The sequence below is a fragment of the Mesocricetus auratus genome, unplaced genomic scaffold (assembly GCF_017639785.1).
Source record: "Mesocricetus auratus isolate SY011 unplaced genomic scaffold, BCM_Maur_2.0 Super-Scaffold_100015, whole genome shotgun sequence".
NCBI classification, from domain to species: Eukaryota; Metazoa; Chordata; class Mammalia; order Rodentia; family Cricetidae; genus Mesocricetus; species Mesocricetus auratus.
The window spans coordinates 28,376,479-28,448,567 of record NW_024429198.1 but is presented as its reverse complement, the minus strand read 5'-3'; the positions used below and the strand labels follow the sequence as shown (position 1 = coordinate 28,448,567).

General features: G+C 42.9%; 2 long non-coding RNA genes across 5 annotated transcripts; one reads left to right on the top strand and one right to left on the bottom strand.

The window, feature by feature from the left end:
* Positions 1-28,531: 28,531 nt before the first annotated feature.
* On the bottom strand, positions 28,532-50,302 carry LOC121144292. Of its 2 annotated transcripts, XR_005881615.1 has the most exons (6): positions 50,234-50,302; positions 38,844-38,943; positions 33,395-33,442; positions 31,180-31,273; positions 30,884-31,103; positions 28,532-29,783 (listed from the first exon to the last, which is right to left on the bottom strand). It is a non-coding gene; the product is annotated as an uncharacterized LOC121144292 (long non-coding RNA). The 2 variants fall into 2 exon arrangements; XR_005881616.1 differs by lacking the exon at positions 33,395-33,442.
* LOC121144291 lies at positions 48,408-51,727 on the top strand. Of its 3 annotated transcripts, none has more exons than XR_005881614.1 (3): positions 48,408-48,535; positions 51,350-51,442; positions 51,677-51,727. It is a non-coding gene; the product is annotated as an uncharacterized LOC121144291 (long non-coding RNA). The 3 variants fall into 3 exon arrangements; XR_005881612.1 differs by lacking the exon at positions 48,408-48,535 and adding an exon at positions 50,338-50,471; XR_005881613.1 differs by lacking the exon at positions 48,408-48,535 and adding an exon at positions 50,340-50,453.
* Positions 51,728-72,089: the final 20,362 nt, after the last annotated feature.

The following is a 72,089-nucleotide window of genomic DNA, read 5'->3' as shown; positions in this document are numbered from 1 at the left end:
ACAGTGTATCCCACAGAGTGTCCCAGAGTGTCTCACAGAGTATCTAACAGAGTGTCTCACAGTGTATTCCACAGAGTGTCCCACAGAGTGTCTCACAGAGTGTCCCACAGAGTGTCCCACAGAGTATCTCACAGAGTGTCCCACAGAGTGTCTCACAGAGTGTCCCACAGAGTGTCTCACAGTGTATCCCAGAGAGTGTCCCACATAGTGTCCCACAGAGTGTCCCACAGAGTGTCTCACAGAGTGTCCCACAGAGTGTCTCACAGTGTATCCCAGAGAGTGTCCCACAGAGTGTCTGTCTCACAGTGTATCCCAGAGAGTGTCCCACAGAGTGTCTGTCTCACAGTGTATCCCACAGAGTGTCTCACAGAGTGTCTCACAGTGTATCCCAGAGAGTGTCCCACAGAGTGTGTGTCTCACAGTGTATCCCACAGAGTGTCTCACAGAGTATCTCACAGAGTGTCTCACAGTATATTCCACATAGTGTCTCACAGAGTGTCTCACAGTGTATTCCACATAGTGTCCCACAGAGTGTCTCACAGAGTGTCCCACAGAGTATCTAACAGAGTATCTCACAGAGTGTCTCACATTGTATCCCACATAGTGTCCCAGAGTGTCTCACAGTGTATCTCACAGAGTGTCTCACAGTGTATCACAGAGTGTCCCACAGAGTGTCTCACAGAGTGTCTCACAGAGTGTCTCACAGTGTATCCCACATAGTGTCCCAGAGTGTCTCACAGTGTATCTCACAGAGTGTCTCACAGTGTATCCCAGAGAGTGTCCCACAGAGTGTCTCACAGTGTATCCCACATAGTGTCCCAGAGTGTCTCACAGAATGTCTCACAGTGTATCTCACAGAGTATCTCACAGAGTGTCTCACAGTGTATCCCACATAGTGTCCCACAGAGTGTCCCACATAGTGTCCCACAGAGTGTCCCACAGAGTGTCTCACAGTGTATCCCACATAGTGTCCCAGAGTGTCTCACAGTGTATCTCACAGAGTGTCTCACAGTGTATCCCAGAGAGTGTCCCACAGAGTGTCTCACAGAGTGTCCCACAGAATGTCCCACATAGTGTCCCACAGAGTGTCCCACAGAGTGTCTCACAGTGTATCCCACATAGTGTCCCACAGAGTGTCTCACAGAGTGTCCCACAGAGTGTCTCACAGTGTATTCCACATAGTGTCCCACAGAGTATCTCACAGAGTGTTTCACAGTGTATCCCACAGAGTGTCTCACAGAGTGTCCCACAGAGTGTCCCACAGAGTATCTCACAGAGTGTCTCACAGAGTATCTCACAGAGTGTCTCACAGTGTATCCCACAGAGTGTCCCACTGAGTGAAGAGGTGGCTCAATGACTCTTCACCCTAAAGGGCCAGATAAACTGATACCCAAATAAGGATCCAAGGAAGCCTCCTTTAATCTCCACTTTTCCACTTAACAGTGTCACCAGGGTGAGTTAATTAACCTCTGAGTGTCTGCAGTGATCTGTGAGTGTTGAAGCAATAGTCTGCTTGGCTTCCAAGGTTGTTAGGGGTGGGATAACCTATTAATGGGATTAATTACATCAGCATATTCAAATAGCCAATGTACATATAATTATCACAGACACCCATAAAGAGCAAAATCTACAATCCATCATGACCTTTTAGAAACAACTCAGGAAAACAGAAACAGATAAAGGGATGTTCTTTGTTGTATCTGAACTGAATACCAGAACCCACAGGAAATATTCAGACTTATTGAAGTCACATGGAAGCCTGGATTTATGCTCTTCCTAATAATGACCAGCACTGACCTGGATGTCCCTACCACTGTGATGAGAACAAAAGTACACAAATAAGTGAGAGGAAGCCAGCATCTTCCAACGGTGTAATTAGCTGTGTAGAGGACCAGAAGGATGAATAGAAAGGCCTTTGCAAACCGTGTGAAGCAGACAGTCATGGGAACGGTAAACAACTGGAAGGAGCAATTAGAATTTGCCAGAAGAAAACTTCACACTGAAAATGCCAATTAAAAAGCAAGCTAAAATTCAAGGCGTGAGACCCCAAATATAGGTGAAATGCATATGAATTTTATAACGATTTTCAGAATGAAAATAGTAAATGAGTCAAAGGGGAGGTTCGTTTGGGGCCTAGGGATGAAGCTTGTGAGCTGAGAACAAATCAGTCTTTCTCAAAGAAACCACAGATTAATACTGTACCTGGCAAGGGATTAAACTCATCACAGTGAAATGAGTAAGCCAATTACAGAATTTATATGAAAAAAATACACCTAAAACCTATGGCTAGTACCATGAAGATTGTAAAAAGGGAGGAGTGCTAATTGTGTTGCTAGTAAGGGGTTAATCAAGGGTTCTAGTAGATCAGGAAGTATACATACTTCATATCTCATGGAAAACTATCAGGAGAAAATTAAGTTTGCTATTCTCTAACTTTATGTCATGCAAAAAGATGTACAAGAGATAAATTATCACATACAAGACAATGAGAGTAGATAGCATTAAGAGCAAACCACAAGAAAAGTTATTGATATGGTGATCCCAGACAGTCAGTTAATATATGTCTTTCTATGCAAGGTTGAAAATGAAGGGAATGATTTTAAAACATCAAGAGGCTAAAATCATTGGTTCCAGACTCCCCATGAACACAGTCAAGACAAGCAATGGTTCAGAAGAGGTTTGCAAGCTATAGAGTCAATGAGAAGGACCTTTCTCAAAGGCAGTGCTGTGAAGTTCCTGTGAGAGGCAATTGGAAGCCTATACACAAAGTAGTCTGAGTCCTGACACATAGGCAGAGGCAATAGGGAAATGAAAGCCAAAATGGCTCTGAGATTGTACCTTACACCTGCCAGAGTGGATAAGATCACAAACACAAGTGACATCTCATGCTAGAGAGGATATGAAGCAAGCAGAACATGCCTCCACTGCTGGTGGGAATGCAAATTTGTATAGCCACTATATCTGTTTCTCAGAATTCTGGGAATCAATCTATCTCAAGACCCAGTTGTACCACCCGTGGGCATACACTCGAATGATGCTCCATCCTACCACAAGGACACTTGTTCAACTATGTTCATCGTGTCTTTATTCATAATAACCAGAAGCTGGAAACAACCTAGATGCCACTCAACTGAAGAATGGATAAAGAAGTTGTGGTACATTTACACAATGGAGAATCACTCAGCTGTTAAAAAAATGACATCACAAAATTTGCAGGCAAATGGATAAACTAGAAAAAAGTCATCCGGAGTGAGGTAACCCACACCCAGAAAGGCAAACATGGTATGGACTCACTTATAAGTAGACATTAGCTGTAAGGTAAAGGATAACCATGCTTCAATCCACAGACCCAGAGAGGCTAAGTAACAAGGAGTACTCAAAGGGGTATATGTGGAAGGGAAAATAGAATAGATCCAGTGGGTGTATAGGGGTGGGAACAGGAGGGATCAGATTGTAAGTGCACATGAAGGGGAATATTACTGAGAAAGATGACTGGAATTGGGGGGAGGCATTTCATGGGTGAGGTAGAAACCTAGTTCAATGGAAACTCCCTGGAATCTACAAACATGACTCTAGCAAAGATTCCTAGTAATAGCGGATATGGAGTCTGAACTGTCCATCTTCTGTAACCAGATAAGGCTTCCAGTGCAGCGACTGGGACACCAACCCAGCTACAAAACCTTTGACCTACAGTTTGTCCTGCCTGCAAGATGTGCTGGGGTAAAGGTGGCACAGAACTTGTGGGACTGGCTGACCAATGACTGGTCCAGCTTGAGACCCAAGCCCTGAGAGGAAACCCATGCCTGACACTGCCTGGAGGGCCAGGAACCAGAGGCTGGATAGCCCAGAGACCCAGGACAGAGCTAAACATAGCTGGAGAAAAAAGTCAATGAAATGATCCCTAATGATATTCTGCTGTACTTGTAGATTGGAACCTAGCATAAGTATCATCAGGGAGGCTTCATCCAGCAACTGACGGGAGCAGATGCAGAGACCCACAGCCAAACATTAGTTGGAGCTTGGAGAATCCCACAGAAGAGGGAGAGGAAGGACTGCAGGATCCAGAGGAGTTAAGGACACCACAAGAACACGGTCCACAGAATCAACTAACCTGGGCTTATGGGGGCTCACAGAGACGAAGTGACAACCGGGGAACCTGCGTGGATCTGACCCAGGCCCTCTGCGTATGTGTTATGGCTGCGTAGCTTGGTGTTCTTGTGAGACTCCTGACAGTGGGAGTAGGGGCTGCCTCTGACTCTTTTGTGTGCTTTTGGGACCCTTTCCCTCCTACTGGGTTGCCTTGTTCAATCTTGTTATGAGGGTATGTGCCTACTCTTATTGTGACTTGATGTTCCCAGTTTAGTTGATATCCCTGGGAAGCCTGCTCTTTTCTAAAGTAAAGGAGGAAGAGTGGATCTGAGGAAGAAGGGAGGTGGGAGAGAGTGACCGGGAGGAGAATAGGGAGAGGAAACTGTGATCGGGATGTAATATAGGAGGGAAAAATAAAAACAAACTAAAACATTGAATTACACAGAGACTTTGCAACCTTAATAAATTAAGCAAATGTGAATTAAAATTTAATAGGAAATGCACAACTATGAAGCTTCTAAGGACAGCTGAGGAGATGACAACTCAACGGGTCTCACTGTAGTTACGCAAGCACAGGACAGGAGGAGTTCTGACCCTGGCACCCACATAAAAGCTGAATGAGGGGCAGATAGATGAAGCATCCTGACCAAGCTGGCATGCCAAATCATCCAAAGTGGCAAGATCCTATCTCAGCAACAGACCCTGGTTCAATAGTGAAATGGAGAGAGGCATACCTCAGACTGCCACACACATGTATGTGCAGTCACACAGATGAACATGCAATGTACACACACACACACACAAACACACACATGCATACCATATACAACATTCCCACCACACACATACACCCTATACATATGCATATATATTTAAATGTCTACAATAAAACATCTACAAAACAACATAGAAGAGATTTAGAAAGCCTAAATTTAGAAAATCTAATTCGGGCCAAAGGTTGACCTTTAGCTACACCAAAAGCACAATCTAAGAAAAAACAATGAGTTGGCTGGACTTCAGACTGCAGCCAGACCTCCCTGATACACTCCACCTCCCTCCAGGCCTTCCTGACCATAAACCAGGACACAGCTGTGTGTGGGAGGAGAAGGCTTGTCACAGGGGCCAGTGGGTGGCATGGAAGGAGCTTAGCATGCAACAGGGACACAATTCTCCTCCTGTGCTGCCATGCCCTCCTCCTGGCTCAGTGGCTGCAATCCTCCCTGCAGGCCATAAGCCCAAACACAGAAACCACATCCTCGCAGGGAAGCACCTTTGGGAGAGGGAGGGAAGCAAGGAGTGAGCAAACACCAGCACTGTGGGTGGACTCTGCCTTCAGGGATACCTGTGTGTACATCGTGTGTGTGCATGTGTGTGTCCTCTTCTGATTGCCACAGTGCTGAAAATGAGGCATCCTGGCTTTGAACATTTCTATACATTTCATCACACCATTGAGTCTCATTTTATTTTGGTGTCTTTCTCTCATCTTTTATTAGTTCTCATTAAGATATATGAAGCAGGTAAACGTTTTAAATACTCAGAAAAAGAAAGCACCCCGCATAATCTTACAAGGTAATCAAACATCAAAAATGACTTACTATATTTGTGTGCTATTATTACATATACGAAACTATTGGAGGACCCAAGGGATGTCTCCACAACTAAGGATACTTCATTGCAAGCCCGGCTCCAAATGTGAAGGATGGCCTGAGTTCGAAACCCAAGTCCAAATGAAGGCAGAGAACTGACTCCAGTAGGCCATTCTCTGACCTCCATGCCCACTATAACATACTATGTCCCCCCACATAAACAAACAAACTTTAATTTGATTTACACGTCGACTCCAGTAGGCCATTCTCTGACCTCCATGCCCACTATAACATACTATGTCCCCCCACATAAACAAACAAGCAAACTTTAATTTGATTTACACGTCACCACTAACTGTCCTCTGCAGCTGCCACCTCATCCTGAGCTTGCGCTGCTTACTTGGCCTTTTGGAACCTTTACTCCACAAATAACAAGACAGAGCAGGGTGCCGGAAGCATGCCTATTCAGGGGGACTGGCCAAGAATGGTTGAATCTAAGATGGCTGCCAGCGTGACCCCAGACTCCTCTGACATCATCGCTGCCACCCTGTCTTTATGTCTCCAGAGGGCATGGCTTCCAGTGACAATCGTCATGACAACAATCACAAAAATGCACAAAAGGAATGAATGCGGAGGCTTGGCATCCACAGACAGAATGCATGACCTTCCCTCCACTGTCCCATCTCCACATGGCCCCACAACTGCTCTCTGTGTGTGTTCTCCATGTTATCCCATGTGGGGCTAATAATAAAAGTCTTCTTCATTCTACAGCCACCACTCATTCCTGTCACTGTTTCCAAACTCCCAAGGAATGGAGGGGATAACACAGTTTAGTGTCCAAACTTACTAACAGGACTAGAGAGGTGGCTTAGTAGATAAAGCCCTGGCCACACAAGAATGAGGACCTGAGTTCAAACCACTAAATCCTCAGAACCCATGTAAAAAGCCAGAGCAGCAGCTGCAATCCCTGTACCACTGCAGAGAGGTGGGGTGTGGACACAGGTAAATCCCTGTACCACTGCAGAGAGGTTGGGTGTGGACACAGGTGAGTCCCTGTACCACTGCAGAGAGGTTGGGTGTGGACACAGGTGAGTCCCTGTACCACTGCAGAGAGGTGGGGTGTGGACACAGGTGACTCTCTGTAACCCCACAGAGAGATGAGAGGTCACAAGCAACCCCTTAGAAGCTTGCAGGCAGTGAGTCTGCTGTACACAGCTACAAACAAGGTGAAAGTCAGAACTGGCAAACAAGATTGCCTTCTGCCTCCTTCACATAATATATATGTGATGGTTTGAATAAGAATGTCCTGTGTAGGATCATACATCTGAATGTTTTGTCATCAGGAAGTTGCACTACTTGAGAAGGATTAGGAGGTGTGGCCTCGTTGGTGTAGATAAGGCTTTAATGGAGGAAGTGTGTCACTAGGAGTGAATTCTGAGGTTTCAAAAGCCCAAACCAGGCCCACTGTCTCTCTTTTCTTTCTGCCTGTAGATCCGGATCTTTGCCAGCATGTCTGCCTGTGTGCTGACATTATAATAGACTAACCCTCTGAAACTGTAAGCAAGCACCAGCTAAATGTTTTTCCTTTATAAGGGTTGCCACAGTTGTGGTGTTTCTTTACAGCAATAGAACAGTGTCTGAGATATGCCTCCTCCTCCAAATCCTCACAAGGATACAGAAATAAATTTAAAAACTGATAACAGCCATAAAATATTAAAATGACAGGAATTTCGGAGCACATCTAGTGTAGCACACAGATCACAAAACAAATGTCCCTATAAACCACACATTTTCTGGGTGGCAAGTGACACCACACATGCATATTTTATGTTGTCTTGATGTGTCAGCCTAAAGACTTGCTGGCATTGCTTGTTCTCGGTCTCCTAACACATGTCCCGTGACACCATCCTCTTGAATGAGAGGCCTCAGCCCCTGACTTCCAAGTGGGGCAACACGGGAAAAGCAGGCCTTCTGGAGAGTCCGTCTGCTTCATGGGACACCACAGTGACACATGATGCTTTCCCTCAGACACACGACGGGAGGGAAGCAGCATTTCTTCTTCCGAGTACAAGGTTTATTTGAAGCCAAGTTTCTCTGTGTCTCCAGCATCTTCCCCTCTGGTGTGAAGACTGACAACCCGTTATACAATCATATGCCAGGTTTGTTTCTTTCCCTTCTCTAATATATTTTTCAGTTTCATCTTTTTGGGAAAGGAAAAAGCAAAACTAACTGTGGAAGTTTCAGATGCCATAGGGAGTGTTTATCAAAGGACCTGGACGGTTTTGGGGGGCAGAATTCACTGAGCCTCAGGCTTGAAGATAGAGTGGGGGAAGACAGCTTGAAAACAAACACTCATATTCTGTGTGGGTGACAAAAAGGAAAACTTTTATAAAAGGGGTTATTAAAATTCAGAGATGCCAGATGCTGCTAGCAAGTTTTGTCAGGGGAATTGAGTATGAGGGCTTTCATTTCAGATCCCTAAACAAGTGGGACTTCCATTTTCAATTTTAATAGGAAATGTGGACTTCCTGCTTCTCAGTGTGAAAATGGGCCATTTATGAAGACAGGAAGACATGTTGCTACACATACATGTGCGACTTCCAGTAGAAGATGTATGTTCATCAAGTCAGCATCTGGCTTCTAAGGTCTTAAAATGCTCTATAATATCTTTGTATGAATGGCAAAAACAAAGGTCTCATTTTTTTTAACTGTCAAAAACACAGTCTGTGGTGTTGACACGGCTCATTAAGGGGTTCCCCAAGGGAAAGCTGTGCTGTTATAAGAAGAATAAGTACCTGAATGTTCAGATCTGGTGAAGAGTGGTCCAGGGTAACGATTATTTTACCTTGAAGCAAATACTGAGAGAGTGTTTTAGGAGCACATGGACATACATGCATATTTGTGTTCTTTCTAAAAATAGTGACTCTTCTCGACATGAATGTCACTTCTACAGCATCATGCAGATAATCATCATGACCATCATACCAACACCACCACTGCCACCATCGTCGTAACCATGATTAAAACTATTGCCATCAACCCTGTATTATGCTCACTCATCGACAGCATTCCCACCATAATTAATATCGCCATACACATTGATCATCACCATCACAACCATCCTTATAACCATTGTCATCAAACCCACATTATGCTTGTTCATCAACAACACTACCACTACAATCAGCATCACTACATTTATCACCCTCATCAGGACCACCACCATCACTATGACCACCACCATCACTTTCGTCGCCGCCCCCACCTCAGTCCAGTAGAAGACCGTATTTTATGTGATGCCTCAGTTCTTCACTTTAGAAGGAAAATCTTGGTCCCATTAAGGATCTCTTCCCAAGCTATTATACTCTTTTACAAATAATTCTGGAAATGGTACTAAAGTTTCTAGACTTGGGATTTGAAGATGAGTGTTTTGGAATCTTCTGTGACAGGCCAGGTCTGTAGCTCAGGGTGCCTTTTCTGAATCTCCCCATTAGTGGTGCAATAAGAATATCAGATGACAGACAAATAAGTAGTAAGCATGACAACCAATCAAGTTGATTTCTAGTTTCAACATAGTGATTTTATGAATGACCAGGTCTCACATGGGAACCATAAGCTTGTAACAGCGGAGCAGTAAGCACACACTGCCCATGTACATGATGAACATGACTGATAACACACAGAGGGGAGTAGTAATCACATGCTGTCCATATGCATAATGAACAGAGCTGATAACACACATAGGGGATTAGTAAGCACACACTGTCCATGTGCATAATGAACACAGTCATAAAGTTTGACAGAATATGAACACTGCTGATTTGAGAACTCAGACAACAAACAGCCGCAGCTGCACTGAAGAAGATCAGAACTCAAGGCAACACTACTCTTAGCCTGGACTCAAGACAGCCAGGAACTCACATGTGGACATTAGTGTGGACAAAGTATCTGTCAATTCAATCAAGTTGACAATCAAATCAACCACCGTTGGAAGACATTTGTTGTTACATTAACTGAAATAAAATAATCTATAGTAATATCATCTCAAATGCTGAAGAGCTGCTTCTGCAAATCCTCTAAGCTATCCCATTTGATGGATTTTACGGCTCACTCTGTGACTGACATGGCATCACTACTGGAGCTTCTCTACAGGTCACTCTGTGACTAACATGCCCTCATTATTGGCGCATCCTTACAGGTCACACTTTTACTAACATGCCATCACTACTGAAGCATTTTCCTTGCAGAAGAATCTTGGCATTTATCACTAAGAACTCCAAAACACTGACCATCATTTCAAATTTGGCACAACATTGGCAGTTCACTTACTTTTGCAGTAACCAATAGCTCTCTAATTGGATTTAGGACCTGCTCAATGAGAGGGAAATCATGCCTGGTACTGGAAACCTAGCCAACTATTCAGTGTCAGTGAAGTCATGGTTATCAGGGAGGAATCTACAGCAACTAATTTACTGAACCAGCATAGTCCCTGATAGCAATCTAAATGTTTGTTCTTACACCCACAGATAAGTGTAGTCTTCATTCCTCATCAAGGAAACTTCTCTTTGCAATAGACGGAAACCATTACAGAAAACCACAACCAATCAAAATGCAGAGTTGTGGGGCCTAATCACAATAGATACATCTACAGAATTCTTCCATACCTAAGACTCAGTGAGCATTGAGAGACTGTGAGGGGGCATCAGAAGAGCCAGAAGATCAGGGTATTTACTGTGAGATTGTGTCTTTCAGTAATGTTAGAGGCTCTACCCATAAAGTTTCACCAACGTAGCTACCCAAGCAGGAACTGAACAAGGATGACAACAACCAATATGTGAAAATAGATAAGGGAAATACCAAGAGGCTTCAGCCGCCCAAAAGAACGAGAGGTGGGAGCATGAGGGGTAGCTCTCCCCAGAGAAGAGCACACCGGTTGGTTGTCTAGTGTCAAATAGTCAGTCCCCCCAAAATACATACAAGCAATAGTATATAAACTCAGCAAACTGTATTTATAGACTTCTATGGATATGTGAATGCTATAAGAATTGGTGAAGAAAAAGGCCATTTAATTTGAAAGAGAACAGGGGAGGAGGATATACGGCAGGGTTTGGAGGGAAAAAAAGGAAGGGGAAATATGGTAACTAAATTATAATCTCAAAAATATGTTAAACAAACAAACCAAGCAAACAAACTAAGAAACAAACAAAGAAAAATGAGCCATAAACACACTTTCTCAGTTTTGGTGGAGGCTGGATGTTCAAGTTCAGGGATACTAGCACTTTTTTTGTTTGTTTCTGATTTTTGAAAAATTTTTCTGCATCTTCTTTTTAAATTTATTTATTTAATTTAGAAACAATTTTATTTTACATATTAATCCCAGTTCTGTCTCCCTCCCATCCTCCCATGCCCCCGACCAACCCCCCATCTCACCTCCCCATCCACTCCCCAGGAAGGGTGAGGCCTCCCATGGGGGACCATCAAAGTCTGTCATATCATTTGGAGCAGGGCCTAGGCCCTCCTCCATGTATCTGGGATGAGAGAGTAACCCTCCATTAGGAATGGGCTCCCAAAGTCCATTTGTGCACTAGGGATAAGCACTGTCAGAGCCCCAATGAACTGCCCAGTCCTCCTAACTTATACCCACTTTCAGGGGGCCTGCTTCAATCCAATACTGGTTCCCCAGCTTTATGACTGGGTCCATGTGCTCTCACTAGGTCAGGTTAACTGGTTCTGTTGGTTTCTCCAGCACAGTCTTGACTCCTTGCTCATCCCTCCTCCCTCTCTACAACTGGATTTCAGGAGTTAGGCTCAGTGTTTAGCTGTGGGTCTCTGCTTCTGCTTCTATCAGATACTGGATGAAGACTCTAGGATGGCATTTAAAGTAGTCATCAGTCTCATAGGGGAAGGACACTTAAGGTAGCCTCTCTACTTTTGCTTAGATTCTTAGTTGGGGTCATCCTTGTGGTTCGTTGGACATTTGCCTAGTGCCGGATTTCTCTTTAAACCTATAATGGCTCCCTTTATTAAGGCATCTCTTCACTTGCTCTCCTCTATTCCTCTACTGACAGTCTTCCTGATCCCTCATGTCCTCCTCTCTTCTCTTCTCCGCTTCTCTTTTTCCTGCTTCCCTTCCCCTCCCTTCGTGCTCCCAAGTTGCTCAGGAGCTCTTGTCCCTTTCTCCTCTGGAGGATCATGTATATCTCTCTTAGCATCCAGAGGACTAACAACCTACAATCCACACCTCCAGAGGAGCTAGGAAACAAGGATACTAGCACTCTCTGTAAAGGCCTCTCTTCCTGTTGTGTAGACAGTTGTACAGTTGCATTCACAGTGTGTGCTCACTTGTTGTCTCTGTTCACACACACACACACACACACAGATTCACACACACATAGAGATTGAAAGACACACACACACTGTCTCATACACAAACTCACAAAGACACACCTACAGAAAGAGACAGAGAAAGAGAGAGAGAGAGAGAGAGAGAGAGAGAGAGAGAGGATGCAGACAGACCCCTTGTCAAATAACCCTACCTTTATGGCTTCACCTAACATTAAATGCCTCCTAAAGACATTAGTCCCAAATACTCAGATGGAGAACCAGGATTTTGGGATTGATTGTACATAGGCAGAATTTCGAGAAATAGGGTCAGTGTTAGTTTTTCTTATAGCAATTTAGGATCAAAACAAATGAAGAGAAGTGTGATGGGTTTACAGAAAATACCCAGTATCCTCAAATGCTAGTTCCAATACTGTGAGTATGGTGAATAATTTGCCTTAACCTAAGGAAACCATTACAATTTTAATATAAACGTAAGTCACCACAATCATAAACATTAAGATCTGTGTTGGCATTCCCTCCTGAGATGGTTCAAAAGATGATGAACTATGAAATTAGGCACAGCTGATTAAGATGGACCCTCCATTAGATGACCTTTTTATTTGGAGATGTGAAAGCATATCATAACTATGTTTGTGGGTGTCTGCCTGCTCAGAGTTTCCCACAGCCTCTGAAGAAACCAAGCTAATTAGACGTGAAATATCAACTGGAGAGCAATTACAGCCAGACAGGAAAGTACCCGAGCGGCATGGCACATTTTAGAAATTTATGCTTTAAGCAAATGTCTGGTTTGAGTCTGTATTGTGAGTTCAGAAGCAGCAGTAAACACAAGTCGTAACTATCAGTATAGAACACTGCCTTATACTCCTGCATTGATTTGGTTTGGTGACAGGACAAATGAATGTCTCATTTGCTGGATCTTTTTGCATCTGTCTATTTATTCTCTCCAACTTGGGTAAGGAAAAGTGTGTTTTGGTTCAAGTAGTGACTTGGCACAGTCATATTTCTCAAGAGCAGATACCTAAACTTCTAATGAGCTAATCCATTTGCATGCTCCAGCCATTAACTGCCCATCTCTATGAACAGCTAAGGTTTAAAAATATTTTCTTCTATTTTTAATTATGTGTGTGATTGTGCATCTCTGTGTTATGCAAATGCAAATGCAGGTATCTGTGAAGCTAGAATTAAAATCAGTTATGAACTACTTAACATGAGTGCTAGAAGCTAAACTCAGGCCCTTTGCAAGAATAGTAAGTGTTCTTAACTACCCAGCCATTTCTCCAGCCTCATCTAAGGCATTCTATAGTTATCCTTTTAGAGGTCTAGCTTAGAACAGGGACTGAGATTAGGCTTGGGTACAGTCAGTTTATCTGAGAATGGGAAACATGAGCAGGTACAGATAAGGACTGACGATAGGCACAGACAGGGTGGGCTTGATGAAGAGCAGGTAACCTTGGAGATGATGCAGGCTCTACTGAGACAGGGAGGTGGGCATGCCTCACAGGAGGTCAGGCTGCAGAGCTCACTCTTACACTCTGCTGGTGATGTGAGAAAGCCACACTGGCTTTGCAAAACTTTGCAAGCCAGGGGACCCAGCAACAATGTAGAGCAATTCTGCAGCAAGAAGGCAGCTGGCTCCTGCCTCAATCCCTGACCTTATCCAGGAAGCATTAATATTTCCAAGTCTTTGTGCTCACTCATGAATATAATCCACCTGCCAGCAAAGTGAGCTGTCACTTCCTTGTGATCTATACTGCTTTTATTTTATTGAAAATGGAGAGAAGATGCTTGAAGTCATTAACTCAGACTGTCTTTGGGATTTGTCTTGCTTAACTGAAATTTATCACTGCCACAGGATGTAAATATGGCCAGAAAACCGTCACAACACTGTTTTACAATTTCACATTTCTGTAGCTCATTAAGCTTGGGAAGTATGCCTAATTATGAAGCAACTGAGCTTGTGTGTGTGTTAACGTGTCATTCATCCCTTGTACACTCAGACAAAGTGCCCTTAACTAAAACAGGAAACACTAAGATAGATGGTGTCTGGACTGGAGTTGTTCTGCATTGTCTACAATCCCAGCGGTAGCCTTCAGGGTCTTAATAATTGTCATGGGACTGATTCAATGTGTGATGGCTGCTTGATGTATACTTATGACATGGCTACATCACTTTCCCATCACACTTTTTTTATACAGAAACTTGTTTTTACAAGTGTGAGTGGCACTGAAGATTGAGTCACTGGCCTCACTCATGCTAGACAAGTACTCCATCACTGAGCTGTAGTCTCTGCTTATTAGAAAACAATTTAGACAGAGCCTGAATCTCTTACCCTCTCCTTGCACTCACTGGAGCTTAGTCAGTGAGTTCTTGAAATTGCAGTCCTCCTGCCTCAAGAAGCCTAAGCAGGCCTGGGTTTGTGTAGAATCTTTGACTAGAACTTTCCAAAACATTCATGCACTCCTGTTTTAAATTCACATTTTTCTGAAAACAAACTTTGGAGCTCACACATCCGAGTAATATATTAGTAGTATATGTTACTAATATATACAGTAGATGCACAGACGTTTCTGAACTTACCATGCCATGCACTTAGAGTCTGAGGCATACAGTAGGGAGGCAGACATACAGACTTTCCCTAGACTTACTATGCTATGGCTCTACAGTCAGGGCCATCTAACTTTTTTCCTCAGTATATGTTTTTATTTAAATTAGAAGCATGAATGCTTCCACTGTCAATCCCAACTCCCTCTCCCACCCGTCCTCCCTTGTCTGTCCACCAGTCCCCCATCCAATGCCCATATCATTCCCCAGGGAGGGTGAGGCCTATCATTTCATCCAGGGCAGGACCTAGGCCCTTCCCCATGTGTCCAGGCTGAGAGAGAATTCCTCCTACATGGAATGGGCTCCCAAAGCTCATTCTTACGCCGTGGTAAACACTGATCTAATACCCAAGGCCCCAGAGATTTCTGAGGCCTCCTCACTGAAACTACATTCATGAAGTCTAGATCAGTCCCCTGTTGGCCTCTCAGCCATCAGCCTGAGTTCAGTTAAGTGTTTAGCTGTGGGTATCTGTCTCTGCTTCCATCAGTCACTGGATAAAGGTTCTAGAATGGTATATAAGGTAGTCATCAACCTTACCATCTGTAGTCTCTCCACTATTGCTTAGTTTGCCAGTTGGTGTTATCCTTGCAGATCTCTGGAAATCTCATTAGTGTCAACTCTCTCCTCAAACCTATAATGACTCTATCAATTATGGTATCTCTCATCCTGCTCTCCTCTATTCTTACCTCAACTCAACCTTCCTGCTCCCCCATGCCTTCTTCTCCTCTCCTCTTATCCTCCTCTTCTATTCCTGGTTCCCTCTCTCCTCCCCGATGTTCCCAATCTGCTCAGGAGATCTTGCCTCATTCCACTTCTCCGGTGTATCATGCATCTCACTTGGGAACCTCCCTGTTTACCAGACTCAGTGGCACTGGGATTGTAGGCTGACACTCCCATGATCCATATCTAAAATCCATATATGAGTGAGCACATACCATGATTGTCTTTTTGTGACTGGGTTACCTCACTCGGGATGGTTTCTTCTAGTGCCATCCATTTGCCTGCAAATTTCGAGATTCCATTGTTTTTTTCCACTGAGTAGTACTCTACTGTGTAAATGTACCACATTTTATCTATCCACTCTTCAGTTGTGGGGCATCTAGGTTGCTTACAGGATCTAGCTATTACATATAATGCTGCTATAAACATAGTGGAACAGACATCCTTGTTGTGTGAATGGGCATCTTTTGGGTATATGCCTAAGAGTGGAATTGCTGAGTCTTGTGGTAGACTGAGTCCCATTTTCCTGAGGACTCTCCATACTGATTTTCAAAGTGGCTGTACAAGTTTGCACTCCCACTAGCAATGGACGAGTGTTCCCCATTCTCCACAACCACTCCAGAATAAGCTGTCATTGGTGTTTTTTTATTATAGCTATTCTGACAGGAATATGATGATATCTCAGAGTTGTTTTGATTTGCATTTCCCTAATGGCTAAGGATGTTGAGCACTTTCTTGAGTGTCTATCAGCCATTTTATACTCTTCTATTGAGAATTCTCTATTTAGTTCAGTCCCCCACTTTTAAAATAGATCCTTCAGTGTTTTGGAGACTTGCTTCTTAAGTTCTTAGTAAATTTTGGAGCTCAGCCCTATGTCAGATGTGGGGTTAGTGAATATGTTTTCCCAATCCGTGCGGTGGCTTTTTGTCTTGCTGACTGTGTCCTTTGCCTTACAGAAGCTTCTAAGTTTCAGGAGGTCCCATTTATTAATTGTTGATCTCACTGTCTGTGCTACTGGTGTTATGTTCAGGAAGCTGTCTCCTGTACCAATTCATTCAACGGTACCACTCAATTTCTCTTCTAAGAGTTCAGTGTGGCTGAATTTATGTTGAGGTCTTTGATCCATTTGGACTTAAGTTTTGTGCATAGCAATAAACATGGATTGATCCGCATTCTTCTACATGCCAGCCTCCAGTTATGCCAGCACCATTTGTTGAAGATGCTTCTTTTTTCCATTGTATATTTTTAGCTTCTTTGTCAAAGATCAGATGTTCATACGTGTGTGGGTTAATATCAGGGTTTTCAATTCGATTCCATTGGTCTACCTGTCTATTTTTGTGCCAATACCAAGCTGTTTTCAGGACTACAGCTCTATAATAGAGCTTGAGGTCAGGGATGGTGATGCCTCCGGACGTTGCCTTGTTGAACTGGGTTGTTTTGGCTATCCTGGGTCTTTTGTTTTTCCATACAAAATTGACTATTGTTCTTTCAAGGTTTGTGAAGAATTGTTCTGGGATTTTAATGGGGATTGCATTGAATCTGTAGATTGCTTTTGGCAGGATTGCCATTTTTACTACATTGATCCTACCTATCCAAGAGCATGGGAGATCTTTCCATTTTCTGAGGACTTCTTTAATTGCTTTCTTTAAAGATTCAAAGTTCTTGCGAAACAGGTCTTTCACTTGTTTGGTTAGCGTTACCCCAAGGTATTTTATATTGTTTGTGGCAATTGTAAAGGGTGATGTTTCTCTGATTTCTTTCTCAGCCCTTTTATCATCTGTATATAGTAGGGCTACTGATTTTCTTGAGTTGATCTTGTAGCCTGCCACTTTGCTGAAGGTGTTAATCAGCTGTAAGAGTTCCCTGATAGAGTTATTTGGGTCAGTTATGTAAACTATCATATCTGCAAATAGTGAAAGTTTGATCTTTTCCTTCCCAATTTGTATCCCCTTGATCCCCTTTTGTTGTCGTATGGCTCTGGCTAGAATTTCAAGCACAATGTTGAAAAGGTATGGAGAGAGTGGACAGCCTTGTCTTGTTCCTGATTTTAGAGGAATTAATTGCGTTGAGTTTCTGTCCATATAGTTTGATGTTGGCTGTTGGTTTACTGTATATAGCTTTTATTATGTTTAAGTATGTTCTTGTTATCCCAGATCTCTCCAAGACCTTTATCATGAAGGGGTGTTGGATTTTGTCAAAGGCTTTTTCAGCATCTAGTGAGATGATCATATGATTTTTGTTTCTCAATTTGTTTATATGGTGGATTACATTGATGGATTTTCCTATGTTGAACCATCCCTGCATCCCTGGAATGAAGCCTATTTGATCATGGCAGATGAGTTTTTCTGATGTATTCTTGGATCCTATTTGCTAGTATTTTATTGAGTATTTTTGCATCAATGTTAATGAGGGATATTGGTCTAAAATTCTTTCTTAGTTGTGTCTTTGTGTGGCTTGGGTTATTGAATGTTATTGAAACCTTGTAAAAAGAGTTTGGCAAAGACCCTTCTGCTTCTATTGCATGGAATACTTTGAGGAGAATTGGCATAACCTGTTCTTTGAATTTCCGGTAAAATTCTGCACTGAAGCCATCTGGCCCTGGCCTTTTCTTGGTTGGGAGACTTTTGAGGACTGCTTCTATTTCCTTAGGTCTTATAGGACTATTTAAATTGCTTATCTGTTCTTGATTTAATTTTGGTGGATGAGTTTTACATTTCCTTTAAATTTTCAAATTTTGTGGAGTACAGCTTTTCAAAATATGACCTGATGATCTCTGGATATACTCACTGTCTGTTGTCATGTCACCGTTTTCATTTCTGATTTTGTTAATTTGCATGTTACTACTCTGTCATTTGTTAGTTTGGATAAAGGTTTGTCTATCTTATTGATTTTTTTCAAAGAACCAACTCTTTGTTACATTGATTCTTGGTATTGTTTTCCTAGTTTCTATTTTATTGATTTCAGCCCTTAATTTAATTATTTCCTGGCTTCTGCTACTCTGGGGTGAATCTGATTCCTTTTGTTCTAGAGCTTTCAGTTGTGCTGTTAATTCTCTTGTGTGACTATTCTCCAGTTTCTTCATGTGGGCACTTGGTGGTATGAACTTTCCTCTTAGCACTGCCTTCAAAGTGTCCCATAAATTTGGGTAAGTTGTGTCTTCATTCTCATTGAATTCGAGGAAGTCATTAATTTCTTTTTTTATTTCTTCTTTGACCCAGGTGTGATGCAATTGTGCATTATCCAATTTCCATGAGTTCGCAGGGTTTCTGAGATTTGTGTTGTTGTTGAATTCTAACTTAAAGGAATGGTGGTTTGATAAGATACATGGAGTTATTCCAATTTTTTGTACCTGTTGAGGTTTGCTATGTTGCCAAGTATGTGGTTAATTATTGAGAAGGTTCCGTGTGGAGCTTAGAAGAAATATATTCTTTTGTGTTTGGGTGCAGTGTTCTAAAGATGTCTGTTAAACTCAATTGGATCATAACTTCTATTAGGTCCTTCATATCCTTGTTAAGTTTCTGTCTTGTGGTCCTGTCTAGTGGTGAGAGTGGGGTGTTGAAGTCTCCCACTTCAAGTGTGTGAGGTTTTATATGTGCTTTGAATTTTAGTAATGTTTCTTTTACAAACTTGGATGGCTTTGTATTTGGGGCATAGATGTTCAGATTGTTCAAGACTTCATCTTGGTGAATTTCTCCTGTGATGAGTATGAAGTGACTTCCTTCATCTCTTTTGATTGATTTTAGTTTAAAGTCTAATTTGTTAGATATTAGGATTGCTACCCCCACTTGTTTCTTGGGTCCATTTCATTGGAAAATCTTTTCCCAACCCTTAACTCTGAAATAACGTCTGTCTTTGGAGCTGAGGTGTATTTCTTGTATGCAGCAGAAGGATGAATCCTGTCTTCAAATCCATTCTGTTATCCTGTGTCTTTTTATGGGTGAGTTAAGACCATTAATATTGAGGGAAATTAATGACCATTGATAGCTCATTCTCATTTGTTTTGGAATGGTTGTTGTTGGTGGAATTGTATGTGGATTTCCACCACTTTTTCTTTTGCCTTCACATTTCCATTTTCTGGATACCCAACCCTCTTCCCATCCATCTATATCTCTGACATTTGCCAAAGGCATCTGCATTAGTTTCTTAGGCGCTGATTTGTTCAAACAGACTTGCTGGATCTTGTTTTATGATATGTGGACGTACCAGAGTTTATGTGGGGCCAGGACCTCCAACACAGCCTAGCGTTTTCCTGGCAGAGGTTCTGTATACATTCATTGTGCTCATAATGCAACATTATGATTCCCAAGTTCAAATCTGTAGCCACACCCTAAGGGGAAACACTTGACCTGCAGAACATGGGCAAGAAGGTGTCATAGAACACATGCATTTGAATGACAAGGAAGCAATGGGTACTCTCTAGCAGACTTGGCAGAATTCCAGGGTCTTACAAGGAGCTTCTTCCCTTGTAGCTGTTACTGTGAGGCTGTCCCAGTGCAGAGCCTGGTTCCCTCACTGAGCTCATGCCTTCTTTCATGTGCAGTCACCTCTCCCTTCAGGTGAGGTCACCCTGCCTTCACATGAGGTCACCCCTCCCTTTATGCGAGGTCACCCTTTCATCCTGCTCTGCCCTAGAGGAGGGGCAGCAATCCTCTTCCTAGGTCTTCAACTCCCTCATTTTCTTCACCTCCCAAGTTGCACTTCCAGTGTTGATCCTCTGAGGCCACTGAGAATGGCTTTTCCTAGCAGGAACTCAAAGCAATCACTGTACCATATTATTTACCATATGATTCATCTTCACTGGGTTGTTAAAGAGATAATTCACCTTTGAGTCTTAGTCTTCATAGTAGGCAATTTTCCATCTCTGGGTAGTTATGGCAGAACCCATATGGGCTACCAAAGTAAAACTGTTTACCCTGTAGCCAGATATGGGGGAAAAAGTGTAGGTTCCTTCTATATAGCTCCATGGGTTCCAAGCTGGCATTTCACAGAAATATTACCAAATGATCTGGAAGCGTACTCTAACAACACCCACAAAACACCAAACACACTACCACAAGGTACGAGAAACATTTCCATATCAGAAAAATCTTAGTGCTTGAATTCAATTAACAATCTGCCAGAGCCCTGGATTTTCTCATATTTAACATATTCAGCCAACAAAAACACTACCCAAGGCCAACACCAGTGTGCCAAATATGATCGTTAGGGCTTTAATTAATATATCAGAGTGTGAACCTCAGCATCTCTTCTACTGAGGGCCTGAAACAGTTGACTGAACTCCCTGCTTTTATGCTCACCCTCTGTAGAGGGAGGAAATTGACCGTGTATATTTTGTATCAGCTACCTCATTAATTTTTTAATACTTCTATGTGCACCTGTGGGGCCAGAAAAGGGCATCAGATCTCTTGGAGTGGGAGTTACAGGCAATTGTGAGCCACCTGACATAGATGCTGGGAACTGAGCTCACGACCTTTGGGAGATCACTGATCCATCTCTCCAGCACCTTATTAATTTGTTTTTGTTCTAATGTTTCAAAAAATGAGGTAACTATAACCCAGAGAAATGATTCGCCAACACTGCCCATAAAATAAACAAAAGAAAAAACAATACTGAGTTGTCTTGGTGGTCTGAAAAGGAAGCAGTGTCTCACCATCCCTCACCATACCACAGTCTTTAAAAAGACACTCAAATGTTTGGCAATTCCAAATAAAAGGCAACCAAGAAGCTCTATGGTGCAACCAGAAGCTTAAGGCCCCAAGAAGGACAAAAAGCCAGTCCACCTTGTCACATGACCAAAGAATACCCTCACACCAGTGAGGTCAATGCCCCTTTGCTTTGAAGGATAGACACCTCAGATCTGCCCAGGAAGCTTGTTGATAAGAAGACAAGGATCCTGTGCATCACTAGTGATTCTGACTTGAGGGAAGGATGGGCAGGAAGTAGTGGGGCAGAGTGTGTACATGAGAACTTCCTAATCTGCATGGCCGTCCATGGCTCCAGTTCATTTCTGTGGGAAATGGTCCACTAGCTCCCCCAACTATCACACACAGGTGCCCTGCAGCCAAGAGCTCCAGTGTTGTTATATACTTCGCCCAAATGAAAATGTTTACAGGCAGGAATCTGTGTTTTGATCTTTACATAACCTGAGTATGTGTACATCAATGAATGCATGAAGAAATGTCATACAGTTGTGCAGCAGGATAATATTTGGTCATTAAAAGAATGAAGCCCAGTTACATGGAAAGCAACTACTCACAAAATCCCATGGGCTATATGATCGCATTCACATGTGAAAGTCCAGAATAAAAAGTCTACGGTGACAAGAACAATGGTTGCTATTGAAGAAGGTGAGTGGGGTGGGGTGGGGAGGGGAGGGGAGTGATGGATAATGTTGACTGACAAATTGACAGGATCTGGAATCATTGGAGCCAAGCCTCCGGGGCGCTGATTTGTGGAATGCTTGTAAGGGATTGTCTTGGTTAAGTTAACTGAGGTAGGAGAGTCTCTTCTACAGGAGCACAACACCAGCCTCTGGGCTTGTGTTTTGGGCTACATAGAAGGAAGCTGAGCACCTGCAGTCATCACCCTCTGCTTCCCGAGGACACAGTGTGAGCAGCTGTCTCAGTGACTTCCCCGTGACTATGTGACTATGGGTGTTCCCTCACTGTGATCCAAGTGAGCTCCTTCTCACTTACACTGTTTTTAGCGGTGCGCTTTGTAACAGCAGCCGTACAGACAACTAGGGCAGGAAGAGGTGGGTAGCGTGGAGGACAGGGGGAAAAGTTACACCACTCCTTGTGAGGTGATGACAGTATTCTAGAACTGCCTGCGATGATTCTCACACTAACAGTTGGACACATCGGGTGTTTTGCACTGGTGGTTTGTGTGGTGTGTGGATTGGAACCCAGCCAAATGGCTCAAACACTTGAGACCCCAGCTTCGGCTTTCTCTCCTCACCATCCTGAGCGCCGTTCTGCAGGATTCTGGGTCTTGATGTGGAGACACCTTTAAGGATACAGAGAAACTGTGTGGTAATCTACACAATCCCAGGTACATGATGGTTAAACCGAGAACATCAGGGTGTGACACACCCAAGCTTTCACACCTCCATTCACCACGCTCTTCAGTAAGCACTTGTCAGCATAATGTGTGTAACACTGAGAACAGCCATTATGTAAGGGAGAACAGAAGACTAAAGCCATGGCATCCATCCCCCAGCCTCACCTCTGTTTGATGCTAAAGGATTGTGATCAGTTATAGCTGTGCTTATTTGAGAGCCGCTTGCTTGGCTTGCTCTGTCCCAGGCTCCTCTGCCTGCAGAAAATCAACATCACAGCAGCCTGAAGGTTAGAAGTCTCTTTCTGGATCTCCTTGCCTGCAACTGAATGTCTTGTAAATAATTACACATTAATGGCCTGGCAATACTGGAGTGGCCATATTCCAGGCAAGAGCTAATTAACTGAACTTGGTCTCTGACTGTTAAAACCTCCAGGTGTCCACTGTGTGCACGTGCTGTTGAGGGAAGGAGATTGAATTCTTGTCTCACGTGATGTTTATATCGCTTTGTTTTCTGAGAGCAGTCTTCCACTGTGTGAGCATAAAGCCAGCCTTCTATTTTTATATTCTTATCCAGAAATCACCAGATCCTAAGGGTTCGTTATAAATAGTTATTTTTTTAATATATCACAGGACTGAGATTGTTGCTAAGCCCAAAACTAAACCATGGATATTGTTTACCCAGAGGGTGCCAATGGGATAACTCTTCCCTGGTAAGCAGTCAGAGCTCATGAATAGTCATGAATCCTTGCAACTCCTACTGGAGAGCCTCAATGGATAGAGTCCAGGATGTCTGTCCCACTCTGGCCTTGGTCATTGCTGTCTTGTCTCGCAGCAATGGAAAATGTAGGCTGGCTTCCTTCTTTCCCCGGGCTTGTCTGAAGATGCCTAGGGTCAGACTTTGGGTCTTGCTGGTCTTCCACGGCAAAGCCTGACTTCATTTTCCATATGTTGATTCCTCCTTCACCATCCCAGAGCCTGTCCAAAAGACATGTTTCCAGTAGGATCTACCAATTTACCAAAAGACAGTCAAGGTCCACCTGGGTAAAATATACATCTGATGAGTTAAGTCCATTCTTTAAAGGAGTTGGGCCCAATCTCAGCCAGAAAAGTAGGTAGAAAAGCTTGCCTGCCTGTAAGTGAGGCCCTGACAATAGTCACCTCTCCTCAGAGTACCCATTCCAATTTGAAATGAGGAGGGAGGTGACACATATGTCTGAGACCCAAAGTCACATTGTGAGGAGTGGAAATCCTACATTCTGACTTACTGATGGAAAAGAGAGACATTCTATTGGAATTTTTGAGATACAAATACTGTGATACAGTACACAAAGACACATACACATTGACCTAATCCTCATACACACAGGTGCAGGGGAAGGGGGAGGAGACAGGACAGTGAAAGACTAGAAAGAGAGAAAGAGGAGAGAGACATTTTGGCAGAGTTTATGGTTGTCAATGTATTTTTCATGTGTTTGTCCTTCAAACTAACACTCCAGGAGAGTGATGTCATCCCTACTCTAGGGAGGACCCTGAGCGTCCATTGATGCCACACAGATCAGACACACAGGCAGGCATTCATGGAGGCCTTCAGCTTCCAGCCAGTACATGGTTATGGCCCATATCGTCATGCCTTGAAATCTGAACAAAATGCACAGGACAGCCAAGAGAGATCTCTTTTTGTGTAGTAAAGGAGCAAACAGATGTCACTACCAAACAAGGAGATGGAATCCCATCCATAGAAGTAGAGGCACTGTGAAGTTGTAACTGGAGGGGAGTCTCAAGGCCTGAGCTAACCAAGTTTGGAACACACAACCACGAGTTCCCAGAGACTCTTCTCATAGCCCCAGTAATTATTGCTAATTGGCATTGTATTTGGCACGAGTTTCATTTTACAACCATCCTCCCTCAGCAAAAGCAGCAGTCTTGCTAGATTTGCAGGGCCAGGCTGCTCCAAGCAGTGAAGTTCTAGCAAAGTTATAGCCTCTTTCAGTGGGCGATGCATACGGAATTAAGTGCCTGAGACAGACTCGCCGTATACGGTGTCAACAACTGAACTGTTTCAGCAATTTGAAATATTGCCCATTATTTATCTCATTTTTTTCTCCACAATAAAACAAACCAGGCCATTGATCTACCATTGACAGATATTATTATATGCCTTAGAAGGTTTTCAAAAGCAAATTGGGTTCACTGCGGAGAATATGTGGCTGCTTGTTTCATATGGAAATGCCTAGGAGCCTCCCAAGAGACCATGTCGACGATGAAATTTATCCACTGCACTGCATTTGCTAATTTCATAAGTATTCTGGGCTCATCTGCACAGCTTAATGCAGAAATTCTTTGAACCTGAACAGACACAGAAATGCGGAATTTATTCAATGCCATTTTCTGTCACATGTCAGAAAATGTATAGTCATGCTGCCAGCTCTCTCTCCTCTCTCTCTCTCTCTCTCTCTGTCTCTCTCTCTCTCTCTCTCTCTCTCTGTGTTATGCACACGTGTGTGTGTGTGCATATTCAGTTCCGATCTACTGCAACAAAAAAATGTACTTGGCTCCTTCTTATAGGATAAGGTCTTCCAAATTCTTCCTGACTTAATCCCCCCAATTTTGTGTAGAGAAACACTGTGCTTAAAATGTAAGCATTTTATGTAGAAAAAGCATTGATTATTCTACATAATAAATCTTCAAATTTCAAGCAAACAGCTAATGTAAGTACGTGTTCTAAGTTGGGGATTAGATGGTAAAGGATGCCTCACCAGTGGCTCTGACATGCTGGTACATATGCCCTTATGTTCATTGATAGTTCTTTACATCCCCCATATGGCCCAGCTCTGTGAATTCTCAGACAAGTTCTAGATGGCAGCTATGGGGGTGGACGAGACTCTGACCTTCCTTGTAACTTCCCTGATTCTTCGGTCTCCACAGCGTGTATTGTTCTCCAGTTCTTCCATGGCTGAACTGAGCTGCAGTGAGAGCCTGGGCAGGAACCAGCAGGCACCATCATAGCCCTGCTTTCGGTGAGTGTGTTTCTTTACACATGGTCTGACTGTGTCTGTTCCCGGCCAGTCACAGTGCAGGAGCAGCTGCAATTTGTGACCCTGAGCTATTGGTGTTTTGTGTGTGAAGTCAGAAAGACATCCATACTATCGCCTGAACACCCCAGACATCACAAGGGCAGGAGGGAGGAACAAGGGGAGGGAGGGAGGGAAGAAGGCAGAGAGGTAGACAGGAAGCAAGGGAAGGAGGGATGGAGGGAGGGAGGTGGACAGGAAAGAGGAGGGAAAGGAGGGAGGGAGGCAGAGAGCTAAGTAGAAAGGGAGAAAGAGGGAGGAAGAGAGAGAAGGAAGGAGGGAGGGACAGAGGGACTGAGGGATGGATGGATGGAAGAAAGCAAAAAAAAAAAGTCAGTTCATCCAATTTGTCAATGTTTGAGTAATTGAGAAAGCAACTTTTCCTTTCTCTACTCCTCACTCTTTCTGTGGATGCTGGCCCAAACCTGGGCACATTTCCTATGATTTCCTGACTCTGAGGCTCCTCTCCTCACCTCTGCCACGAGGCCATTTGTCTCTCATGCATTTGCTTGCTCGCTTCCCTTGCTGAGCCTATGGACTTTCTTGGACACCAGCTAAAGGCACAGCAACATCTCTCTCTCTTCCCTCTCCCATCGGGCAGCTGCCAGTGCTTACTATTTGTCTGCCCTGGTGACTCATTCAAATTCAAATAAAATAGAGCTTCTTCCCGAATCAATTTGTAAATTCCTTTATTGATGAGACTACAAAGCCAAACGAAGGAAACCGGATTCCTCAATGAGAAAGAGAGCAGCCTATATGAGCAAAGGCCCTGGGGCATGGAAGTTTAATGAAAAGCAAGAAGCCAACCAGGGGCTTTCTTGACATTTCTCAGCTTTAGTGGGAGGATGAGGTAGTGTTCTGTGACCCTGGATTCCTGAAGGTAGTTGTCCTAGATGACTTTGTTTGCCTGTCAATCATTTACCATTGAGCAAGACAGGGGACTGGAGAGATGTCTAAATGGTTAAGAGCATTTATCTGTGTTTCTAGAGGATACTAGTTCAACTCCCAGCACCCATATGGCAGTTCACAATCATCTATAAATACAGTTCTGGGAAATTGATACCTTCCTCTGGCTTTCCCCGAGCATCAGGCATGCATGTGATACACAGCCATACATGTAGGCAAAACACCCTGCACATAACATTTTTAAAAAGAAAAACACAAGACAAAACAGTTCCATTTAGTCTGTCACTAACTGAGTAACTCTGGCTCTAAAACAGTGGGACAGAGCAGGGCATGCCACCGTGAAGGCTAAGTGCCACCTGCCAGTCCTTACACTGGAAGCCCTCCCTTAATTTGGCCTGGCTGCAAAAGCTACTGACTCTGACCTCTGGAGAAGGTGAACCTGCACTCTACCCACAAGGTATTTCATTGTCTTTGAACTCTGATCAAATGGACACAGTAGGAACTATCATTTTGCTTTCAAGCTTTGTTGTTTTGAGTTTTAAAAGTGCCTAGCCAATATAGGGATTTTATCACAAAGTCTAGACTCTATGTGCTCTTAGCATGTCATCTATAATACAAATGTAAAATAAAGATATCAATGCAATTTAGTCAAATGTCCCCCCATAAAGCTTCCAAAATGGCTCTGTCCCCTTCTGGGAATCTAGTTTAGAAACACAGAAATAATCTCTCCTGACCAGTAGTAAATCCTCTACAGCTGCTCATGGTTGGGGTGAGGGAGGCTGGAGAAGAAGCCTTTCACAAGAGGCGTCATGCCCTGCCATGGCCTTTGTTTTGACTCTTGCACTCTGGGCAGGAGCACCAATCTTAGCAGACAGGCAGTGTGATGGGCCTTGGTAATATGTAAGGAGACTCAATGGATAGGCTTGTAAAGGCAAACCATATAAAGTGATTGGGTGGGTGGGAGGAGGAGAGAAAGGGGGGAAGGAGAGGTAGAGGGGGAAGAGGAGTAAGGGGAAGGGAAATCTAGGAGGCAGAAAGGGGGAAGAGAGTGGGGAGGGAGAGGAAGAGGTGGCTTTGGTCTTTCCACTCATACCACTTCCAATCACCCCCATTGCTTCCCAAAACTGCCAGTGTGTGATCTACCAGCAAGCCCAGTTATCAGTCTCTGGAACATGCTGGCTAGGGTATTTTGCACACTGGCTACCTGTACTGCATTTTAGAAGACTCTATTCTAAATGGACAAGAGTACTTGCTGTGACACGAGCACTCTCAGGAGGCTAGAGGAAAGAAAAGCCTTGTAAACCAGATCACCCTCCCTCCAGAGCATGCAGGGATGTGTGAGAAAGGATTCAGGGAACCTCAAGTAGAATACACTGCCGGGAGGGCCCACAGCAGGTGCCTCACATTGGTCACACGTCTCTACCTCCATTCCCTTCACTTAGTGCCCAGGAACAATGTGAAACACTCTTCCCTGTGTGTGACTTTGTTGCGAATAGCTGGGAAAGGCAAAGGTGACCTCATCACAGAAGACAGTGGGAGATGGCACAGGGCTGCAGGACTCCATGGCCACACTCTTGTAACAAATAAGGAAGCATTGCCTGGGCATTTTGTCCTCACTCTGCAGGGCCCCCAGACAGATGTCTGGTCGTACCAGGGTTGCAAAGAGCTGCGCCCTGAGGATGGTCTGGTCACTTTGACTCTTTTTGTGTCTCATGTGCTTTGTTCCCTGTGTTATTTTCCTACAGCTGCTTTGAGAAGTTGTGTCAAGCTCAGCATCCTAAAGTAACACCGTCTGTTGTCTTGTGGAGATGATTTTCTGGGCTGAGCACAGCTGAGCCTCCTCCAGTGTTGGGGAAGTCCTGTGCATTTGTCAATAAAGCACTGTCTGGCCAATAGGGAATCTAGATAGGAGGGACTAGGAGTCCAGAAGGACTCTGAGTAGGAGAAACACAAGAGAGTCAACATGTAACGCCATGGGGTAGGAAGCCCAGAACTATTCTCCGGTAAGAAACATACTTAGATTAACAATTATGGGGTAATTACTTAAGTCAGAGCTAGCCAGTAAGAAACAAGCAAGGCCAACAGCTTCATAATGAATATAGCCTCCTGTGTGTTTATTTGGGACTGATGTGGCTCTAGAACCAGGCTGGCGGGAAGGCTCCTCTCAAGGAAAAAGCTTCTTTACACTCCAGAAACTGTAGGGAGGAACCGTTCTCTACCTTAAGACACTGTGGTGTGCATTGACAATCTTTGGCTTGTCACGTCTCTCCACCTGAGTCTGTGGTCACATTTCTCCTTCCTCCGTCTGAGTTGAGTTTTGTTATACTTCTCTCACATGAGGACACTTGTGACTGTATTTGTAGCCTACCAGGAAAACTTCATAATCTTTGAATCAGTCACACTTAAGATGTCAACATGATCTTGAGAGCCTCAGTCATTCGTCTCAACAACATGACTGGGTGTTTCAAACAGCACACTTTCTTTTTTTGTAGTTTTGGAGGCTGAGGGTTAAGGATGCAGATGCGGGCCTGTTGAGGACTTTTCTATCCCATGGTCATACATTCCTGACTATGCCCATTCTGGCCGTGAGAGAGCCTGGCAATTCAGCCTGCCTATAAAGGTGCTGATAGCACTCATTAGGGCTCCCTTCATAGTGTTACCCCTGTACCATAGACTCTACCTCAAAAGTCATCATGTTGAGGATTAGGGACCACTTGTGAACATTCGGGGTATACAAACTCCACAGTGCAGAGTGGAACATTCAGGATTTACCAGCACTTGACACACCCATGCCACCTCTAGGTTTTGCTGTTGGAGAAGCCAAATTAAAAGCTATCTCAGGACTGTTGGGGGGATGGAGACCCCACCCCATCTAGAGCGCACACAAGGAATGTGATCAGTGAGTAAGGTACATTTGCCCTGGTTTCCTTCTTTGGGTTAGGGATTTTTGTCACTCACCCCAAGACAATGGCTGTCCATCCTCTCCTTGGGACCTCAAAGAGATTCTCCTCCAGCATCAGTCCTGAGTCAGCGCAGCATAGCATAAGCTAGGGATGTCTATGGCTATGGCTGCTTTTCACACAGAAATCAAGCCATCCACCATGCTGCTGTCTGCCAGAGCAAACCTGGCAGGAATGTGACAACCACAGTACACATGGAGGGAACAGTGCAGACATCACACCCCCAAATGTCTGAAGTGGTACTGAACCATAGCTGGGGTATCAGGACCAACTTCCCTAGATCAGAGACTATTCCTGCATGAGGTCCTGTACTGGCCTTTAGTCTCAGCTCCTAATCCACGTCTTCAGGGCTCAGCGCTTTGCTCGTCGGTTCTTCTTTAGCTCTTCTCATTGTTTCCATATAAGACATCTTCACAGCAGCATGCAGATTCCTATGTCCAAGGAACCTGAGCACCAGACACAAAAAAGCTGATGAGGGGCAATAGCTTCAGGCTACCGTTCCCAGTCCCTGCTATTATTCCTCCACAGCTCACTAAGCTGCAAATGACTGCACCAGGATGGCCAAAATGACTTGAGAATGAAAGGAAATAATGATCAAAAAAGAATGTTTGAAATATCATGTATGCCTTGGATCACTGATTATCAGAGCAAGCCTGAGGAACACCCATGGATGCTCAGCTAGGCCTGAGACACCAATACTTATTCAAGTAGTTTTAGCATCTCTGTCTGTCTGTCTCTTCCTTTTTGTTTTCTCTCTCTTACGTGTGTGTGTGTTTATGTGTGTGTATCTACAGAAGTTTATTTATTTTAATCTTCCAATTTACAATTCATTGGTACTGACATAACAGTACCAAAAACCTTAACATCCTTGGTGGGGTTCAGGGATTGAGAGGATAATAGGGAATTTTCTACAAACATGGCCAGTCTGCTGCTTGTTTGCAGTAGATTCTCTGGTGGGTCTCCGCAGAGTGTAGAATCTCAGTTGTCACCAGGAAAAAAGCCAGGAATGAGTGGGCCAAAAGTAAGGCCCAACCAGCATGGGACTGATCAAGACCCCCTGAATGTGGGTGTCAGTGAGGAGGCCTAGGCAATCTATTGAGCCTTGGGTAGTAGATCAGTATTTATCCCGGGTATACAAATGGACTTTGGGCTGCCATCCAACAATGAGAGATGCACTGTCACCCTGGACTCTTGGGGGGAGTGTTTTGGCCCTGCCCTGGATGAAATGACAGACTATGGACACCCCTATTGAGGGCCTCACTCTCCCTGGGGAAATGAGGTGATATTGGGGGGGGGTTGGTGGGAGGGCACGGGAGGTGGGGAGGGAAAGGGAGAGGGTCCTGGGATTGACATGTGAAGCAACCTTGTCTCTAATTTAAATTTAAATTTAAAAAATAAAATATGTATAAAAAAAGTAAGGCCCAAAAAGATAGTGTTCTACAGTGTCAGCTAGCCTGCCTTGGTGCCATGGTTTATTACCTACAAACCGAAAAGCTAAAATTTCAACCCCCTCATTTGAAAGTATTTAGTCAAACTGAAGTCTTACTGGATTAGGTTGTTTCTTTAACCCTGTGTACACGGTGTGTTTATAAGTTGTCCACCCGAAGCCATCTAGTTGGTGGCACTTTATGATGTCAACCCAAGGACATGGTTCCATTTTGCCTTAGAAGAGCCCTCTTTCTCTTGGTGGGCCAGGATGGACCTCAAAGAATGGAGTAGAGTTGTGTTTAATGTTTTGTTGTCTTTGGGAGCAAGGACAGTTTGCTCTGGAATAGAGGGTCAGAAGAATTAGTCCTTTTTCCTCCCCCTTGAATTAATTTAAAATGCTGAAACATCACTCACCCAAGTCTTACAACCTCTCCCCAAGACGCACCACATTTGAACTCAGCATCACTGGCCATTTCTTCTGTTAATGTCATTTCCTTTGCATCAGAACCTTTGAAGGAAGAGTAGGGAAGGGGTAATAATGCAAATGTTCTGTATAAGGATATAAAATTCTAAAATAAAATACATCTGAGCCTTCTAAAACTCATGTAATAGGCTGTAAATCATCCCCAAGACATTTCTGCCTAATGGTGTGGGTGGAAATAAGAAGGCTGTTTTCGATAGTCGTTTCCCTCCACATAGCATCCCTTAGACTCCCTTGTTTTCTGCTTTTAAAATGTGCCATAATGTCATCTTAAATCTCTCCTTGATGCTTGATGAAGAGGTATGTCCTCCTCCATGAGAGGGACAATCAAAATTGTCATCAAATCTCGTACTTCATTGTAGTAATGCAGCATGTTGTGATGGAGAATGCTCACCCTTTGTAGAAGGTTACAGAGCTACCTGTCACCTAGCAGGACTCTTAACCAACACCAGGAAGTCCTCACTTAGATTGGAGTTTGAGGGATGAGTCTGCCCTGTAAGTTCAGCAAATAGCCACACCTGGCATCTCAGACAAGTCCTTATGGTCCTAGGTTGGTGGGAGACAGGTATATTTTCCTCTGTGCATGCTGTGTGTATGTATGTGTGTGTGTGTGGTGTGTGGTGTGTGGTGTGGTGTGGTGTGTGTGTGTGTGTGTGTGTGTGGTGTGCGGTGTGTGGTGTGGTGTGGTGTGTGTGTGTGTGTGTGGTGTGCGGTGTGTGTGATGTGTGATTGTGTGTGTGTGAGTGTATATGATGTGTGAGCGTGTGTGGTATGTGGTGTGTGTGGTGTGTGTGTGTGTGTGTGTGTGTGTGTGTTAATGTCAATAGGCATTCTGATGCAGCAATAAGCCTCCTGCTGAGAAATAGTCTTGCCAGTTTTCTTTATATTACCCTTTCTCCTTAAGAGCTTTGTCTCTGATTCATTTACCACCTCGTGACTATTACACATGGAATGTCTGACCTTGAGCACACATGGGTGGCAGCAGCACTGTTCAATTTGTTGTGCATCAGCTAGATGCAAAGTCTAGATGAGACCATTTGTTGGCTTCTTGAGATCATCCCAACAGTTAATGATCTGGAGACATTCACTGGCATGTTTAATCAGGTAAACATCTACATGCATATTTTAAGATGAGACCTAAACTCAGCAGCCTTGGGCAAGGTGTTAGCTGTCTGGGATCTCACTTTCTCATTCATGGGAGGAAGAAGCAAAGTCAGTCAGTCAGGTGACCTCCAGGGTCTTCCCAGACATTCATGCTTTCGGGTCAACATAATATATTTAACATCAAGGAACACTGAGCTTGGAAACATGAATACAAATAATTGCTAGAAATTGCAGCCCTAATTAGATTTTTCTTTTTATTAAGGTTTCCAAGAAAGCCTCATAGATATATTTTTAATACAGAGTAACTTCATAACTACACAAAATTTCATCATGTATGCCCAAGGACAGGTGGTCTACATGCACCAAGATATCCATCGCCAGAATTTAGTACATGGCCAGCAAATGGCATTTTTGAGAGTTATGGTAAAATTGTTATAAAATAATTGGCTTAATGACTTGTGAAATTAGTCCTAGATATGAAGCATTTGCAAGTACCTTTCTGATGAGACCCGTTGACTTCTCAAAGTTAGATTCAAGCATGCTTTTCAGTTTTGAAAGAATCTTCAGGAATATCTGAAAGGGCATGCCTTAGCTCGAGAGCAGCTTTAATTCCCACACTGAGGAGTCACTTGCCTGAAGTTTCACTGTAACTTCATACCAAGTCATCATATTTAGTGTGGAAACTAGACAGAAGACAGTGGTGAACCAGAAACTTACCGTGTGTGCCAGCACCAGCCTCTTGAGAAAGCCCATAGCCGGAGGCCCTTCCTTCATGAGCCCAGGCAAGGAGCCACTTTGCTGAGCTGTACAAACTCCTACTCATTGCCCTTGTCATGAGCACTGCCATGTGATATCCTGGGCCCTCCTGGCCAGGCTTGAAAGCATGTGAAGAGGTGAATGGAGAATGGCCAGTGTTACTAACCCATTCTCTGGGCCAGCAGCGTCTCCCTCAGCCCCCACACCAACCCAGGGAGCAGCCACTGGTTACAATCCCTTTACATAGGACTCAGTGCAGCATAATAAAAGTAACTTGTCCTAACCCACCTGCATACCGTGAAGTGGAGAACTCAGTATCAGAGAACTCTGGGAACCCTGCAGAACCACAAAACGTTGTGTCAGCAGGAGTTTGCTATGGGCCAGGCTCCCCACAGCCATTTGGCAACTGGTCTGCTGAAGCCTGTACTCTCGCATGGTCCTAGGTGATTTGTGTATGTTGTATTTTAAGATGTGCGTACCAAAGAACAATATGAAACTTAGGAAGTAGCATTTTTGCGATTAAGTTATATAGATTAGAACTGTGATGGGAAAATTCATAGGGAATATATGCAATCTTTCAAAGACATGGAAAGTCTAAAACAGTCCCCCAATTTTCGGTTAAGATAGCAGGGGCTTTCCTGAGCTGGATGGTAGAACATCTAGAAGAGAGTTTCTAGCTTTAGCATGTTGCACTACATTCTTTCTGGCCTCAGAGTCTATAGGCAGCTGAATGCCAGGAGCTCCTGCTCACATCTCTATAGCCACTTTGTCAGGGTTGACCCTACTGTGGCTCTCTGGACACCTGCTTGACCCCATGCTCCTTCCTTTAGCTTTGACAATTCCTGTGACTCTTGCCTTCTCTTCTCAGCAGCTGCCCTGTGAGACTCAGACACACCACGGACTCTCAGCATCCTTCAAACCTGGAAACCACAAAGTAGGGCAGCCCCACGGCTCCCTGTAAACTCTGGGGTTGCTTGATGAAGTCTACTGTACCCTTAACATCCCTTTCTCCATTTAGTCTGTCTTCACTTTCACTCCTTGTTTAAGTCGCCTTTCATAATTGCCAGTAAATTACCCAGTGCGAGTAACCTAAAAGGAGGTAAGATTTGTTTTGATTCACAGGGTTGCCCATCATTGACAGATCCATTGTTCCTGTGTAGGGGTGAGGTACAGCACGGTGGCAGCAGGACCACAGGACAGGGACGAGACACTCTCAGACAGAAAACAGAAAGAGACAGGGGTGGGGCAAAGTCGGGGTACTGCGGAGACCTCCTGTAGTAGGTCCTGTCTCTAAAATTGCAGAACCTCCTCCAGATATAGTGATCAGTTAGTGATGAAACAGTCAAAGAACAAGCACATGGAGGAACTCCCTCCCTTCCTCCCTCCCTCCCTCCCTTCTTTCCTCCATCCCTCCTTTGTTTCCTCTCTTTCTCCCTCCCTTCCTCCTTCCCTTCCTCCCTCCCTCTCTCTCTTTCTGGTTCATGCCATCCTGTGGTAATTATAGGCTATTGTTTTCCTCCTTACTTAATTTAAACAATTTTAGAAGCCACACCTGTGTCCTGATTGGAGCAAAGAGTAAATAATAGCACTGGGATTACAACCCCTCCCCTTGGGTGACCCCAGTAAAATATGCTAGAGACAACTTTGATAGGAGGGAGGCTCCATATGGAATGGAAGTCAGTGTGAGTTTGAGGCTGATCACAGAATACTGGGAGCTGAGTTCCACAGTTGCCAGTTTCTTTCAGTTTAATTTTATTAATTTAAAAGTTTATATTAATATATAAGTACTGACTGTGACATGGTATGATTCAGATGCTAGAATTCCTCCATGCTCCTGTCATCTGGTCTGAGCTCTAGACACAGGTTGGAGAAGCTGGGACACACCTCAGACACCAGCCCCTCTGTGGCATCAAGGGTCTCCTGTGAGGCAGGCTTAGCCATGTGCTTAGCTGCCCAGGGAATCCCTTTAGCCATCAAGTGCACAGACAATGCCAAGATTAACGTTATTAATACTGAGGATTTGGGGTATCAAAAGCAGACATTAAAGCTTTGCAATTTAATGATCCAAGTGGGGCTTCTTAATGACATAAGCATGTTACAGAAAGCGAGTATGAATCCATTTTCCGTTCCCCTGCCTGAACAAGGGAGGACTGAAGTGTACAGAGGGCATCATCTACACAGCCACTCCGCAGCCACTATCATGTCTGCATCCTACATTCCTTAGAATTTGGCACAAACTCAATAGGAGTCATTTCTGTGAACACAGGGTGCTGCAGGCATGGCAGCCAAAGTGGTCATCCCCCATGCCTGGACATTGAAGTGCTCCATCCCATTAAGCTATTCTGTATTGGAAGTGGCAGGCTTATAAATAAAGTATGGTTGGATACATGCAATATCTTGGCGGCTCTTGGAGGCAATAATGCATTTATATAATAAGATACTTTACACATCTTATCTACTGCAATCTTGCTTCCAAGTTACAAATGGCAGAATTTTTTTTAAGTAGAAGGAACAGGCAACATCTCCTGGGATTCACAAGGACACAGTGAAGATGCACTAGGTTGGTGTCATCCAGGGGGTTATATTTGCAATAGGGTTACCAACTTTGTTGGTAATTACTATTGCTGCTGTATTAGTTTGCATAAAATATGCAAATCAGTCTCAAGATTTCACTGGATACCAACATTATAAACAGCTTACACATGCTGTGGGTTCTATCACTTATAAATTGCAGGAATCCCTTTTATTAAGGACTAAGGATACATCTTAAATTAAGACTATGTAAGTTAAAATTAAACACTAAATCTATCCCATCAAAAATGGTACTGGTTTCATTAAAGAATAAATTAACTCTTCTTTGTTCTGACTGTATATTGCTTTTCAAATTAACCAAGCCCCCAGATATAGGTAAATTTTGTGCTTGTTACACAAAATGGGGGGTATTTTAAATGATTTTTACTAATCTGAAAATATCTGAAGATATTGAAAATTAAATTAAAGGATACTCACCTAGAAATCAATCTAGGGGTTGAGTGGCACTATGGAGAAGCATGGAATATATGGGGAAAAGTTAAATTTGGCAATGATCATAAAGATCATTGGTAAACACCACCGTTATGGACAGTAGCTCAATTAATATAAACCACTAGAGCTTTAAGAGAGCACAGTCTATTATTGCTCTAAACACCCCCAGAGAAGTTCACTGTCCTCGTGAGGCATGGCATCCCTCATAGACATGTGTGTCTTTCTGATGATTCAAACCTAGTCAAGATGACAGTGAAAATTAACTGTCACACATCCATTAAAACAACAACAACAACAAGACACAAAGGGCTCCATTGCCTGGGTCAGCAGAACATGCGGAGTCTTTGTACCCCTCCAGTTCTAGTTCTCTTGGTAAACAAAACCATGAGTGTTTTCTCTTTCACCCACTTCTGCGTGGCAGCCTCTCCATTCCAGGTCAGGCACAGTAGCATCTGAGGTGTCCTCAGACCTTTGTGGGCATGATAACTGAGTGAGAAGATGACTGCTTCTTCAACCAAAAGATTTTCTGGAGACATTTAGGCTTGACACTTGGGCATTTCTACTTTTGTATACCAGTCAGACATTTATTGCTACCATGTGACTAACGGATTCTGTGTCTTCACTCATAAATACTTGTGTTGTCAGCCTTCCGGAATTCTTTGATTCCTTATTTTTTACAGAAAATTTACACATGCTTGCTGAGAAGGAGTCATGTCCCAGTAAATGCACTGCCCAGCATTGGCATGGGCAGGAAGATGTGACTGGACTCTTCTTGCAAGGACAACAAAAGTTCTCGTTTCCCTTCCCTTTTCCCTCCTTGGCTCTGACTTCTAATCTATTTCTGATTAAGTCTGTCTCTTGGCCAAGCCGTTATGTTTCTGACTTAAGCAGAGTAACTCACACTTACCCATGAGTGGCACAAAGGGAATCTTACTGTGTAGCTCTCTCATTTTCTCTGTTAAGCGGTCCATGATGCAGTATTTCCTGGTGGTTGTGGTGTGTGTGTGTGTGTGTGTGTGTGTGTGTGTGCGCGCGCGCACGTGCACGCGTGTGTATATGCACGCACGTGTGTGGTGTAGATGTCTGTGTGCCTTTGACTTTTTTGGCTCCTTTATCATGAGAACGTCACTGTCTTTTGGCATTTGTGACAGTGAGGAATTCTAAGGGAGCTCGTAAGGGGGTGTAATCCCAGAGAATATTGTTTCTCTCAAGGGAGTAAAGTTCTCACCCAGTACATTTTACAAAAAACATCGGCCCAATTTGCTCTTCTGTCTTCAGCCATGACCTACTGGTATCTTTCGGGCCTCAGAACTATGAAAGACACATTCTTGATATTTGTTGATGATGGTGTTGATGGTCATTGTTAAGTCAGCTTGAACATGTAAGGTATCAAACTTTATTGAAATGATATATTTACAGTTGTTGGGATTCTGTAACTCTGGCCTGTGAGCCTGCAATCGCTCCCTCCCTCCCTCCCTCCCTCAGGCAATAGGCTAACAAAAATCAAAACGATCTTCTAGAATGTTCAGACTTGCCTTCACTCCCAAATACCTTTCCTGTACGTTTGCCCCCTCAAGTACATATGAACATTTTGCTTTACGGCCAGCCTGTCCCGGTTTCTGCTTACTAGCACCGTCACATTGACAATATTCAAAAATGGGTATGCTGAAACCATCACTGAAACACACCCAGATTGTTCAAGATTGTTTATTTTATTTTATTTTTAAATTTAAATTAGAAACAAGGTTGTTTCACATGTCAATTCCAGGTCCCTCTCCTTTTCCCTCTCCTCCTCCCGCACCTTCCCACCAACCCCCCCCAATATCAACTCATTTCCTCAGGGAGGGTAAGGCCCTCCATGGGGGTGTCCATAGTCTGTCATTTCATCAAGGGTAGGGCCTAGACCCTCCCCCAAAAGTTCAGGGTGAGAGTGCATCTCTCATTGTGGGATGGGAGCCCAAAGTCCATTTGTATACCTGGATAAATACTGATCTACTACCCAAGGCTCAATAGATTACCTAGGCCTCCTCACTGACACCCACATTCAGAGGGTCTTGATCAGTCCCATGCTGGATTCCCAGGCATCAGTTTTGGATTTAAGAGCTAACCCTTGTCAGGTCAGCTGTTTCTGGGAGTTAAAACAGCCCAGTCTTTAAACCCCCACAGATGAGCATTTTACCACATTAGGAGAAGACACACATATTCAGAAGACAAAGCATCTGAGACAAACTGGCCACAAGAACTCTCGTTTTGTGCACACTCCTAAAGGTGTATACTTTGAAGGGGGAGAACATGTGTAACTTGAAGGAAAAGTCCCAGTACCTGGTTTTCGTGTGGCTTAGAGTGAGGAGTGGGTGTTTGTGAAGTTAACCACCATGGGGAGTGGAATCCAGGGGTGACAAGTGGAACATCTACCTGGGGTGTCTGGGACTCTTTGGTTTCCTGAGGTCTCTTGAGGGGAAAAAGGAGAGACAGTTCCTTCTTCCTTCAAAAGAAAACTGGGAAGCTCCATGAATATTCACCAGTGATCAAGTCCATGCCCAGAGAATTGCAAGGGCTGAAATAGGATGCCAATACACTCTAAATTTGTATCTTTCACTTCATCCACAGTCTAGCTAGACACGCATTTTAAAATAGCCTGTGATGATGCATCTATCTATAAATACTGCATCAACTCCCTGGTTTCCAGAAAACACAGTGATACCATTTTTACCTCTGTTGAAAACATGAAGGGGTTCTAAATTTCTTAAATTCGTTGCAGATTCTGTTTTGATTGGCTTGGCATTTTGTTGAATTTAAATCACCTTCAGAACCTGGAGTTTAAAAAAAGATGAATTTTAACATCATTTTAGAATATTTGCTGAAGTGAAAAGATATAATATTTGTTTGGCCACGACTTAAGCTAATGCCTTACTAACTAAATATGTTGCAAGATGAGAAAAAAGTTTTAAGATGCAAATTAACAGCATAAAATGTAAGTGGATATAGAAATCTCAGAATAGGTAAGTAAAACTTGAAGAAGTTTTAAATATCCTTGCTATAAAACAAAATAAAACCCACAAAACTTTAAAAAATATTTTTCTTTTTTTTCTTCTTCCTACCTTCCTTCCTCCCTCCCTCTCTCCCTCCCTTGCTCTCTCTTCCTCCCTATTTCCCTCCCTTCTTTATCTCTCTCTTTCTCTTTCTTTCTTTCTTTCTTTCTTTCTTTCTTTCTTCCTTCCTTCCTTCCTTCCTTCCTGCCTTCCTTCCTTTCTTTCTTGCTTTCTAGTTCCTGCAATGCTGAGGATTGAGCCTGGGACGTCGCACAGTATGAATGGGTGAACACTCTACTATGAAGCTGTTTCTACAGTCTTCCTTCCACTCTTTATTTAGGGACAAGCCCTCTCTAAGCTACTTGGCTGGCTTGGCACTCACTCTATGCTTCCCAGGATGGCATTGAACCTGTGCTGCTGCCTCTGAGTCCGGGGATAATTGACCATGGGACTTTTACAATCAAACCAACTAATTCTTAGAAATTTAGACTGATTTGATCAGTTAAAGATCTGATTTTATATCCATTCTCTTATTTATAAAACTATAAAACACTCTGTCAGACATTCTAGCTTGTGCTGGATAGTTTTATGTCAACATAACAGAAGTTATCTGAGAGGAGGGAACCTCAATTAAGAAAATGCTTCCATAAGATGGGCCTGTAGGCAGGCCTGTAGGGCATTTTCTCAATTAGTGAGCAATGGGGGAGGGCCCAGCCCATGGGGGCTCTATAAAAAACCATGCTGAGCAAGCCATGAACAGTAAGCCAGTAAGCAGCACCCCTCCATGGCCTCTGCATCAGAACCTGCCTCCAGGTTCCTGCCTGTTTCTCTTTCTGCCTCCCATGATGGAAACACAAGTGGCATAAACCCTTTCCTCCTCAACTTGCTTTTGGTCTTGCTGTTTCCTCAGATTAATGATTCAACTCAGCTTATGCAAGATATAGACTTATTTCTATTAAAACTCCAGCTAATTTATAGTTCTGAATTTCTTAAACCATTTTAATAGGTGAACCATATTTCAAATTATATGGAACTATTTTGTTGAAACACATCAGATTATAATAATTGCTGTCTCGTAAAGAACGTACTCCATGAACTCTGTGGGATGTTTACTATCAGTGATGGTGCCTGCTTGCCAAGGGCATTTTTACTTGCTCGTGAAGACATGGTGAAAGAGTGATGTATGTTAAACTTTTATCTAACCAATGAGACAAAAATCAACAAAATAGAAAAACAAACAAAAAACTCTTGCAATTACTGCCTACATTAGGAATAAGAAAAAAACCCTAAAATTTGTGTTTCCTGTTAAATTCTGGTAGATGAATATGCATTCTGAGTCTGCAGTATCAGTGTATGGGGGGGGGGGCGCCGAGACAGCACACACATACACATGTAAAAAAATCTTAGCTATTCTTCTATTTTTGTTGTTCAAGGTGGTGATGGTCATGGTGTGTGTGTTGGTTGCTTTGGTTGTTGATACTTACTGTCTTCTATTCTAAATTTGTATCTTAGTAATAATAATGATAATAATAATAATGAGAAGAAGAAGACGACGACGACGACGACGACGAAGAAGAAGAAGAAGAAGAAGAAGAAGAAGAAGAAGAAGAAGAAGAAGAAGAAGAAGAAGAAGAAGAAGAAGAAGAAGAAGAAGAAGAAGAAGAAGAAATGTTTAAAATGTAATTTTGACTAAAGTATATTTGGGCCTTTTAGATGATAGCCTGTTCCTCCAAAGATGAACCCCTTTTGCTTCAAGATAAGAGGCACAGTAAAAATTGTTGGGTGCAGTAGCCATTCTCCAAAGCCTTAATTAGCCACATGGGAGTGTGCAGGACCCTACTGTGTACTGAACCACAGGACCAATGTCAGCCTATCAGAAGCGCCAGGCTTTCCAGATCAGTGAGAATGAGTAAGCCACTGACTGATAGGAGGCTATTCCAACTGGTGGTCTTTGCAATTTGGATTGATGCATACAAGTGAGTCTTGTCAGCAGGCAGACTGCAGGATGGATGAAAGTCAAGGAGAGGTGTGAAAATGTCTCACTGACTTCAGTCATCTGACCATGTCGACGTGGCTTAATTTCTTCACCACCACTCAGTGCACACCTTTCATCAAATGATCCTCAACCAACATCACAGGCTATTAGAGCATCAGTCTTCTTCTTGTCTGGAGTTCTGAACCACAGGCATTTGCCTAAAGACCTTTGGTTGTCTGTATCCAGTCCCACAGAGCCTTCAGAAGCATTTGCAAAAGAAACGGTGTAAAGTAAGGAGGCCGCACTGGGTAGCATGCTTCAGCAGCTGGCTCTCCTGAAGGCTGGGATCAAGCATCCTTATGCTGTGTCTGGATATAACGGTTTCCAGCAGTGGGTGGTGGCAAGCATTGCCATGCTGTACCCAGGGAACCAGAGACAACTCTCAGGACTCATCCCAGAAACAAATGATAACACGGCATTGTCAATCAAATGACACAGGATGACGTGGGATGAAAGTAAAGATTGAATTCTGATTGTAATCCCAAACTGCACAAACATGGGGGCATTTCTTCCCCTCTCTGCTAATCCATCTCTGACTCAGGACAGAACACACAATGGAGGTAGTAGACTGAAAGGAAGCATCATTCAAAGTGAATGTGGAAAAACGTGAAAAATATTAATGTAGATTTTAATTCAAGAAGATGTCCAGATTTTAAACAGCGACACTAACAGAAAACAAATACACAGTTAGCTTTGTCTCCAAACCTTTCCAAAAATGATTAATGATGGTTAAATAATTCTGCAAGCAATTTTTATGGAACCTCTTTTGTTTTTTATGATCATATACTGTTTGTAGCAAGTTTGTAAGAAATTTGCCTCTTCTGTCTCACCTCCAGGAGTGGGATAACTACCAGAATTGGTCAAGGGGGCCCTGAGACACCCACAACAGCACAATTTATTGCCATCACTTTAGGTTTCCCACTGAAACCAGAAGGTAAGTCCTTGTTGCTGAACCCACAGCGTTCTGTTGCAGAACAGACAGATAACAAGCTAAAGCTGATCCACAATCTTCCTTCCTGCTGCCTATTGTTCATAATGCTACAAAGTATTGTGGATGTTGCTGGGAGTCATTAATAATGTTACAAGGTATTGTGGAGGCTGCTGGGAGTCATTCATAATGTTACAAGGTATTGTGGAGGCTCGTGGGAGAGAAAAGTGATCATTGGTATTTTCCAGTGGTAACACCTGGATGCTACAGTAACAACCTACCAGGACCCTGTGCTCACTGGCATAACAGCGGCATAAAGGTTCTGGAGGTAAGCTACTGCTTTTGGATGGATTCCAAGCCTGCTCCACAGAAGAAACTTCATGCCTGGTACTGTAAACATTGTCAAAAGTCAGTGGCTCCAGACACCACAGGCCTTCAAGACAAACCTATTACTGTTGTTTTGCTAAGTGGATGTGTTATCAAACATTATTCTAAATGTAGAGTTTAAATCCAGAGATCTTTGCTGCTGTCAAACCTGGCCAATCTTTAGTGGGCCTAAGTCAGTGGTAAAACTCCTAATTGGTAAAGTGCTGACAATAAGTGATTTTTAAGTCCTCAGCCTTAAATGAGATTCATGTAGCTGTTTCCACCACACACACACAGGGCTCAGAGGGCATTGTGGGAGAGAACAGAAAGAATGCAAGAGCAGGAGGATACTTGAGAAGGGCTGAGAAAGTTTGTCTGGATATAACATGGACATTGTATTAATCCATTCACCATATCCATAGTCACGTGCGTGATCTCAAGCCAACAAGACTAGTCAACATTCCAGAACTAAGTGGTCTCAGTAGGCTGCAAATAAATAGAGAGGCCATGGAGGCAGAAGGGGAACATAGTGAGGTACGCGTGTGTATAAGGGTAGAGGGGAGAAAGGGTTTGGATAAATATGATCAAGATGCATTGTACACATGTATGAATAGTCAAAGAATAAACAGAAAATGTTCCTGAAAACATTGATGAGAATGAGAGCTACACATACCTATGGCTATAATGGTATTTAGAATAGTTAGAAATCATTTCATATAGGAGAGTAGCTACTGTGGTTTCACACTTCAGGTCCATGGCTTCTCCAACCAGGTAGCTGGCTAGTTTTATAACACGGGGCATGTTCATTGAGTGAACCTCACATCCAACGAGAGAGCTGATGATTACTCCAAAGATATAAGTGCCACTCTGGTATCACTGGGGACATCTTATTGGACTGGCCCTAGCTGTGGCGTTCAGGCATTACAGCTTTTGATGGATTCTTTTTCCTGACAGCTTGCATAGCACTGTCTAATATTATGAGAGCCAGTTCTCAGAGAAGAGGTTTCTAGGTCAGCTCAAGCTTAATTCCTTAAAGTCTTGTGTTTGAAGAGTGTGGTGACTTTGGTAACATTATCTCATAGGTAATTAAGTGCAATGGCAATGGCCAATATCATTTTGAGGGTCTCCTAGAGCCCCTTGACTAAGAGCTCTATGGAAGATTCCCCATGCTTGGCACTGCAGTTTTTGTTAGGTAGCCTATGATTCTTTGGAGGAAAGCAAGTCATCCCATGAAGTGTAAGTTTCTTTAAATATATATGTATGTCCACATATATAATATATAAGTTACATAAGCTTATAAAAAGTTTCCATATGGCTTTTTCAAACATTTACCCATGTGATTTATCTATGCTTTCTTCTAGATTATGTTCTCCCTCCTACATTTACTTTTCTCCCTGATACCACCTGTGCCCTACTATTTCCCTCTGTAGTGTTCATCTCCCCTACACATGGTCCCCTTTCATTTTCTTGGATTCTGGAGTTACTCCAGGTTATATAGTCTCATCAAAAGATTCAGAGCTGGGATCCACAAATCTGAGGTAACGTGGCATTTGCATTTTTGTATCTGGTTACCCCATTCAACAAAATATTCTTGTGTTCCATTCATTTACTTGACTATTTCATGATTTCATTTTCCTTCATATTGAATAGAATTCTACTGTGTATTTGTGTACATGTACTTTGTTATTACATGACCTACAATTACAGAACGAGAGCCTTGTTCATGAGTGGAAATGTCAGCAAAGACGTCCCAAGAATGTTGGCTCATACCTCCTCCAAAACCTATGGAATCCCAGCCCTGCTATAACAAAGTATCTTACTTCTCAGTGGCATGGGGTCATTTTGTTATCTTGGAAAAAGAAAACACCACTATATCTAAAAGAATAAAAAAATACAGTAGTAGTGAATTTTATGGTTTTCCATTGTGAATTAACTAGAATAACTAATAAAATACAATAAAATTATCTCAACAGATATAATCCTATAGTTCTCAGATCTTCAAGAGAGTTGATTTTTAGTGTTTGTTGCGCATGGGTTGCTCATGTTAAATAATAAGAAAGTCACCAAATACTAATAAACTTCTCTTAGCTCACAAATCAATAGCTGTAGTAACTACAGTTAACCATAAGGCTAATTACACCACCAGAAAACAAGGTCCTATAGCCAAATTCATAATCCAACTGCTGTGGTAGTTGCCACATGGTATTTTAACCTTATCCCTAAACACCATGCTAAACATGGCCTCCCTGTATGCAGTCTACTTTATCACCTTGTGGAATGTGTCTATGGCAGTTGACTTTTTAGCTTTGAATTTGGATAGAATAATGAGCAGATCTAGACTAGAGATTGGCTGTGTAGCAGAGCCATCTCTAGTAGGCTCATTTGGCAGAGCCCTGGACAAACAAATACACAAACAAATGCAATGCTTAAGGACAACTGTTGCTCCAAGGTGCTAGTGGGAGCAATGGAATGCTGAATGACTCATTTCTCATTAGCATCCACAATGTATCCCACGTTCACCAACACCAGAGATAGACACAACAAAGCAACTCAGTACGATACTTGTCTACCATATAAAAAACACTTTGAGCCTTTCTTATGAATTACTGTCTCCTTAGTGAAAATAATTTCAAACCAAACTATTGCAATGTTGAAACTTAGGATATATCATAACCATAGGTACATAATAATTACATACATAATCACAAGTAAATGATAATATATGACAATTTAAAGAGCTATTTATCCACCATCATCAAACTAACAACAAAGTCATTGAATTTAGATCTTTTGACACATGTATCCTTATATATACACATACATACAGCATATGTATGTATATATATATATTGTTTTTTGAGACAGGGTTTCTCTGTGTAGTGCTGGATGTTTGAAACTGTCTTTGTATATCAGTCTGGCCTCAAACTCAATGAGCTCTGCCTGCCTCTGTGTCCCAAGTGCTTTGATTAAAGGCATGTGTTATCACCACCCATCTTTAATTATTTTTTAATGAGGAAGCACTAAAGCCTTGAAATATTTAACCTGATTACACAAGTTATTTTCTCCCTAATTGACTTTTTCTCATGTTCCGGTGGACGATTGCTTGCCTGCCTCCATCCATCTGCTCCATCCCCACACGGCATGCTCTAGTGACTCCTTGCTCCTGCATGGTGACCTTCTCCCTCTTGGGGAGCCCTATATTGCTCTCTGCACTTTACATCACAGCTATCTTTTACCTATTTGTCTTCTGAACTTTGTACTTTAATCTGCGGTGAGAGCCTGGGCTCACAACAGGTGCCCCGGGTGGTTTTCTGGTTGTTATCACGGTTGAACCTCAGACACACCTTCACACCTCTCACCAAGTTTCCAAGTCGAGGAATCTCTCAAAGGGCGCTGTCTTCTGCTCTAAGGTGAGAGAGGGTGATCCTTAGCTGAAATCTTGGCCTCTGTCTCAGATCTTCCCAGGATCAAGTCTGGTAACAACAGTCACCATTCCAGGAGAACCTAATGAACTCCACAGACAATCTTCCCGTTTTGTGAAAGGTGCTCATCAAAATGACTTTACACACATTGCTCAAAGGTCGAATGAGGTGTCTTCATGAAGTACCCAGCACATGTTGGTTGTCTAATATTGGGTGGGGCTGCCATCCTGCATCCCAAGGCCACTTCCCAGTGACAGTTAGGTGATAGTTGAAGCACTTTGTAGAGGGATCTTGAAATTATGTTAGATAAAAGAAGCAATGTGACTTATTTTCCTTCTCACAATGAGAAATTTGTGCATTTGATTTTGTTTTAAATCTAAATGTAATACAACTTCCAGGAATGATAGTGAATGAATGAATAAATGAATGAATGAATGAGGAATTAAGACCTTAAATTGACCTTGTAAGAATTAATCAGCAGGAACTCACTACATCTCAGTATGTGGTATTAAGCTAACAGAAGTCTCTATTTTTAAGACCTCCCTGTTCATAGAGCATTAGATGTGGATTTTGCATAGAAATTAGCAAGAAACACTTAAAATAGGAATTCAGCTTTACCACATTATTTATTATTGGAAATGACAGACAAGCATTCTTGTAATGACTCTTTCATTTTGGGAAGATTATTCCAAGCCACATCTCTATCTAGGGGATTAACCTGTTTTTACAATATTAGGCCTGTGAGAATTTAATATAAACCCCTTCACTCACTGTCATTTTCCGATGAATTGCAGTGGCTGGCTTGTCAAGTCTGTCTGCCGAGAATCAGCACTGCTGCCTGGTTGTGTTTTGTTCATAAAATTTCAAGGACACTATGCATGGCTGAACCTCAGAGACCTGTGCACCTTGGTCTGCATCCCAGGTCTTTCACTGTTATAATACAACTCACTGTAGCCCAGGTTAACATATGGAGTCTTCAGATAATACAAAGATTGATCAATTGATCTATCATCTATCTATCTATCTATCTATCTATCTATCATCAATCTATCTATAACCTATCTATTATCTGTCTACAAGCTATCTATATCTAGCTGTCTATATAAAATTTATCTTTCAGTCTGTCTATATCGACACATTTATCTATATCTACCTATGTCTATCATCTACTATCTATCCATCTACCTGTAATCTCTCTATGTATCTATTTGTTTGTCTGTCTATCTATCTATCACCTATCAATTATCTGTCTACCATCTATCTATGTCTGTCTATATATAATCTATCTTTCAATCTATCTATATCTACACATTTATCTATATCTACCTATCTCTATCATCTACTATCTATCCATCTACCTGTAATCTCTCTATGTATGTATGTATGTATGTATGTATGTATATATGTATGTATCTATTTATCTATCCACCCCTTTGGCCATGAAATATGCCCAAGGAGCCATGCCTCAGAATGCAGCATAGATAAATTCTGCAGTTAGAATCAAGGCCAAGAGATCAGAAGAGCAAAGAGCTCACTTTGTAGATGTCCTTTTTATCTGGACCACTACTGAAAGCCACTTTGCATGTCCAGGGTGAGTCCTTTCCATATTACTTAAGGCCATCATGATGAGGACAATTCCCTACTAAGACTCTCTTCCCAAGTGACTGTAGACTGTATGAAATTGACACGAGAACTGTCACAGTGAGGAGTAAAAATGACTGGGGGAAGATACTATCTAGTCTGTTGAGAGGCCTGAGTTGTGCAAGGAGCTTCATGAAAGCAGTTTCCATGAGTCCTTGTCATAGTTGGAGTGGACTTTGCCATGGTGCTGCTGCCTCCGAGTCATCCTGGCTCCTGTAAACAAGTCCTCATCTACACACAGTAAGCGACCACAACAAGCCCACTGATCCATCAAGTTGAGTTGGCTGTAGTCATTTGGGGGATCCGTCATTGATGCCCCATTTAAAGTGATGAAAGACATAGCAGTGGGACTGTTGGACATAGAAGTCACTGAGGGCTCATGGATGGAGCACAGTGAATGGGTGACAGCTGCCTTCTGAGTTCTTGGCATGAAGATTCTCGATGTGGCTGCTCTAGGCCCTAGAGAGTCTTTTCCGTGAGCTGAAGAATTTTGCTACCTTTGCAGTTCTTCCACATTTTTATAGTATGTACTTCACTTGTTTGGAAAAGCCATAGGAAAATAATCAAAGCATAGTCATGGTGATACAGCATATATTTCTTGCTAGGCTCTGGTGCCCAGAAGGAGAGGCCTGAGGCCAAAGAGCGATGGGAGTCCGTGAAGTAGTAATCCTATTGGCTTACAGTTTTATCCTCCAAGTTCCCTTTCTTCCTCCTAGCACCCTGTGATAATCCCAGCTTCCTTTCATGGTAAGGCTGTAGAACAAAGGTTTCCATGGAGAAGGGGTTTTCCCTCTGGGAAATCCCAGCATCTCTGTGAGATCGCAGAATCCCTCTTTCTCCCATGTCTGCCTATCCCACTGGTCTCCTACATGAAGCATGGGCAGACTATTCTACACCCGCCTCACCTGTGAGAAGACTGAGTGGTGTCCCCAATGAAGAACATGTCTGCTTTTGTTTCCTGACACTTGTGATCTTTTCCGGGTCAGTGTGGTCTGCTCTCTGTGTTTGCTTCAGGGCTACCTCAGGTTCCTTCTCAAGTCTTCATTTTCTCAAAGAGCCCCTCATTGGCTTTGCTCTTCATAACAACACACTTGGACTGTCCACCGCAGTTGTCATGGGTTCACTGCACAGGGTGGACCACGTATGACCACCAGCCAGGCACCATGCCCCACACCACCTCACTGCCAAGCAGTGAACTGGATGGCAGGAGTTCTGGCTGATTCTTTCTTTGCTTGTGTCCTCTGACTCACAACACAGGTGTCTATAGTCAATGTGAACAACCTCCAGAGCCTAGAAATATCCACTGTGCTACCTGCATCTTCTAACTCCTGGTCTGTGCGACTCTCTCTCTCTGGTAAATAAATATATTGTTTTCCCTATATAGCATTGAATATCGTTATAAGCACCTACATGCTTAGAACAACCGCCTTCATGATTTACTGGCCAAACCTCCCTGAGGCCTCCTGTGCCTCACTGCTTCTGTGCCCTGTGTTTGAGCACACACCCTCCACACCCTGTGGATGGCTGCACCTGTGCCTGCGGGACTTGGCAAGGCATCTCTTGTTAATATCTGCTGTTTTGAGACCCCTTGAAACCCTCAATACTTACATTTGCTGTCAAGGAACCCCCAAGCCCCTCAATATTTATACCTGCTTCAGAGGGTCACACATAGCACCCTGTATCTATGCCTGACCACTGAGCTGCCTCCCCGGTCCTCTGGAGACCCCGACTGCTCTGTTTCTCAAAGAACACTCATGTCACCAGGCTGCAGAAACACTTGCTTATTCTTAGTGCGCACAAGTCTGTGCTGATGGGAGCTAGCTGTTTCTCACTTTATTCCTTTGTCCCAGAATTACAAAGCTGCAAGACAGTTTTTAATCTCTTTGTCTTAAGGCATCATTTTGTCAATGGAACCAGCCTAGGAGAACTTGAATGTCTGCTGAGTAAGGTAATTTGCCTCTTCTAATTTCTCTCTCCCAAGTGGTTTGGGCATGGTAAGGAAACGGGACTCAGCCATGCTGCCTGAGGAGGACAATGTAAGGGGTGGGAGGCACAATGACTCACAAAAATCCAGCCACAACATCTTTACACCAACCCAGTGATGACCAATGACCTAAGTGAAGGAGAAAGGCCTTAATGTGTGAGAATTTATTCTATGGAAGTTTGCTCTAGATAATATTCAAGAGTTCCTATGTGTCATAGCAACTGTATGTACCTTACCCTATGTCCGGAGCATCCACAATTGTTTTGTTTGTTGGGTTTTATTTTCTGACTTGATGCTTCGTTTGACTGACAACATCTCCTTGTACAGTTCTGGGCTAGTCTAGAATTCAAAACCCTCCCATCTCAGTCTCCAAAGTTCTGGGATCATAAGTGTGAACTACCACACCTAACTCTATCTTACTTTCACATGCATTTGTTTATGAATGGATGGCAGGACATGAGCTCTATGTGGCAGCCCGAAAGCAGCTCTCAGGAGTTAGTTCTCTCCTTCCACCTCCTGGATTTTCAGGAGACAGAATTTAGGCTTTGAAGCAAGCAGCCTGACCTGTTGAGACGTCTCCCCACTCTCTTCATCCTACTCTGAGTACACACCTTTTTCCTTTTTCCATTCATCCATCACTGCAAAGTTCTTTCTTACCATTGTGACTATTATGAACAGCACTGAAGAATACTCACACATGAGGTTTTGTGTGGACTCTTAGCTTCAGTTCTCTTGTATAGTGGCATCTTGCTTTGCCTGTGAACTTGTAGTAGTGGCCACACCTTTTGGGCGTGGTTTCAAGTGCAACTGTGACCCATTATTAGGTAGAGGAGGGGCTGACTCAAGCTCTGTTGAGTTCTGGAGAGCATCGGAAGGGCAGAGACTGCATCTTCTGAATCAGGAAGACCATGATAGGTATTTTCTCTTATCTGTGTAAGTTCTTCCCTAATAAACACCTATTTATCATTTATCTTGGCCTGGTGGACTCATTTAAACTCCTGCATTCACTCTTGAGTATTTGCCCAGGAATGAAGATTTCTATACAACGAGAATCACAAAAGCAACCCTAATTCCATGCTTGGGAAATATCCATTTTAAGCAAATACTGGGATCTACAAATCTGTTGTTGCTGCAGACTGGGGTGAGGATGTAGGTGGGCTAATGTATTGAGCCATGAACTGTCTAGGGCTGGATGGAGATGATGGTTTCACATATATGCTAAATTCAGTAACCTGAAAATTTGAAAAAAATGATAAAAAGACAGTATTCTGTTTTCACAATTTTCAATTAGTTTTTTATTTTTGAGAATTTCATGCATGGGTATTGTATTCATATAATTTCTACCCATCCCTCTCCTCTCACTCCCTATAGAATTAATGATATGTTCTTTTTTATTATTGCCATTATATATTTGTATTGACATTTTATATACATACATACATAAATACACATACACATTTGTGTATGTAGGGAGGTGAATTTTATGTTCTATATAGTTCATCACAGTAAAAATTTTCTCTTTAATAAAATTGTTTTATTTAAATTTAGGTAATATCTGCCTCCCAAGTGCTGTGATTAAAGGCGTGCACAACCATCGCCAGCTGTTGAGCTTAATCTCATTGTACAATGCTTTTATTTGTAAATTAGTTAAAATCAAATGACTTTTAAAAATAAAGACCTTTAAAATAAAAAAATAAATTTAGGTAATAAATTTAGAGAACTGATAAGTTTGTCTTGTATAGATCTCATTATTAGCATACAAATAAATAAACAAAACAGATACTAATTAAAAACCAATTGCTTATACTCAGTAGGATACCTGCAAGGACATCATCTCCTGTGATGCAGCTGGACTCTGGCTTATATCACACTGTATCTTCAAGCTGGGCCCCTGGCCAATTACTGTAAGTACCTCATTAGTGACACCATAAGCAAAGGTTTACTGTGCACTCAAAATTGCTCTCGACATTACCTCATATTTTTTCGTCTTTGATGTTAGGATAATCAGGCATAGGCTGAAATGAGCCTGGCTCAATGGAAGAGAAATGGGCCAATTTCAAAAGTGATGGCCACACTTTTATTATGCTTCAAGCAAAGAAAAGAAGACTGATCTTTTGTTTCTTTCTTTGTTGCCGCAGACAAACCTGAAAACAGATGTTATTCCACTGATATCCTCATGCTATTAGTGGGGACAAAAAGAAAAAAGAAGAAAGAAAAACTCATGCTATCCACCAGGGAAAGGAGTTTAGACCACTTTACAGCCCTATGACAACACATAAACATCTCAGTAATGAAAATGGAGTCTGATGTAAAAATAACAGCCTTAGATTTTTGGACCCTGGATCTTTGACTGTAACTGTAAAGCTCATTTGCCAAAGTGCTGCTCATCTGTGAACCATATGTATTCACGCACACGGATATGGGCAGGACTCAGGCAACATCAAACAGCGTTTGACCTGGTTCACCCCTTCTCAGCCAATAAAAATGTCAGAGAACTGACATCCCCCCATGATATTTGATTTCATAGTCTCTAAAATCTAAAGTGATTATTTTCAAAAAACACAATTAAAATTCTTTGAAAGCACACATAAAACTTGCTGAAAGCTCCCGTTTTATAGCATTTATTACTCGTGAGAGCATTTTACAGTCTGCCATTTCCAGTCTTGACTCTGAGCCAAAGTTGCTAGCACACAAACAGTAGCCTGTACTGCCCACAGCCTACATCAAGCCCCATCACCCTCAAGTGGATATTAGGATTTCTTTAAATACATATTTCTCTGAGGAGGTAGAGCATGTGAGTGCTCTTGAAGGCTGCAGGATGTCAGATCTGACATTCCTCCTAGTGTTCAGTCATGGGTGACCCACTGTCACCATGATTGTCTGATTTCTGTTCCTTCAGGACCCTCAGGTACCTGTCCACTTGGGGACCATCCTCCCCTTATCTGTCACTTTTTTGTTGTTTTTTTTTCAAGACAGTGTTTCTCTGTGAAGCTTTGGAGCCTATCCTGGCACTCACTCTGTAGACCAGGCTGGTCTTGAACTCACAAAGATCCAGCTGCCTCTGCTTCCCGAGTTCCAGGATTAAAAGCATGTGCCACCACTACCCTGCTTTTCCATCATTCTTTACAAGACACACTTCACTGTAACAGCAGCAGCTCTGTCTACTGCAAAGTGGGCAAGTCACAGTCATTTCTGCATTCCAGGTCCAAGAGCTTGTCAAACCATGGTTGCTTCACTAAGCCTTATAAAGGGATCAATGTGCAAATGTCCTTTAGTTTGAGACACTTTAAGACCCTGCACCATCACAAAAATCATCAGTTTGATGCCACTCTTTGGGGTACAGACCTTCCTTTAGAGAATAGACCATCGGTTCTCAACCTTCCAAATGCTGTGACACAGTTCTTCATGTTCTGGTGACCCCCGACCATAAAAACATTTTTGTTGCTGCTTCATAACTGTACTTTTGTTGCTGTTATGAATTGTGATGTAAACACCTCTGTTTTCCAATAGTCATAAATAACCCATGTGCAAAGGCCATTCAACGTTTGGCAGGGGGGTGGCGGGCGGGGGACATAAGCTACAGGTTGAGAACCATTGGTATAATCTATTCTCCAGCTGTGTTCACTGATTGTCTGCCATAACTTACGTCAGTGTCTGTGGATCTGTCTGTTCTCCCTCCCTTCTCCATGTCTTTCTGTATCCTTTTCAACTATGTATGTGAGTGTGTCTGCTTATTTTTGCATATGTATCAGGGGTTTGGCTGACATAAAAGAATTCATTTACACGAGTCTGTCTTCCACTCACTCTGACTGAAGCATCAGAGAAATTAAGGCTATTTGTGTAATATCTTATATGAGAAGTATGAGTGCAGCTTTTGGTGGGTTTGCAATGGTTGATTTCAGTGTCATTGCAGGTGGCCTGACGTACACCCAGATATCCTTTTAGACATTCCTAATATGGTCACATCAGTTGCTTCTGTAAGGTTCACATTTGAATCAGCAAGGGAAGAACACAGACAGTGTGACTGGGCATCATCCAGTTGGGGACTGGAATAGGAAAGGAAAACAGTAGGGTGACTATCTGCATGGAATCAAATGTCCATTTCCTTCTCTCCATGGACATCTTGGTCTCTGAGTCTTACACCATCCAATCTGGAAGAATTATAGCTCTGAGAGCTTTGGTTTGTCAGCTCCAGCAGATGGTGGGATTTCTGTATCTGCTTAATCATGTCAGCCAATTCACATTTCTCTCTCTCTCTCTCTCTCTCTCTCTCTCTCTCTCTCTCTCTGTGTGTGTGTGTGTGTGTGTGTGTGTGTGTGTGTGTGTGTGTGTCTGTCTGTCTGCCTGTCACCTTCTCTCTCCCATCATGTGTTGTTTGTTTGGAGAACCCTGACATTTATTTACGAGCAAAGGACAGCCCATAGTCTCTTCCTGTGCAGTGGAGGATAATAACCAGGCTAACTCCTCCTCTTTTCTTAAACTGAGATTATTTTGTGAGGGTTATATACCCCAGTGTGAGTCATGCCTCAGAACAGCACAGTGGAACAGAGAGTGTGTGCCTTGGGATCAGCCTTCCTAGGTGGCAGCAGGCTCAGACCTGTGTGCAAGTGGTGACTGCAACTGGATTGAGTAACTGAGTAGGTAGAGAAAAAAGAGAGTAATGAATCAGTCACCATGGAAGCCTATTTTGTTTCTCACATCTACCCCAAATCAACACGAACATCAAAATATAAAGATACAACTAAAGCCCATTCCTCTCACATTTCACCCATATTTTAACATAATAGAAATCATAGAAATCCAGCCTGTCTGATTGCAGAATGCAAATTATTAAACAGTGGTAAGTTAGAGGAAAAACACGCCTTAGAAACTGACTCATACCCTCTTTGTCGCTCTGGAAAGCCTAAATTCAAAACTTAAATATTAACATGACCTCACTGTGTCTTTCTGTAGATGCTGTGTAAGTCAAATAACATTACACACAATAAAGCAAACATAAAAAATTTATATACTAGGAACATCTAATTCAGCTTTGAGATCACAAGCTAAAAGACATGTAAAATATAAGATTTTCTTCAGAACGAGGTACAGAAAGGCTTCATGGGCTACAGTAGCACAATCTACTACAGAATGTTGTTCCTGGAGTCTTCCAGGCTCTTTGTCACAGTCTTTAAACATTTTGAATGACAACTCTGAGTCTTGGGGCCAACAAGACAGACTGACAGCTCACTATAGAGATTTTATACCTAAAGATGCAGACAGAAACAAAAGCTCAGCATTCAGAGTGCTTTTGGGACCAACTATTTTCTCTCTCAAACAGAACCACAAACCATTTGATGTGAATGTGAGCAGTTCCATAAAGCCCACAGTGTCAAAACATCTAAAATATACAGCTAATTTAACCTAAGTATTTAATTCTTTTGGATTTTAGAAACACCAAGTGGTCATCTCCATCTTCCTGAAAATTGCCTCACACACTTAATCATTCACATGACTTTCCAAGTGGTCCACAGAGGAGGGTGTAAAGAGACAGTTCTTGGCGTGGTGTTTACACGTGCAATGTCATCTTCTAAAGTGGAGAAGGCATACCAACAAGACCGACACACAGGACCTGTGCTCCACACAGTGGCAAACAGCAATCTCCAGTCATGAACAGTAGAGCTTTCCTGAGAAGATCAACATGAAGCCCAGATCCATGCAGAGAGATGCTGGCCACCTGGCCCTATCCAGACCGGGGACAAGCATGAGAGGTCGAGAAGGGAAGTCGCCACCTCCCTTCCCCCTGCCTCAGTGAGACACTGTCTGGTATGAAGCGGTGAGTCGCTCTGGATAGGAGGAGTTGCTGAGAGAATTCAAAAGAAACTGAGCAAACACTGCCTGCGCCCTCCCAGAGAGTGAGGAGAATCCAGGAGCTCTCCGTCCACCCTCACCAGCCACCAGGCAGCAGCCTTGCAAACACTGTAGAAAGCACACAGGACTGCATGAGGCAAACACATGATCAGTTTGTCCCTGATGAAAAAGGTGCCTTTCAAGAAAACTGCATCAGCCTGTCAGAAGAGCAAACACAAAACAATGGGGAACAAGTGAGGTCATCCCAAGAGCTGCTCCGGTTAAGTGTAGGTAAATGGGCTTTCATTAACACCGACACCTCCTGATTGTCCCCAAAGGAGATAATTGATACTGAAAGTAAAAACAGGAAGAGCTACACACTTAAGCACAGGTATACAGAGTTGTACAAATGCATACACACTCAGCACATGTATATACATGCATGCATACACACAGCTTGTGTGCATACAGAATATGCATACACACAGTGCATGTATACACACATGTGTACACATACACCTACATGTATACATATGTACAGCTCATGTACATATAGTACATTTACACATAGCACACATATACACACAACATACACAGCAATGTACACACAACATATGTATACACATACATGTGTACACATACATACACATACACACAGCAATGTACACATGGCACATGTACATATATGTATACACATACATGTGCACACATATTCACAGCTCATGTACACACTGCACATGTACATACACACAGCACACATGTACATATACAACATATATACATACACAGCAGATAAGACACATACACACATACATATATATACATATACACAACCTATACAACACACATATATTCTGACAACATACACAGCACGCATACACTATATATACACATACATACACATAAGACACATACACAAACTCTCAGGAAGTAAAATGAAATTCACATTTCAGAATCTCATATTCTAACCTGAGGAAAGTCTCTTCTTGACTTGGTAGCGGTTAGCTGAAAGGGTAATCTGGCGTTTGTGACCTCAGTGTTTCTCGCATAGCCAACTCTCCAATAAGCAAGGCATGGGCAGTTGTTAGCTTATCTATCTTACCTATTGTCACCTGACTCTAGGGATGGAATCATCTACTCTCCACTGTTGGCTGCCCACCCTCATCCTGTTGCACAAGCCAGAATACCAGGAAATCTGAAGTCAAATGGCATTTTCTAGAAACTGCTGCACAAACAGACTGGGAAAACAGCAATATCAATGGATATATCTTGCGAGAGGGAGAGATTTTACAGCATCTCACCTCTAGACAAAGAATTACAGTCAACTGATGACTGCTAGGGGACAGAGAATTAGCCTCTTATGCCAAGAAAAAAGTCATATTGGAACACAAAGGGTCTGCGTAGTGGAGTAAGGCTAACATGTCTCCATTTCATTACCAGAGAGAAATATTTTCTGAACAGGACATGAAGAACAGGATGAATAGTGTCCTCCATGTCAGTTCTCTGATAAAATAGACAGCATTCCACACATGTCTGCTGGTTGGTGAGTTTATTAGTCAGAAATCTAGCAGGAAACAGATGGCTTGCTGGAGTGACTCTCTTTATTAATTCCCTTTCTCCCTTGTGCATTAACAGTGAGCATGTGGACAGGTAGAGCAAGAGGAATTTCAGGTCCAGGGGAAAAAGAAGATGGGAGCAGCAGCAGGAGAGAAAATTATACTGAGAGCCAAAGGAAGAGAATTCTAGGGTAAGCTGTCTAGAGGTGCATTTAATCAGGGGGAGAAACACAAATCACCTTGAGAAAATGTATTGTTAGTATTTCTTCTAAATCACTCATTATAATAATTGCCCTAATGAAGTCTTGATACAAACTGCATAGCTAACAATTTGCAAACAAGGTTTTGAGCAAGAAATAAAAGGTTCTGCATCTCACACTGGCGAGACACTCCCACACAACACATGCCAGGGGGTCTGACCGCCAGGAGGATGGCTGATTATATGAAATCAGATGTTTGCGCTTGACTGAAAGGCTGCTTGCTATGACTCCCGAGTTAGCAAGTCACAAGAAACAATTCTCAAATATGAATCTCGAATTAATAATGTATCTGCTTAGTGTAAGTTGGTCCCAGATGCTCCCCAAGATAGATCTATAGTAAAAGATTCTCTAGGTGTCCCAGTGCCATGTTTGACTGGACAATTAATTCTAATCTGCTAACCTCTCACAGGCTGCTATGTGCAGTCTGTTTACAATGCTAGTTTCTAATGCATTTGCTTTTCCCCAAGGCAAACCCAGAATCTCCTCAAGCATTTGAATGTAAAACTATCACCTACCCCCACAGAGCTTAGAGTGTGGTGAAGACCAGCTGCCCTCATCTGTGGTAGCGTCCAAAGGCTTCAGTTAGAGTCAAGGTGAGGAAGAAGGTAGCAGGCTATGGATAGAGGAGCTGTCTTAGAGTGCTCTCAGGAAGCTGCTGTGAGGGCTAAGAAAATAGATTCACCAAAAGAATTGCCCCAGAAGTGATCTGGTCAAAGGGTTTGCATACAGGAGATAACTGATACTGAAAGCAAAAACAGGAAGAGCTACACACTTAAGCACAGGTACACAGAGTTGTATACATGCATGGTTTGACAGGGAAGGCACCACTGAGTGTGGGGTGTGTCCAAGAGCAGTTGAAGTCAGTGTGACTATAGGTCAAGAATCCAGGTGCTCCTTATAGTTGGAGCCTGCAAGGAGGTAGGGAAGCCTAGACCATCCAAAGCCTTTGAGCCATAACTGGGCGACAGGAAGCTTCTAGACGGCTTGAGAACTCAAGACCCCCATGTCCTAGTTATTAGTCAAATTACATTTGATGCTGGAGATGCTGTGCAGATGATAGGATGGCTAAAGGGGAGAGCAGAAGAGTGATTGGCAGCTCCCAGGCATCCAGGTGAGAGTCTAGCAGCTGAACTGGGGAGGAACAGAGAATGGAGCTCAGGGGACCTCCCTGACACAGTCGGCAAGCAGAATGCACAGGTCCCAAGGTGAGGAGATGCAGGAATTGAAAGAGCAGCTAGGATGGATGCTGGAGTTTGTGACTTGGCTTTTCAAGGTTAAGTTGTCTGTGGAAGGGCAACTACTGAAGAGATCTGGGAAGTTGGAGGACAGGAAGGGACCAGGGTATGACACTGCTCCTAACGATACCCACCCCAACAGCCTGTTTCTTCCAATGGGGCTCCACCAACCCATCTTCACCTCCTCCAGAAAGGATCTTTATCTGGAGATGAGATTTTCAATACACGAGTCTGCCATGCAGAAGAAATGTGTGTATTCAAAGTGGACTTTCATGGATTTCGAAAATGCCTGTGCCACTTGACCTGCTCACAGTATGTCTTCTTGCCATTTGAATAAAGATTTTTTTACAATTATTAATATTCTCTTTGATTTCCTCTTGACTTTTAAATGGTCAAGGGCAAGCCATCAGTGGAGTTCATCTAAGCATGCCTTCATCCTGTCTTTTTAGGAATCCTGTGGGCTTCTTAACAGTGGGCTGCACCTCCACATGGGGTCATGCCACTGAATAGGAGGACTGCCAAAAAAATTGGCAACAGTAAAATGTTTCTTAATACACAATGACAAAAAGTGAATTAAAAATCAATTTCGGGATGAAATCTGAGGTTTTCCTGGACTAAAACACATTGCTGCCACAAACACTAAGTATTTATGAACAACAGTGTTCTCAGCACTGACAGTTACACAATCAAAATATCGACCAGTGCTGAACAACACTGATGCTCTGTATCCTGCAATGACAAATACTTAGCCAAGACTTCGTTCTCAAATCTATGTGACTTTTCTGCATAAGCACCAAAATTGTCCTAAAATAGCATTTATGGTTTGTTATCAGCGAGTATTTGATTTATATACCTGTCTCATAGACCTGTATTCCCAAAATCATGTAAAAATTCTTGAGTAGAAGAGGATGAGAAATGAGCAAAATTTAAGAAGCCCTGCTCTGAGCTGTGTCACTGTTCCTACAACCTGACCTGGATGGAGAGAGCTGGGTCATTTTTATGTGCTATCTATCACTTTAGTAATTTTCTAGACTAATACAGCACGAAAGACATGTTTTATCATCTGGATTCTAAGTTCAGTTTTTTGAGAATTACTTCATGGTCTCTCTTTTCCACTGAGAAGGCATTCTCCATTTGTTCCGGTTTCACAAGTCATGTGACCATCTCTTTTTGATTGAAAGCAGTACTTTTACAATGACAAGGATTTTAATTCTGGCTGTTTCAGCAGCAGCAGCAGAGGTGGGATGAGAAACAGGGCTACCCAAGTGTATTCCACCACACGGCAAATATTAGAGCCAAGCTTGACAGGGCGGTTTCCAGAGTGAACACAGGCTATTGATTCAATGCCATCACCTGCTTCCCAGGCACGGGATGAGGCGGGAGCTTAATCTGCCAAATGTCGTTTGCTCCTTAGTCTCAGGAGGCAGCTCAGAATCAATGACTTTAAATCAAGAATGTCTATAGTAAGCAACAGCAGGGAAATGCATTACGGTCCCATCCCTCACATTTAGATCCCAGCACAGGACTCCAACCTTCCTTGTGATGGGAGGACCACTGCCTCCTTTGTGCTTCACCTCTCAAGTCACACTCTGAACCTTCGAGACTGGACCAGGCTCACTCTGATGGGTAACATACATTGGCCAACACATATCGGCTGTTTTGAAAGTTAAATTTCTAAAGAGACATAATGGTATTTGAGAACTATATGTCAAACTTAATGATTCAGTAGGGCTTGAAGGTGTTGAAATGTCCAGGGAAACAGTGCCAAAGTCATGAGGTTAACAGACCTGGTGGATATCTGAGGTCTGTGGTGAGACAAAAAGAGTACACACCTGTAGCTTTCTGTAGCTACGCAAATGAGCTATGGAGTGGTTTACACTGAATGGTTTTGGGAAGAACGTTAACGTTGTCATGGTTTCCAGGATCAACCTTTTTGGCCTTTGAGAGAAATGGTTAGGAGGCACTTGGTAAATCCCTGAGCATCAACAGCCTTGGCACTGGCAGTCTCACGGACAGGCTCACTGAGAGTCCAAGGGTGTTCTAGTAGAGTTGTATTTGTTTGGTCTTTGGATGAATCAAGTTTTAGGTTGGAGTCAGCTCCATTAGAGAAATTTCCACTGGTAAGCAGGTGGATGCTATGCTCATGTGGCTGTGTGCATGCGGGTGCCCTTACAGATTCTATTTTACTTGAAGTTCTGTGAAAACGTGTAAGTAATAAGTATTATGAAATGCTGTTTTATATTAGAGCAATCACATACAGGTTGCAAATAATGTTTGTCCTGGTAAGAACCAATACCCTGTTTGTACAGGGAATTTGTCCTATCAGAAGCCTCGTTCCACTCTTTAGCCACTTAAGTAGCATTTGGATAAAGACTCGTGGGGAATTAATTCCAAAGGCCTGGACTCACACTGTCGTGTGACTTGGTTCACGAATGGTCCCTATGTGAATGTGGGACTCAGCCTTCATCCTAAAAGCTAACACCTGCACAGAGCACACCGTGTGCCAGCATCACTCCTCCCCACTTTGTATTCATCCTTTAAATACCTACACAGTATGAGGACTAACACCAGTCCCTGTGCTGTAACATGAGGGCTCCAAAGGGTTAGGTAACCTTAACAAACATGGCTGGTCAGTGGAGCCGGATTCGACGGATGCCCTGTGCTGACTCTGCCTGTTGTAGGATGTTTCATGGTCAGATGTGAGGAGACAATGATTCACCCCAGGTAAGGCACCAAGCTCTGATCAAAGACACAGTTCCTCACAGCAGAAGTCAGTGAACCAATGTGTCTACTGGGATTCCTTGCAGCAACAGTGCAGTCTCTGTAACTGATCAGGATTTTGGCGGCAATTCTCCACCGGCAGTCTACAATAGCACCCTTTGGCACTGTGACAGTCAAATAACATAAAGAACTTCCATCTCAGGCCCCTGATTTCTCCAAGTCTTGGAACTTCCCATATAGCTCTGATGTGCAACCCAGAGCTGTGGTAAATGGCTTATATAGATTGTGGGTTCCACAGGGTCCACCATGGACAATGGCTCATAGAAAGGTAGCTTATCTAAGTAAGGCATTGGGGTTTTCATTCAACATTAGATCTTCTGTGGTTACCATTCTCCATCCACCCATTGAGGGGCCCATCAATCAAACTCATTCTCTATTATTTTTCCAGATTCTTCCCCAAATTTGTAAACACTTAAGGGTTAGCATTATGTAATCAAACCTTTCCCCAGAGGGTGGGCATGGCCCCTGAAAGCCAGCTACCATTCATGCTATGAAAATACCAATAACTAGTCTTAGAGTTCAACAGCTAAAAGCATACTAAAATGACACATTAGCAAGCAAGGCCCAGTGCAGCACAAAAGATTCCATTGCATCATTGTGCCATCATAAGAGCTATGCTGGGCTTCCATAATCTAAAGTCATTTTCACTGGAAAGTCTGGCTCCTAGGTGCTTTTGTAGAGCCATTAAACATCTCATTACTTTTGATGGAGTTTGGTAGGGGTGGCTTGTGCTGCTCAGCCCCATTCATGGCCAAGGGGAGCAGAGTCAAGCTCTGCACAGCCTTGCTTTCCTCCTGGTTTGGGACCCTGGTTCTGACAGGCTCTTGGTGTCATGGCCACCACCTTCCCATTAGTCACACCTGGCTGCCAAACAGTCTTGGGGCTTTGTGAAAGTACACTATTGGTGTTTTCCTTCAGGGAAGGAATTTACACAGACTATATGGAAGGAGAATTGCCCACTGTTAGAAACGAGATCTGATGGCTCATTTTCAAAGGCTCTTTGAGTCAGCGTAGCTGCAAATGGGCAGAAAACAGTAGACCCCTGCTAATGCCTGCTCATTTAGCTATTCCCCCTGACAAAACTCCTGCTAAGCTATCCACCCAAATAGACACTGAGAGCAGGAAAGTGCTAACAGCTAGGCTCACCTGCAAGGCCACAAATGCATAAGCTTTAAAACAAACTGTGCAGCAATAGAAATGAACTCTTCAACAGCTTTGCTGGGAGAAGACATATGTAGGCGACAGAGGGAAGATGAGACCCAGGAGACATGGGAGATTATCCGTCCTGATTACTCAGATGATGGTGAAGGCGAGGGGTCATACATTAGGGTGTTCCTTGCCTCAGTCAGTGCACCTGTCGTTTGGGGGTGCTGCTGGACTTTTCAAGGTTGCAAAGCAAACTTCTTGCTTCCCTTTGCTGCTTGGAGTCTCCAGTGTTCTTTTTCACGGGGCACCCTTTATCTGTCACCTGCGCCACTCCGACATTCACCCTTTATGACCCTCTTAGTGAGCCATCCATCAGGTTTTAAAGCCTCCACAGAGTCAGCATTTGCTGCTGGCCTGCTTGTTTATCCTGTGAACGCCAGTCTCATATGAAGCTTGGCACGTTTTTTTTTTTTTTGAGTGTCCTGGACAGGCCTCTTTGTTTACTGTTCTTTTTTTTATACTCTCTATCGACTGCTGTAGCACTTTACAAACAACTTCTGTTCAGGTCGACTAGAGCCTCCCCTATCTCGTAAAAAGCATACCTTCCCCCACTCCATGGGGTTCAGCAAAGCTGATAAGGCTAGGTTGCTGGTGAGCTAACATCTTTCTTAATTCTCCTAAAAGCATACCACTATCCAAACGGTGAGCACTGCCCACCACTAAGGGTCGTCATTTCCTCCAGTGACACCTACCTTTCCTCTCCTTCCTTCCAGTCATTGACATTCATAGAGACCTCACCAGGTGGTTTCCAAGTGCCTAATGGCTCATATGGGCCAGTGCACAGGGCTGATTTCCCTCATCACCTCTGCTCACACAGCCTCCATTTCCTTAAGGGATGAAAGAGATCTATCTGTGGATAGATGAGTTTCTCTGCTTCCAAAGCTCAGACAGATCCTGTTGCACCCATGTTCCCCGGTCTCACCTTCTAGGCTGTGTGAGGCTTTTTTATGACTGAAGTGTCTCTCAGTTTAAGCCGCTCACAGTCAGATTGTTCCCTTATTATCATTGTTTCTTATAGAAGGCCTGTCCTCATACTGAATTGTGGATTTTACTCTCCTCTATAAAGGTCAGACCTGAGGAGAAGCTTCTATCCCTTCTACCCTCCATCCCATCTGTGTTAAATTCTTCCAAGCACTGGCATCCTTGGAAGGCTCTTTAGGACTGGTCTAATCCGTATGCTCCACACATCACCTCCCAGCAGCTATATGAAGCAAGACAACATCCCAATTGCATCCTATCTGATTCTACTCTCTATCGATCAGAGGCTAATATGAAGGATGCTTCCTTTTTGCTTTTTATAATCCCTCTCCAACATGGGCAAGTTCTTTCTGGCCACATGGCCCTCACTTGCCTCTCTTGTCACTCCCAGCAAAGGTCACATACATGCTACCACAATCTGCTCACAGTCCTGTCTCCAATGTGCCTGGTGGGAATATCCATATTCCAGAGGCAGATATTATTCATGGAGGAAGCACACTTTCTGGCACCGTATGGAAAACGATGGCTGTCTTGAGATTCCTTCCAAGGAATCTCTACTCCTAGATTATTCAACGCCCTCTTGCAAGTTCCATCGTGTCTTGTATATCAGAGGGAATGTGAGGATACTCAATCCTCAGAAGGGTCAGCTTCAGTTACCCGTTTTACTATCCATTTCATGAGCCATGTCCCCGCTCACTGCAGCTCACCTTTGGTTTTTCATTCCCTATTTATATACCAATTGTGCTGTAGAAACTTTCGAAGGAGTGAAGAAAAAGTCTACTTGCTCCAGGCGTGGCATCAATGACAGATCTAAGAGACGACTCTATTGAATTCTAGTTTAGTGACCCAGTGCATTTGTTGGTGCTACTTATAGCAGCATTGATGAGAGGATACTGTAGAGAGGGAGCAGCATAAAGGTGTCACCAAAATGTCCACCCACTGTGAGTGGAATGTCTCAAAAGCTGTTTCCCTGGAGTTCTCTGGACAGATTGCAGGCAGCATGACCAGGCTTTTCTCCTCAAGCAATTCTTTACTGTTCCCCCAAACCCTGGGAGAGCGCTGGAGCCTTGCAGTTCTGGTAATAGCTACACAACACCGAACATCTTCAAACTTCCTCTAAGCTGTGCATAACCTTTGCATTTCTGATGCAATGATGAAAAACACCAGTACAGCCAAAGTGTGCTTTTGTCCTATAAGGTATGATTGAAAAACCCATGCCTCCATGCCAACCCTGAAGAAACTGTGGAAGACATTTCTGAGATGACTCTAAGAATGTTCTGGAGATAGAGTAGCTACAAAAGTGCTCTTAAAAACTGCATCAAACAACAACGTATGAATGCCTATCATCTCTTGACTTCTCAAGACACAGACAAGGCCAGTGCAGAACATTTCCCTCACATTATCTCCCACCAGCCCCACAACCCAGAAAGAGCGTCAAGCAGCATCTATGAATTCTGGTTTCCATGCAAAGGCCCTTGTACATATCCTTAAATGAAAAAAATAAAAATATCAGTCCATGCTCTAAAAATTACAGATACATGGAATGCATTTATTTGTTCATCCAAACATTCTTAGGAATTGAGTTTGTGCCACAAATTGCAGTGGCATGGCAGTGAAGACATGATACTCATGGGGTAGATTTTTCATTTGAGAAATCTGAAGCAGAACCAAGGGGAACTGATAGACTTGGGATCTGGAATGATTCCCATGAGCTGTGTGCTAAAGACTTGGCATCTGATTGAGGACCATTGGGAGGTGGAGGAATCTTATCAAACAGGGTTTAGTAAGTCTTAGGTCATTGGCAGGGTCCCTGTAAAGGGAGCTCTAGGACCCCAATCTCTTCCTCAGTTTTCTTCCTGGCTGCCTTGAAGTAGCAGCTCACTTGGCTTCATGTTTCTAGCATAATGTATCAGTCAATTTCCTTATTGCTGTGTTAAATACCTAACACGTGGCCACTTAAGGAAGAAAGGATTTGTTTTGGCTCTTTGATGACACAGTCCATCACGGTGAAGAAATCATGGAGGCATGAGTTTGAGGAAGCTGGTCGCTTTGTATTCCCAGTCACGAAGCAAAGAGAGATGGAAGGTCATGCTTTGCTGCCTTTTTCATCCTCACAGTCCAGAGAGAGCAGATCATAGGATACAGCCTGCCACAGTTAGGGCTGGTCTTCTAACCTCACATAATGATCTAGAAATCCCCTTACAAACAGGAGGCAAGACATGTTGCCATGGTTAATCTAAACCCCATCAAGTTGATCAGATTAACCATCACAATGTGTTATGTTGCTCATAGGTTCAAAGCCATGGGGCCAAATGACGATGGGATCCTCTGAAACCAAGAACCTTGGTGATGCTTTCCTCTCTATAAGCCAATGTGTCTTTTAGGGTTTTGTCACAGTATCAGAAAGCTGACTAACACCGTAAATGTGTGGAGAAAGACTTATGTAGCAGAAAATCTAAGCAGTTTAAACGTTAAGACTGAATAGTACTGCATGAACAGCAGAAAAAGAATGGACAGTGTGTTTAGAGGGAAGAGATGGGAAAAGGCACAGAAACAGGGAAAAAAAGGACACTTGGGTAATGTAACTCTCAGTAGAGCAGATACACTTCTCTAGGTCACCTAAAATAGCTATCTTTAATGCTTCTGCTTTCTACTAAGTAGCCAAATGGAGAAAAGACTTAAGCAGATAAAAAGCACCGATGTTCTGTTGCAAAAGGCAAAAACTAAAGGAAATTGCAAAGAAGATAAATGGATTAAAAGAGTCAAATGCTGATTTGGTTCCTGCAAAGGTTAACTACGTTGGATTAATGATTATGATGGCTAAAATGCAGGTCCACATATGATAAGGGCAAGGGGAAGTGAGCATTTGAACCATGTGTTTAACCCCATTGTGCACAGCTTTGGATAAATGCTATTACGTCACCATCTTCCTTTGCTTTAGAAATTGCTGTTTATCCATGCTGCTCTAGAAATGCTTTCACTGAATGCATTTCTCACTAGGGCTGTTAAATATTTACACCGGCTCATTAATAATTTATCGTTGGCATTCAGGACCTCAAACTCGTGAATAATTGACATCTTCATTTACGATCTGCAACTCTTCTGATGAACTGCACCAGTTAAGGCTTCCCCAGCATTTCAATGGGGAGGTGTTTGCCTAACAACCTTACTTTCTTTGAGTTTCATGGAGGTTAGGAGCGAAGAACACATGCAAACGAGGCAGGAAAATAATGCATATGCCAGATATTCTCTGCTAAGTGGAGGCAGGATGACTGACATGCAGGAAAGCTTCAATTCTCACATCGACACTAAAATGTGGGTTTTATTGGCTGCATTTTCCATGGGAGGAAAGCAACTGGGGGAATCTAATTAAATGATACATTCCCTTTCCATCTTATTAACACTATTTAGAAGCAATCTGAGCTAATAAAGAAGATCCATATGGTTTGTATATACATGTGTCTATGTACACACATACACACACACACACACATGCATACACACACACAAACGTATGTATTTAATTTATGTAAATACTATATATAAATGCTTCTATTCACTATCAGTTTAATTATTATGACCCTGTTCTCAAGAAGTGAAAATTGACTTTATAATAAGAAAAGTAGTGTAGCTTTTCAGGGTGCTGCCATCCCAACTGCGGGGCTGGTCACATCAAAGTGCTCATTTCTCAGCCCCACTCCCACAGAAGATAGAATGCTGCTTGCTGACAGTTTTATGTCGACACAAATCTTGTATTTTAAGCAGAGAATACCCAATCTGGCAGTTCGCAAAGATTTGTACCCACCAATAAAAAGGAAGGAAAAGAGGAAAATACACGTTTCCATTAATTTGTTTGTCTTTCTTCTGGCAATCCAGCGTGGGGGTTCAGCGTGGGGGTTCACTTCTTGACTCCCTGGGAAGATCACTGGCCATGCAGGAGAACGTGTAAACAGCTGGCATGGTCTCTACTGCTCCAACTTCATAGCTCCCTCTATGTTTTCTTTTTACTGGTCATGGTATATATCCTACCGTATAATCCTTTCTGTGCTGTTCCTGGCTCCTTTACTGGGAAATCTCATTCTGAGATTTGTTCTGCTGATTTTAATTTACAATCTGCCTTCTGACTGTTTCAGGTAATTCCAGGGGCGAGGAGCTTTGTAGTATATGACTTCGGGAGCTATTGTCGGATATTTTGTGATTCTGGAAAGGAAGTGTTTTTAACAGAGGGTAATGGGCAAGACCTGCTTTCTGGAAACATCTGTGTCAAGACATCCTAACAGATGTTTTCTTCTTTTATCCAGAATGTACTTGACAGCCTACCCATGAGGCAGTAAGAGGACATGGCGGTCTCTGGGGTCCAACATAGATCTTCTCTTCGGCAGCTTTGTTGGCTGCTCATTGCTCACTCCTGGTTCTGTGAAAATGCTCTTTTGGCCCAAAACATCAGGGTTTGGTTGTCAGGACAAGTTCACCTTGTCAGTACAGTTATAAAGGTACCCCCCCGCCCACGGCCCAGTTCTGTTGATGTTAGTCTCCCAACAGGGAACCTGCTTCCAGCCCCTCCAGCTTTTCTACAGATGAGTTGTGGGTGTCAGTCAGGCCTGACCACAGAAACAGGTCACCCCAAAGCCCTTTTCCCCACAAGGCGTTTATTTTATCAAACAGCCGACGGAAACAATTCTATGACACATAAAGTAAGTAGGCAATAGGGAGATTTAAATCTGTGCAAGAGGTTACGGAGGGGTTCAAGTCTTTCTGGAAATTATTCCACAAAATCCAGTCTTTCAAAATATGCTGGAAGTTCCTTGTCAATGTCACTGCCCCTACACTTTCTCTGTACATCCTCTGTCTGTGACTTCACCATCTTGAAATGATTAGCAGTCAGTCCCTTACCTCAGAGATGTTACCCTGAAACCGCACATGGTAAGAGTTCGGCCCTACTTCAAACATTTGATATGAGGTAGTTCATCTATTATTCTTTCTGATTTTAAAAAAAGTGCTTATGCCATATGTTAATGTAATTTGCATGCCAAATCTCCCCACAGAAAAATCGGGCTTCTTAACACATCTGCATCCACAGCTGTCAAAATGGCCACTGGGCAAAACAGGAAACCCATCCATGCTTTCCCTCATTTCTCTGGGACGAGGTTGGTTTAGACTGATGTATTGGTTTTCCTGACTGTTCATTGAGAAGATATTTTTCATTTCAGTGCTTTCCACAACTGTGTTACACTTAAAAATACATAGAAAATTGATATGAATTTGGAACCACTGATTAGTCTCATCGGGTAAACTGTTTGCTGTCTGTGTGTGTCGGTCTCTCTGCCCAGTAGAGGATATAAGGTGGCTGTGACTTACGAAGATGCCAGGAAAACCCTGAACAAGAGAGGTCAGCATGGAGACCGGAGACCCTGCTTTCAGTGTCTCTCTTCAGGTGGCCCATGGTGACAGGGAAGGGAGTGCACATTCAAACTAGAGATGGGTGGATCACAGGCAGATTTCTAGATCACTTCACTCAATCAGTTACTGTAGTTCCCATCATCCATGCACAGAATACCCATACTTTCAAGGAATTTTACAGTATTCAAAAATCCTAATTTGGTAATTTTCATGCAAATTGTGAAATTGAGTCCCAGAAGACTGAGAGCCCACTGATTCACAGCGTTGCTTAAAAGGGAGGTGGAGAGGGCACAGCCTCATTCTTCAGTTGTCGCACATATAGACAACTCACAAATCGAATCCACAATGTATAAGAGGAACTAAAATGAATCCCACAGCTGTGTCAGACAGCAGAGCTGTTACTCTCTAGGAATAGTTTCATGGTACAGTGGTTTTGCTATGGAATAAACGTTTGTATGTCCCACTGAGTCACGTGTTAGAACCTGGAGCCGAATGCAGTGATATTCTCAGGCCTCTGAGATAGGACTGGGTCATAGGGGTGGAATTTGGAGAACTCTATAACTCCTTCCTCATGTGAAGTTAGGATAAGAACCAGGAGACATGGCAGGGGACAGCCATGAACAGATATTAGATCTGCTGGGCATCTTGGTCTTAAGCTTCCTGGGGTTGGGACTGTGAGAAATAAATGCCTGTTGTTTCTAAGCACCCAATTAATGGTGTTTTACAGTTAATGGTATTTCACAGCAGCCCACAAGGTTGTAACCTCAAGTTCCTTGCTCCGACCTCAGGTGGAGAACTCAGATCATTGGACCCTCTCAAAGCCAGAACCAACTCCACCACCACAGGGGAAGAGAATACAAATGACCCTGTGATGCCGTCAGAGACTCGAGTCTGTGGCTCTCCTTTCTCACATTCTCAGGGTGAAAACATGCAGTGAACTGTATTGAATGTCGGGAGACATGACAGTGAAATCCACCTTGGGTGCCGAAGAGCTGAGCTGGAGGTGCGGGCAGTGCTGTAGGCTGCCCAGGTCAATGGCAGCCTGTTCTTTCTGTCTCTAGATGTTTGGGAGGAAGACTGGTGAGTTTAACTCTGTATTCACCTCCTTAGTCAGGTGCTGAAAGGCCTGTGTCCACAGCAGCTCCTTTCACAGTGGGTCCCATATTCTAAAAATACTCTTTTATCCTCAGAGAGTTACTGAGGCAATTCTGTAGTTTTATACCTTTTATGAATCATGGACACAATTGGGTCTCCTGAGAGGCATTTGCACCATCCCAGTACCCCCAAAAGAGTCTCTCATGTATCTACAAGACATCCTACAAAATGTCCTCTGTTTACATCTGCTGCTAGAACTAGTTTTATTCATTTTAGCCAATCTATTTGACAAAAACAAATGCCATGGCTTCCATCAACTATTCACTGTATGTCAGACAATGGCATCAAATGTCTCCTTGCATCTCTCTGGGCTTTAGTCTCCAAAGCTGTGAAGCAACCTTACCTGAGAGTTCAGTAATGAATCTAAAGCCACTACATTAGTCCTCTGGAGTTGTCATAACAAGATAGATGCCTGACATCTCACAGTTCTGAAGGCCGTGCCAGCCTGCCTGTAATGGCTCCAGAAAAGGGTCTTGTCCTTTACTGAAGCCTGACCACAAAAAATTCCACACTCTTCTGCTCTGTATTACTTTCTTCTGTTTGTTCTAAGAACAGTTATTTTTACACTTAGGGCCAATCTAGATTATCCAACACAAGAATCACAACACAAGACCCCCTTTCCACCATAACTATTAAACCACACAGAATCTGAGTATGAGGATGCATACACAGATTTTCGAGTTCTATATATCCTATGGTCCAGTCACGGAGTTAGTGGACCACCCATTTGTGGGGACTTGTTATAGACCATGCCCTCTGAACCACACAGCTAAATGTGCTTTTCTTTCTGTAAACATTTTACCTAGGTTGTTACCTTAATCAACTCTACCATGGTAACAAAAATATTTTTATTAAAAATGTTGTTAGTTCAAATATCTATCAGTAGAGTACTCATTAAATAAATTATTGTGGAATTAAGCACTCAACCAACAAAGAATGGGAAATAGTTTATGCACTGCTATGAAAAAAACCAAAAAAGCACATAGTTATTTTAAATAAAAAGTATTAAAATGAAAAAATGACTTGTGGGCTGGAGAGACCATGCTGTGTTTGAAGTGTCTGCTCCACAGGCTGAGTATTAGAGTTCAGATTCCCAGACAGCACGTAAATACAGGTGGGCATGGCAGTCCACTTGAAATCATTAATTGGGACACAGAGACAAGCTCATGCAGCAAGCTGCTAGTCTGAATGGCCATACCGATGAGTTCTGGTTTTAGGTGACAGATCCTACTTAATGAATGAGATAGAGAAGTATTGAAGAAGACTCTCAAAGTCACCTTCTGCTTCCACATGCACGGAGATATGCATACGCAGGCAAATGTACACAAAAACACCCATATTCAACATATGAGAAATGTAAATCGTTCTGGGAAAATAAATGGATCTATGCCACAGTTTTGACTTTTAGAATATTAAAATCCACTGGGGTATGTTGTCTGAGTGTATTTTTTAAAAAATTGGATGAATAGTATCAGATATTTGGGCCTCCAGCTGAACTCTACAAGGAGTCTAGCAAATATGTGCAGAGTGGACAAGAAGGAAAGAAGTCTGGTGAGGAACCAGCCTGAGGTGTTTAAAATAGTGCACACAGATGGCCACAGGGCTCCTACCAGGTGACAGCTGTGAGAATGGAGGGAACTGATGAATGGAAGAGACAAAAGCAGAGGCACCAGAACTTGGCAGGAGACACACTGGATGCAGATGGCGACTGTGAGGGCCAGTTCAGATGGATCAAGTGCCATTTGAGTTTGGATGTCAGGGTCATCACTTAACTTCCTCTCTGGTTTGATTCTACTGCTGGAAATAAACTTTGGGTTCACCTTTCTGCCACTGCTTCCTTGCTGGAGTCCTGTGCCTCTCATTTGGTTCATGGCTGAGAGGAGGAATTAGTATAGCGGATAGTAGAGGAAAGGAGTAGCCAGTGTCTACGTGTGCTGTGACCTCTCTGTCCTTTAGAGAGTGGAAGGGAAACACTCAGAGACTATAACATAATATGCTAAAATGTTGTCTCTCTCCCAAAACTTTGCTCACTTGTGTCGTCCTATAAATTTACATATGTGTGTTATTTAAATAACACACACATGTAATTTAAAAGATAGACAGTGCAAGCCACAAGACTTGCAGAGGCCCTGAGACACAAGAGTCAACGGT